Below are 71,477 nucleotides of genomic sequence, written 5' to 3' on the forward strand. Positions count from 1 at the left end.
CAGTCACATACCAAGGCAGTAGATGAGCCTGTGGTTAACGCAGAGTTAGGGGCTTTATAAAGGAGGCTTTAACTCTATTCCCACGGCAGCTGTTGCTCATATGAACATGTATTTGCCTGTAACAATAACGGCCCTTCAGGAGAGAGTTTTAATTCACTTCAAATCCCCCTCTCAGGATATTGTTCATGATCTGTTCTGCAGTCCCACAAATCATCCTCTTTACCATATTCTTAATCAGTCTGGCAGCACTGAGGGCCAGGGAGGTGACAACCAGCCATGCTCTCAAAGAAACAGTGTAAAATCACAAGGAGAGGAAGTTTAAAGGGGGAGGAAGCACCCGGGGACATGCCACACAGTGGCAACGAAAGACCAAGGGTCAAAGATATGTCAGTCAGGGTGCAAGAGGCCAATAGCCCAAGGACATGCAGATCAGAAGATCCTCTTGCTTTTCTCTGCTGTTGGCAGTGTGGAGCACAGCTGGAGATAGTTGCAGAGGTGTCATCTGGCTTTAAGCAACGATGAAAATAGTTGATATTTTGTTATCACCTTTTTTATGACCGTATCTTTGCTTTTATTGATACCAGCCTGAGAAGTCTTTACCGCTGGACAGTCAGCTACACACTCATTCCCCAGCCACACAAATGTTGTCTGCCCAAGGAAGGTGTGGCTGAGCACAAGAAAACTCATGAGCAGGACTTAAAAGATTAAAAGAACAGCTAGGCGTTTCCTGTCCAGCTACTTTCATTGCTTGCACGTGCTGGAAAGAGCACATCTTTGATGCAAGAACAGAGCCGGAGGCAGTGCCTTCAGGTTGTATGTTTGTCACTGGAGCATGCTTGGGTGTCTCACACTCTGTATGACTTGCTCATGCCAGCTTCACCTTCCTCTTCAGCTATCCCCAGTCTCTTTGCACTGTTTATTTACACTGTCTAAATCAGACAACAGAAATGGATAAGCATGGTCCTTCACTGGTGGCTGGGAAACAATGGAAGGAGGTCCCAAACATCTGGACTTACCTCCTCAGCAGATGTTGTGCCCCTGTACCCTGGGCTGCAGTGCTTTGGAACAGTGTTTCCCCCCAGCCCTATTTTCTAATTATACCAAGATTTATTTCTCCTTTTTTCCATAGGGAGGATGAAACTTTCACAGGGCTTGTTAGACAATAAGTATGAGGAAATGCAAGTTCCCTGGGACTGGCTTACAAAAAAAAAAAGCAGGCAGTGAGGGACTAGGCAGGGGTGAGAAAGGGAAGGAAAAGCAAGACAAAAAGACTATGACCCTCCGTAGCAAAATGCTTTGCAGGAAACCGTAAAGAATTTGGGTCCATCTTGCACAAAATATAGTTATAAAAACAGCAAAATGGCAACAGAGTTGGTCTTGGACACTCCCATCCCATCCCAAGGAAAAAGAATAAGAGAAGCAGTTGCTACTCAATCTGCCTCCCACTTCGTCCATCCAGAATCACAGAGCGCCTCTGGGGCTGGTAAAAGCAGCTAGTAGAGGTCTCCAGTCTCTGGCCATTCTTGGGGATGGTCATTTTGTTCCGCAGCGTCACCCCCTCAGGCGTTGTCCGCGAAGTCTCAGACAGATCGCCACAAATGGGGCTCGAAGAGGTGGTCTGAGTGGGGCTCCTTATGGGTGATAACAACACCCTGGAGTCTCCTGAAGAGGAGGGATGGTCCATAATGGGGAAAGGGGGACTGAAGAGAATCAGACTCTGGGGCCTCCCGGGCCTAGATCTATAAGAAGGCTTGGAGAACCCTGATGGTCTCTCCATCTTTGAGGACTGCGGGTTATCTCCAGCTGTCTCCCCCTCAGAGGTGCGCTTTCGGCGCAGAACAGGGGCATCCAGAGCAGGGTGATGACTGGACTGAGATGGCTCCAGCAGAGAGCCAAGGCTGCTGTGCCAAGGGCAGGCTGAGTCCTTTTGAGCTGGGTCACTGTTTTCTTTTTCTGCTTTGGCTTTCTTCTCTGCCAGTGGGCTCTTGGGGGCCTCCATGTGGCTCCATGCCACCCGTTGTGTCTGCCTGACAGCCTGCTTGGCTTCTGTTTCCTTCTTCTCTGCCTGCGGAGCAGCGTTCTGAGCTTGCAGGGGCTGGGGGATCTGGGTGTACTGAATCTTGGGCGGTATCACAGGCACCGCTTTAGCCTGGCACATCTTAATCATGAAGGAGGTCCTGACCGCTGACACGCTGACAGGGGCAGAGTTACGACGGCCAGTGGTGGCGTGGGCCACTGCCAGGTAATCCAAGTCTAGATCCATGTGGGTATTGAAATGAGACCCCCAGGGAATGCCTTTACTGGCAGCAGGGCAGGCAGTTGGCAGGGATGGGACAGAATCACTGCTTTTTACTTCCTTCTGCCCGCACGAGAGGTTCCCAGGGGCAGAGGGTATGGACAGGCTCTCGAATGTGAAGAAATCTGGGGCTGGAAGGAGCGAATCCAAGTTGAGGGATGATGGCCTAGTCTTCACTTTGCGAGGTGTTTCTTCACCTTTATTACTGAGCTGTGACTCAGTGGCAGAGCACAACACTTTGGTAACAGTCTCTCCTCCCAGGGAAGTGTCCTGAGACATGGATAACTCCTCCTTTGTGTTCTTCGCCTGTGAAGAACTGCCTGGGCTATTTTGGTATGGTAAAGACAGCTCAAGCTTTGCGCTCCAAGGGTTTTCTTTGCTCACATCCACTTTCTTTTCTTCTGGCTCTGAAAGAGGGATTCTGGAGGGTCCTTCTTTCTCAGCTGGTGCTTCCTCCCTGCTGAGGGGGTACACCAGCTCCTCAGGTTTCGAAGGTTCTTCTGGAGGACTTGTGCCATTCTCATCTTGCTTAGCTTTGCCCAAACTAGAAGGGGAGATGGGTTGTGTTTTGGGAAGCTCACAAGTCACTGGCAGAATGTCACTGCATGGTTGCTGCTGGTCAGTGGCATCTATGAAAGAGAATGGGATAGTCCACAGACTCATCACTGTGTCCTTACTGTCCAGGGAGAGGCTGCGACTGAATCGTGGTCTAAGAGAAAGGCCTGTCTCTGCTCTCTGGCTCTGTGGCTGAAACTCCTGTATCATCTTCTCCTGAATGTCCTTAAAGGTGGGGGAATGGAGTGGGCTTGTAACCCACTGGTGATCCTCCCATGGCTCCACAAGTTCTAAGCTCTGCACATTATCTGTCCAGGTATCCTCATCATCCTGGTCACCAACATCATGGGTTCTGCTAACAGCATTGCCCTCCTTCAGCTCCTGGATTCCAGCTCCACTCAGCGCCTTGGAGGAGAATGTGTCCCTGTCACCACCAGTCATTATCTCAGGCTTCTCCCTCTGAGTCTGGACTCTGACAAGACCATCCTTTTCCCTCTGCGGCTGGCAAGTGGTATCTTTTTCTCTCCCTGACTCTGGACATGCTCCTTTGGAACAAGAAAATTCATCACTTGGGGCAACCTCATTACATTCTGATTGACTATGAAGCTTCCAGTCCAGGGGAGGAGTGAGACATTCACTCCTGCTGTCCACCACTGGGTGATGCTTCTTTGGAGCAGCGGTGCCAGTCGGAAGAGTACCCAGTTTGGGTAGGGCTGAAGCACAGCTCTGCTGTGCAACCACATCAGATTGGCAGTTGTGGAGGCTGTCTTGTCGTTCCATGCCGGTGGCACCAAATAAAGGCACTTGAGTTGTTACCTGTGGTGTTCTGCTTGCAGAATTCTGCTCAGACACTGTCGGACTCTGCCCTGTGCCGGAGGAAGAACTATCTGTTTGTACTGAAGAAGAGGATTCAGAAATTAAGCCCATCTTGGGGGCAGCTGCTGGCAAGAGCAATAGCTCCTCTTCAGGTTCAATAATTTTCAGTTCCTGATGTATCTCTGGCCACAGCGGTTCCAGAAGGGTATTCGCAGGGTCCTCCTCAGTCTGAAAAACAGAAGAAAAGCCATGACCTGGCAGCTCACACCTTACCAGTAAATACCCCTCCATTTTCCTCAAACAGCCCTCTTAGAATAGACAGGCTCCTGGATGAGCACACTCACGGGTACAGAAACACAGACACACATACTGCTACCATTTCAAAGAAGGAAATACGCCTATAAACAAGTGGGTTTATGGATGAGAAGATCCAAGGTGCAGCCAAAATGAGGCCTGGACAGATGTACTGAAAGAGTGAGGTGAACGAGTAGCTGGAATGTCTCAGCCTGTTTCTCAGCTCTTCCCATTCAGGCTCGCTTGGCTTTGCCAGAGGATCTGCATTCCCAAATCACACACGAACTGGAATGAATAATCTATTCAAGGAGCTATGCCAACAGCTCTTTAAATAGCTGTCCAGAGATGAGTATCGCTGTAAGAAACTTGGTGAAAAAGCTCTGCTAGAGATACAGAGGAGGCAAAAATAATAATAAAAAAAAATAGTGTGTAGAGAATGGAAGAAAAAAGGACTGTTCAGGCTGTCCAGGACAAATGGGACAGCAAAAACAGAAGGGAAATTCAGAGACCATGAGTCAAAATGTTCAGACATCTGGACAGTCTCGCATCTGGAGAGTCAGAGCAGACAGAATGTACTGACTGCAATCGTATAGTTACAGGAAGAGAAGACCAAAAGGGGACAGTAGGTAGTTGTGTAAAGGTAAATCACCACATGGTGATGTGGACAGAAGTGAAATCAGTACATGGTCAATTCTTGACCCTGCTTAGCCTAGGTCATAGGCTGAGTTTTCATGACTATGGACACACAACGAAACTTTAAACAACCCCCCAGTCACCACCATGACATTGTCCCCCATCTTTTTTCTCATGCTTTCTTCCTTACCACATCTCTTAAGCATGACCCTTCTTCTGTCTTAGCTGTCTCAATCTCCTGCTGGACACAGCTGCCTTCTGAGGAGACATCCTTCATCTTGAGCTGACCTTGCTCTGCCTTGTCTGCAGGGAGCAGCCCCATACGAACCTCTGAGGCTGGTGTTTGTTCCAAGGTGGGACTCTGCTCTGAAGACTGCCGGGGTCTGCTGGTGCTGCTTGTGCAGCCGCTTTGCTCACAAGACGTCTCCTGATTTTCTGCTGCGGGCTGTGGAGTTTCTAAGGACTCGGTTTTCCTGGCTGCCATCTGCTCCTCAGGGTGAGAGCCTGGATCAGAAACACAAATGAACGACGTGACTACTTGTGACTGAAAACATGTGCCCTGAGACAAAGCAGTACTGTTTCAACCCAATGCCAACTAACAAAGCTAAAGAGCTCCCTCCGGGCACAACAGGACGTTGCTGGGAGGCCACCCACCTCCCCAGTCTCATTACTGCAGCAAGCACCAACCTGACCTGCTACGGTCAACCCTGCTACAGCTTGGTCTCTTTCCTGGCGTAAGAGCAGGCTGGAGCAACCTTCACGCCACCAAGCTGCAGGGCACCTCCAGTAGCCCAACAGAGGCTCCGCATCCCCCTCCTTAACACACTTTTACCTCTGGATGCTTCCACTGGCAGGGTGGGCCCTGGCTGTTTCTCCTTCCGCTCCGGTGCCTGCTCTGCCCTCATGTGCGTCCCAGCTTCCAGGACAGAGGGACTCGTGCTCTCAGCCACCAAGGAAGACAGCTCCTCCAGGCTGGAGAGGGAAAGCTTCTCCTTGGCGGGCATGCGGCAGGGGGTGCTGTTGGTGCTGATGACTGCGGATACCCGGAGGGGGACAGAGACGGCGAAGGGCTCTGAGATGTTCAGGGCTTTCCTCTGGTGACGAGGGGAGGCCTCCAAGGGAAAGAGGCTGCTTGGGAAGCCTGACTTGGAGGCTGTTTCGGAGGTGTAGAACATGCGGCCACCTTTGGGGGAAGTCTGCTCGTTTTCGGCATCCTCTGCTGCCCGGAAGACCTTCAGCTGCTCAGGGGGCGACTTTGCCTGCGGTGTCCGGGGAGGACCTTTCTCCCCACTCAGCTCTGAGCATCCTTTGGCCCCCATGGCAGATCCTTCCCGCTCCCACTCATTCTCCTTGCTGAGGTCGTATGAGCTGCCTGTGCCTCCTGTCCGTATCTTCATCACCGGAACAAAAAACCCTCCAGTAGTCACTGTTCGTTTGAATCTGCTCTTTTCATCCTCCCCTGGAGGTGGGAAGATAGGAGGGAGTCAGTGGGAAGCAAATCACTCGCAAGCAACCTTCCTCTGTGAGGAGCCTTCCTCAGTCGCCCCAGGGATGAGTCCTACCCTGGTGAACACCCACATTTCCCCAGAGAGATGGGGACAGCAGGCACTGGTCATCCAGGCTGCAGCCCTGGGACCTCTTTCAAGCTGGGCAGGCAGGGCTGGATAGGATGCCCTCCAGTGGAAATCACCTAAGACTCTTATTAGAGGCCCCTCTCAGTCAGATACAGCCAAGTCTAGGGCTAGCATGCATTGCCCACAAAGACCACAGCACTGGGCTTTGTTGGCTTATTGCAAGCACTTTTCACTGCTTTATTCTTTTCCTTATAAATGGGAATTTTGCACCCAGAATAAACAAGAATGAAATCAAAGCAATCCCACTGCTAATAAAGATGCAGCTGGGCACAGTGGTAACTCTCAGGTGCGTGCACCAACATAAAAGACACAGAAAATGGTTAAAAATGTATGCACACAAAGGTGGGGGCACATGTCAGCAGCCATGGCACGAGCATACAAAGATACACAATATGGTGAGGCAGGCAAAGAAACAGGCCACTGCCTCCATGCAGGCATGGGGAAGAGCTGAGAATGCAGAGGTACGATCCTTTGCCCTTATGGTATAGGTTATTGATGTCTCACCTTCCACTGGCAGGGAACACAGCGAGTCCATGCTCTTCGCGGGCCGAATAGTTGCTTTTTCTGTGGAAAATGAGTTTTAGAAACAGTTTTCAGATCCTGCAGCTTTGCAGGTTTCAGCCCATAAAGACCAAAGGCTACATATAGATGGGCATGCCAGGCAGACATCAAAGTTATTTTCCATTTCCAAGCATTCCCCCTCTGTATCCACACCACGCGGCTTATTACCCACAACACATGTCCACACAGCTGGGGATCTGCTAGCACTAACAACAGCTTTGCACCTGCCGGACACGTGGAGAGCTATACTTAACCCAGCCAGTCAGCACCATCTCCACTGTGAAGCAGTTAAGCATCCCCAAAGCCGTTATGTGCCACTGCCCTCCCCGATCAAGTCAGGCTATTGGTTGTGGGGAATTTTTAACTAAACTGACATAAATGCCTTCTCACTTCTCATTCCTGATAGCAAATGTTAGGTTATTTTTACGTTGCACTCCCAGGCTTTTTTGCTGGCATGAGCATACCCTGCCTCCAGCAAGTACTCCGGGAAATTTATGAGGGCAGTAAGCAACCTATTTTCCTGGTCATCCTCACTGGACTTGCTTGTCCAGAAACAAGCTGCCATTTGTCACCAGCCACACTACAGGTCTGTTCCTGAGAGGTTTTGGAAGCGTGTAGCTGTTACTGCTCTGAAAAGGGGAGATGGGAGGAATGTAGCTGGCAAGGAAGACAAGTTAGTCTCTGGCAGCCCAAAAAGGGTCCGTGGAGCTCTGGAAAATGTCTGGGAGCAAAAAGTTTGCTGTTTACAATGTTACACAAAGTAGGTAAGGCAGAAAGTGAGCAGGCTTGTTGGATTTAATTTGTTTATATAATTAATGCTTCTGGGACTCACTTTCACATGAGCATAGGAGAAACTCCAGCTACTTTTTGCATTTATATGGAGTCCTGGCTACCTTTTATGTTCATATGGCATGATGTCTTGAGCACTGGCTCCGCTTTCCCGGAGGAACAGAATTCAAGCTGTGGAGCTCGCGTTTTATGTGACTTGCAGACTTGTGTGCATGGACACAAACTGTGTTAAAGCATGCGCTGAGTTTCAACAGCAAGTTCCTCTGTTTCCTCACATTAGGCTGTAAGCAGAGAGCACACAGAAATACAAAACGGCAGCGCTAAAGCACTGCTTCTCAAAAGCACTACTTCAGTGCCTAAATCTCTGCGCATGGTTGTGCATTTCTGTGTCCTGCTGGTGAAAATGTACAGCCTCCTGTCGCTCAGTACTGTGCTTGGAACAAGGCTCGGCCCCCACGATCACTGGGCTCCGGTCATTCCTGGGCATCCTTGGGTTAGCACTATTTTGGGACAGAGTATTCCTTATCAAAGTGAGAAGGTGATCCCGTGATCAAAATAGGATGGAGAGCTATTCTGAGGTCTGCCATGGGCACCCTATGCGAGGCCATCTGTACATGCAAAACATGGGGGAAGGCAGGGGTCCAAAAAGATCTGGATCCAGCATTTGGCTTCACACTCACTTCTGATCCAAATACAGCCTCTCTTATATGTAGTGGTAGGTAATGTTGCCAACATCAACTATTTTATTTTAAGTCTCGCAATGTTTGGTAGTGCTCCTCCAAACACCAGCTCCTGGAGTCATGAGATTATCTAAAAAAAATTCCACCTTCATCTTCTTTTTAAAAAGTAAATTTCTTGACTTGGAGATACTAAAAAAACCTAGGACACATAAACCTGAAACACTTCTTCATGAGCTCAGGTAAGAAAGCATATGCTTTCTTTTAAAAATTGTGATTACTTTGAAGTCAACTTCATGATTTTTAGAACTTGAGTCATCATTTCTGAACACTAGGAATTGGCACTGCCATGTGATTTTTCTAGGAAGCAGAGTGTTTAAGAGATTGCAGCTCACAAGGGGCTAGAACTTGGGATTACAGCCAGGAGAAAAGACAATGTCTCTCTTGTAAATTCTGCAAAAGTAATAGCTTCCCTCAAAGTGCTGAGAGCCAGGAGCCATAGGAACTCCTGGAGCCTTGTATTTCACAAAGACACCGAACACAGTTGGTTCTTTAATGCCCTTTAGTGGAAGGACAGTCTGGATGGACAGCTATTCACCCAGTGCCATGTAAGGAACATTAGGAGCCAGAGGCTGGCTGGGCTGGAAGAGTGGACTAATCCAAACCTACACAGCATTTTCTAGTCCCCAAGCTTGACAGCTGGGCAATGGGAGCCTGTTTATCACATACTAAAATGGAATATTTACTGTAGCTGTCTGGCATATCCTCCTGAAAGGATGCTTCTCACCATCATGTGAAAATGAGATGTGCATGAAACCAGGCAACAAACATGACCCCATTAGACTATCTCAAGTCTAATGGCATTAGTGTCATGTGCATACAGGTTGGCCCATGCTATCAATATCGCAGGAGAAAGCTGCAGAGAGAAATACTTAACTGAAAAGTGTGTTCTTACCAGAGAGCTTCTGTGCCCTTACGAAGACACTCCCGTTTCGACTCAGTTTAGACTTTGATTCTGAGCCAGAACGGCCCAAGTTAAATATCGACTTCCATTTCTTGGACTTGGTAGATAATTTTCTCCTGGAAGGAAAAAGTGCTCAGGAGGTTACTAAACCCTAGAGACTTTTGTCTTTTTAATATCCCACAAAAGCCTCTGAGCTCTCTCCCCTCAACACTGTGCCTCTTTTCTTCTCACACCTCTTTTAATTCTAACGCATGCAAGGCATAGCTACACAACCAGCTCTTGCTTTTCTGTAAATGATTTATCTGTATTGCTGATTTAACCATGTCATGGATGGAAAGACACCTAAGCCGACTCTTCAGAGAGTTGGCTCTGGCACCATGCTACCGCAACTGTGATTGACTGAGCAATCAACCATGCTTGTCTCCAGAAAGGAGAGGTTTCCGAGGCTAGAACTATCTTGCAATACAGTAAAGAAAAATTGCCTTTTTAACAGGTTTTAATGACAAAATGCAAGATAAATTCCAGAGAATTCATGGAACTGGTACTATCGCTCGCTCGGTGCACAAAGCTATCCTTTAAAGTCCACGTCTTATCATTTTTATGAATTAGTGAAAATAAAAGGATCCTGTAATACAAACTAGCTATTAATGCTTCTCAGGCTAACATTAATTTAATCATAGGTGTTATATGATCATATGCAAGTATAATGTACCAACAGAAAAGGAGGCGGCTTAAGGGAATTAAATCAGTTTCTCGTAACTGTCAGAGGAAGTGGGACTTCAGTTCCCTGTGCCTCTTTGGAAATCCCAGCTTTAAACAGAAAGAAGCTGCTACTCCTGAAGTCAGTTTTCTTCTATGCATATTACTGCATGAAGCTCTCTTTCAGTTCCTTCACATACCCATTCTGACTCCTCCTTCAATCTCCCCTCTTCCAGAGTAAGAACCCTCTTATCTCCCTGTCTTGCTCTCCATAATGGGCTTTCTACCCCCATAGCTCTGCTTTTCTTTCAGATCAGTACTCAGAAGAGCACAAATCTGTCCTACAAAGAGGATTAATATCTTGGGGATAGGAATGTTCTCTTCAAGTGAGAAAGGAAAAGGCACTCCAGAGGGGCAATACACCCTTTTGTCTTAAGCTGGTTATCCTCTTGCCAATATTCTGTTAGATGGCTCCTTTTTGCTTTAATATATCAAGTGCAAATAAATATCTTTTCTCCAGTGCTTTATGGGTCAGTAGATTAATGAGCCTCCTGCTGCAGAGGCTATAATCTCTCAGAACCAGGCAGTAGAGTGGCCATATATTAAGAGATAGATAGACCAATAGATAAATACTTACGCTAGGCAGCAGTGCCAACAACTGCAGCGACCTCAGCTGAAATCAGACTCTTCTCCTGGCATAGGCACAGGTGGCATAGGCGCCACTATGTAAATATCTCTCTGTGCTAGGAGTGAAAATTTGCCTTACTGCTTGGCTATGAGTGTAGAGGAACCTGCAGAACGGTGAAGCTGAGCAGGTCAATGCCACCAGGCGTGCCGTGGACCAGCCACCAGCAGGTGGAGAGCTGTGTTCAGACCTGCTCCACGTTCAGCCCATGTTTAGCCAAATCCTGAGCTGACACAAGGATGCAAAGACAATTAATTCCTCCTGCAGGAGGTCTATGAGGTTCTGCCCCGACGAAGGGATGAGGACTAATGGAGCTGTGAACTCAGCAACTGCAATGCTTCTCAGGAGCAACTGTGCCTCTTTTGAGAAGGGCACACAATTTTCTCTCAATGGTGGTTGTAGATTCATGCGTGCAGGTTTGGGGGTATCACACTAACAAAAGTCTCATTCCCGATCATGCTGGGGAACCCGCACTTTTTTGTTTGCACTTTACACTCCTCTTGGCACTTACTTGCTGTCGGGGAGGTCAACAACTGTGTGGAAGAGGGACCCAGTTACAGGGACAATTTCAGGCAAGCTGTTCTCTCTTCTCTCCTTCCGAGCAGGGTGGGAAGCAGACAGACTCCGTGCCTGCGCCTCCTCCAGGCTCACCAGTTTCATCGGCAGGGAGGCCGAGGGGAGAGTCAGACTTTTCACAACTGATGTGCTCTCTGAAAAGCAAGAAAATACATTCCCGCCTGGGGTGAGGAGAGACGAGAGCAAGAGCTTCATGTCTTTATTTGACTGGAACATCTCCTGCGGAGCGGGGAAAGGAGCAGCACGTGCAGGGAGAGAGGCTTTTTCTCAGATAAGTCTTCCATCTCCCCAGCAACCTTATCCATCTGAATGCATTCCCAGCAGGGGCCACACTCGCCAGCCAAAGGCTGCAGTTGCAGACTTGCTGCCTCTGCTGTAGACGGTTCAGTGTGAAAGAGGCGTCTCTGAAAACCACCAGGATTCACACATTCCCCTTTCTCCTTCTTTCTTCCCTCCCTCCCTCCCCAGATTTTGGAGCAGTCCCTGATCCAAACCTGGTGCCTAATTCTTTCTCTCACTTCCACATCTTTCTCCTTGTCTTATTCCAGGAAGGGGGACTGTTCTAAAAACCAGCATTACTTTACCTTCCTAATGCATTTCAGGACTATGGAAAGGAGCGTGACCAACAGCTCTGGAAACTGAAGTTCTCTGTTTACATGGGCAGCGGCAAAGCCAACTTCCCATATGCCGCCCCACCAACAGCCCTGTCCTAAACAGACCTCCTCAATGTGCACAAAGGAAGCACAGTCTCCTGGACCTAATGGTACTTTGCCCTTCTGCTGAAGCATGGTGCAAGCTCCTGCCTGTGCAGAGGGTCTGGGTGAAGGAGCACTTTCCCACTAAGAAATCAACCAGGACCATCAGCAGGTTCCTCTCCCGACTCCACACAGCTGTTAAAGGCCAGCAATGTTCAGCACTTACAAAACTTGGGTCAGTTTTGGGCCAGTGACCTGCGGTACAACCAGAAGCCTTGGAATTTACTAGTCAGTGTTTTGCTGCAATGCTTAAGGCAGTACAGGAGCAGTTTCTTACTTCGTGCCTTCTGCCAGGGCATAAAGAAGGGCATAGAAATGTCACCTGCACTGGCAGAGCAGGGATGCTACAGGTCGAGCAGGGCACTGCACTGGAACTGCAGGCTCCAATGACAGAATAGCAGGGAAAGCCACACATTAAGGGAAAGGTGGATGGGACAAGCTGACACAGGGCTGGAAAGCAGAAAGGTTACTCCCTCATTTCTGCAGGTATCATGAGTCTTCCCAGTGTGTAAAACAGAACAATGCATATTTCTGAAATGATGCGAGGTCACTGTGGATCCAAGCCCTCTCACTTCCCAGGCTTAAAAGCATTTTGACAATAAACCTATCACTAAATAACAAAAATCAGCATCTCTCAAGACTGTTGATGTCCCAGGAAAAAACAAATCTCTTTTTATAAAACATCCCCAAGTACAAGACATAAGTTTTTAAAACGCAAGCTTAAGTTTTATCTTGGGAGTGTGGCCTCTGACCTGGGTGGATATGGTGGCTGCAGGGCAGGTATCATTGGTATGAGGAATTATAACTAGGGGAGACTGAAAGAAGAATTTAGACTGTGGCTAATGGGCTTAGAAAGAAAGTTTAGGCCAGGATTGAGAAGCAATCAGGTGGTCTTCCTTTTGCGGAAAGGGTTAAGCCAAGTGAGATCATGCAAAAGATGAGCCATAGGGCAATCTGGGAGCACACTGAAGGAGGCTAGTATTCAAAAAGAAAATGTTGGAGATGGGGATGAAGAGGACAAGAGTAATGAGGGACTGGGCTCGGGTGTGTTTGGGGGAGTCTGTGAGCACAGTAAGGGTTGATGTGCTTGAAATATTAGTGAAAGGGGATACAGTTAGAGCTGGAGTACATGGCGAGTGACATGTAGAGTGGTTCAGGGAGGTTGTTACCGATGTTCTCTGCACAGCTGGCTTTTCTGTTGTTGCTGAAGATCTGATCCACGTGATTCAGGATGAACTCGATCACCAGCTGCTGCACTCGCACCTCCAGGAAAGCTGCATCCCCATTGCAGCCAACCGCCTCAATCTCCTTTGACCTGCACCAGAAAAGAGGTATACCGGTAGCCAGCATTGCCATACACAGCCCCTGGGAAGGAGAGATCAGCTTTCTTCCTGCAAGACTTGGAACAGGGATGTTTTCCCCGCTCTTGATGCACGTTTTGTTCTCCTTCCCTCACAGGCCCTCATCCTCTGCTTTTTCACTCTTTTAAAAACTATTTTCCCTGTTTTCTCTGTCACCTCTGCTGCTTTCTTTACTGCCTGTGTTATTTTCCCTACTTCACTTTTACGTTCTTCACCAGTAAAACTGTGGCTCTCAAACTCCACTCTTCTCCCTCTTTTAGCTATTTCAAAGTTGGGCCTGAAAGACGATGCAGGAGCCTTCCAACACTGCTTCCAGATCCCTACTTAATGCTTCAATCATCTCTCAGTGAAATCCCTTAGAACCCTGCTCAGGTCTTCCCCATGCCAATTTTTTCAATGCTTTGCCAGTAGTCTCTTCTCTGCCCCCCTGCACTCCCACATTCTCACTCTTGCTCTCAGCAAAGAAACATTCCTTATCTTGACATGCCAAAGTGTTGCTGAAGAAATTATCTCTGGGCAATGGATCCTTTGTAAAGTTAATGACTGGTGTGTTAGATAATAGCTTGGGGCATTGCCAAGAGGATAACCCTGTAAGGAGACTGCAATTGCATTGCTTGCTCCTTTCTTTTCCTCGCTGGGACTTGCACTTAGGAAAGATTGCAAAAGGAAACAGACTTAGGTTTTTTGTCAAGGACAGATGCTAGAATGAAAATGTCTCAATAGCGAAGGTCCACTTTGTGATATTCAATAGAGTCAACATCTGATTCATTTTCAGAACCTGCTCTGCCTGTTTTGTGATTTAAAAGGATGAGATAACTCTTTAGAGAATGCTTTTCAGGTCTGTACATCTCCAGCCAATGTCCCTCCCTCCTGTCCTCTGCCAGCTCTGCCAGTGCCCCTCTCCTGCCCAGCTGCAGTCCTGCACTCTCCCTGCATAGTTCAGTCCTCTCCATACATGGGTATGGGATGGACGGGAAAGGGAATTTCATCAAGATAAAAAATAATTCAATATTTTTTTTCCAGATACTATTTTTTCTTGTTCTGCTTAGCTCTACAACATATCAGTCAAACCTCTGCCTGCATCTTATCTGGGCCTCTTCCCAGCAGAGTGCCAGGCATAGCAAACATGACAAACTAGCTGGTGGCCTTGAGATCTGACACCAGCTGCCATCTTAAGTCCACCAAGCTCGTCTCACTTATGCTCAAGCAGATCCGGGCACAGGCCTGTGGTATTATTGCCCGGTTGCCCTCCCTTCCAAGCCTTGCTGTCTCTCACCACCCCACTGCAGAAGCACTGGCACTGTCAGAAATGTCATTTCCGTTCCACAGTGATGAGCTAACTCCTCATTTTTAAATCAATGTGCTCAACTTGCAAATAACAGCTTTTTTTTTTTTTTTATAAGAAACACACAAAACCACAAGCTTCCTTGGATGCTGGCAGTAAGACCTCAGATTATTCAACCTGGAAGAATTTTTTCTCTTTTTAAAAGCTATTAGCTCTTCTCTACTGTTCCCTTTAGTTGTTCTGCTTTTCCCTGTTTTTGCATTTCCCTCAAGGGATGGATCTCCAGGCTCAGGTGCCAGGGGCTCCCCTTGGAGCTCAGCATTAGTCTCTGGATTAGAAGACTCTCTACTGTACCTGAGGAGATTGGGAGCCCACACCAAGGCCAGGTTTCTGGTGTGCATGTTGGTCATGTTGCTGAAGGAGGCCAGGTGAGTCAGGTGCTTGATCAGGTATTCCAGCGTTCTGCAGGGGTTTCATATGAAAAGAGAAAAAAGTGTCAAGTGACTGATGCCTGCCCACTGGGACAGCAAGGCTCAGACTCAGCCCTGGCCTGAGTTGTCCCCTCCTCATGGAAGGCAGTGTCTGCAATGGCACAACAGGCCCCGTAGGACAGAGGGTTTACAGCGCCAGCATTTACACGGGATGGCAGCGAACACCTGAACAACTGTGCTCTGGGGTGGCCAAGGATGGGGCAGGAACCAAACAATCCTTAGCACCATGGGTTGAAAGAAGATGGCAGGTGGATGGGAGGAGTGGGATGCTGCAAAGGCTGAGGGCTTTGCTCTTGCTCAAGTGCCTCCAGCAGATCATCTTCTCCTCCTCACCACACCCAGGACACTGGCCAAGGGTGCCACGGGGGTCGTACCTGGAGAAGGAGGATGATAGACTGCAGCAGGGAGAGCTTGTTCAATCTCTAACAACAGTTTGTTCAATGATAATTAAATGCTAGATAAATTGTTGTCAGATTTGGAAATGAATGAGCTTTTGGGAACTAACTTCTGGAAATTAACTCCAGAGCTGTTTCAGGCAATATTCCCTGATGGTGAGGGTCACCACACTGCTCCTCAGCACCTCGCTGGACACCTTCTCACCTGTAATGCGATGGGGGGAGCTCCTGGATGACATTTTGAATGCGTGCCAACTGCTCGTCCTCGGGGAAGCGTGATACTGCTTCCTGCGGAGATACAAGGAAACAGTCCACCTTGGCAATGGACTCAGGGGAAAAGGAAGAGGGATAAGGAGGGTCACACGAGACAGCCTGTCTCAGAGGGAATGCTCTCTTGTTACCTTACAGAGCTATTGGTAGAAGATGTTGCTTTGCGTTCCCAGCACAGCAGAGATTTGCTGCGCTGTTATTTTATGCCTCAGTACATCCTTCCCACACGCTGGGACAGGGTGGTCAATGTTTTGGGGAGAGGGTCATTTAAGGACTGAGGGTTTCAATTAGGAGCTATGTTTCTTTTTTTTTTATTTCTTTTTTTCTTTTTTTCTTTTTCTCTTTTTTAACTTGTGCAGTGATGGGTGGAATAGAAAGAGAGGGAAAGAGAAAAGTGAAAATTATGAAAAAAAAAAGTGATACCCCTCCCCCCTGAAACTGTGTTAAAAATAAAACAGATCTTTCAAGCCTTGTGTTATGAAAACAGCTGGGATATACATGCTCCATATTCATCAAAATAAGCAATATTTTTGGCTGTCATATGAAGATAGTTATACCGAGTATAACTATGTGTGAGTTTGCATCTTTTATGATGGGAGAAGCCTTAGCAAAATCACTGTCTAGGTAGATGAATAAATTCTTATACTCAGGATTAGACTAGGTTAGACAGAATCAAGGTTATACATCTTGGTCCTGAGCAAGTCTTTATGGACCAAGAGCTTAGAGAGCCACGATAAGCTTTTGTCTGCATTCCTAGGAGTTTACTGCATTGGTATTCATCTGTTCAGCTATTCCCTTTCAATATTTGTGCTGGAGGAGGACAAACCACCAGCAAATTCAAACAATGCATGACTGTCTGGGAACCTCCTGCCTACCCTACTGCCACTGGAGTTTGGAGCGAGTTCAAAGAAAGATGCTGGGACCCACGCTGCCAGCAGAAGCTTTGCCTACAGACAGACGTCAGCACTGCTAGGAAAGGAAAGGAAGGAAATTACCCGTCCCAAACCACCCGTCGCTTAAACATTATGAACCTGAAATTACCAGCCACAACTAGAGAAGCATCTTCTTGTGGCAGTCACTACAACATCCACACTGATGATGCTGCCATCTCCGTTCTGGTCACTGTCCTTTTCCCAGCAGACCACTTCTCATGTACAACCACCAGCAAACCAAACATTGCCAGTTTCAAGGCCAGAGATGAGTATGAATCATGTTTTATTCCCTAACACTGGGAACTGAGACCTATGCCTTCTAGTTTGAACTTACTCACTGGTGTGATGGCAAGGAAAAAGAAGTCAACACACCAGTTTGGTGTACACGAGATGCGGATGCACTTGTTTTGCCTAAATTAAAAGTAGGTTAACTCCTTCTAGTAATTTTTGCCCATAACTACAGCTCCTTTTTTTTTTTTTTTTTAAAAAAAAAGCCTATTACCATTAGACCAGAAATCCTAAGCATAAGAACTCTGTGATCTGAAGTTGAATGGCTTTGTCCAAAGATGAAGAAGGAGAGAAATACAAACTTTAACTGGTGCATCTGAAACACTATATTTCAGCTAGATTGTACACAGTATTTTTCTCTCCCCATGCTGATTTTCATTCCCATATTTAACTTCCAGGTCTCAAAGACCTAATGTTTAGCAAGTGAATACCAGCTTCTCTGAGGTCATGACCTATTCAAACCTCCGAGCCACATTTCTGACCCATACGTGTTGTGCCTTTGACATCTGACGCCCCCTCCAAAACTCAGGATTACAGCACCAGAATGCAGAATTCAAGGAAGAACCAGTAACTCCATTTATTACATGCCTGTTAATCATGGTATGAATACATGTCATTTACGATTTTTTTTACTCCGTTAGTGATTCTGGGAGTGCACAATTCAGAAGCCCTGGTGTCATGGTTTAACCCCAACCGGCAACTAAGCACTACACAGCCGCTTGCTCACTCCCCCTGGTGGGATGGGGGAGAGAATCAGAAGAGTAAAAGTGAGAAAACCCATGGGTTGAGGTAAAGACACTTTAATAGGTAAAGCAAAAGCCACGCACTCAAGCAAAGCCAAACAAGGAATTCATTCACTACTTCCCATCGGCAGGCAGGTGTTCAGCCATCCCCAGGAAAGCAGGGCTCCATCACGCGTAACGGTTACTTGGAAAGACAAATGCCATAACTCTGAACGTCCCCCCCTTCCTTCTTCTTCCCCCAGCTTTATATGCTGAGCATGACGCCATATGGTATGGAACAGCCCTTTGATCAGTTGGGGTCAGCTGTCCCAGCCGTGTCCCCTCCCAGCTTCTTGTGCACCCCCAGCCCCCTCGCTGGTGGGGTGGGGTGAGAAGCAGAAAAGGCCTTGACTCTGTGTAAGCACTGCTCAGCAATAGCTAAAACATCCCTGTGTTATCGACACTGTTTTCAGCACAAATCCAAAACATAGCCCCATACTAGCTACTATGAAGAAAATTAACTCTATCCCAGCCAAAACCAGCACACCTGGTTACCAAGTGGAGTAGAGTCTGGAGAGAGAAGGTAGGTTTGGCCTCCTACAGCTGATTTGCTCTGAGGGAGCACTGGGACCCTCTATGCCCAGGCTAGAACAAGCCAAGCAGAGTCAACTTATCTATCCTGTGCAACAAGCATCCATCACCAGAATACAAGATGGCAAACTGAAGAGCGTGACAGGCCATCATTTTGCAAAAGTTGATAGCCAGTGAGGTCATGACTGGGATGTTACATCCGTGAACTTGACATAGTGATGACCAAAAGGCCAACCACTCCCTAGTCATTAAGAATTTGACTTTCCTTAGCCACAAATGTCTGAATCACTCTGGTGACTCAAAGTGGAGCCTATCCCATCTCACAGACAGCTCCAACTGAGTCAGGCTGGGATTAGCATGCATCCTTTACTCCTACCAGTGCTCTTCTGCCACGGCACAGCTGCCACTGTTCCCCGTCCAGACACCCCATGCATACACATGCTCCTAGCAGTTTTTCTGCTCCTTGGGGAATTGGTCTTTTTCTTTCTTTCCTCCTGATATCTGACTGTGCTTCCTGTCAGCTGGGTTACCCATTATAAATCCCTACTGAGTAGACTTACGTGAATAATGGATTCTGTGGCTGAGCGGACAAACTAAAAAGCCAGAGATTAAAAAAAAAAAAAAATCCCTTTTAGATCAATCCAAAATGATAACATTTTGGGGAGCTGGCACAAGATTTTAAAAAACAATTGTTCCAGGTTAACCAAAGCACCACGTTCAACCAAAAGTCAAAGACATTATCATTTAAATTTGGGGCTGTTTAACCCTTTTCTGAAAGATGTTTTATTTATGAGTTTGATGTGTTGATTTAATATTGAAACATTTCCTTTAGAAAGTATTTGTAAAAGAAACATTTAGACAGTCACAGAAGTGCTTTCCCTTTTGTTTTTGAATAAAACTATTTACCAAATGTATCTAATGAAAATCTGCAAGTCATCATCCCAAAACTGCACTTTTCAGCAAACATTCTTTCCTAAAAAAAGTTTCCATCTAAATCTTCATGTTTCCTTTAGAGCATTTTTCTTTCATAAATCAGTACTGACAGCCAGAAAGACACCAGCCGAACAGCTTCAACAAGAATGAGGCTCATCAGTTACTGTGAATGGTTGAATAATATCCTATATTTTCAAGGTCCTATTCATCCTGACTGCCTCTAGTTTAAAGATCCTATCCTATATCCTCAGGATCCCTAGATCTTCCCACAGCGGGCAACAGGGAGTCTTTGGAGAACATCTTCTTGTGTGGACCTTGCAGGTCTCTCTCAGCGCCTCCTGTGCCATAGCAGCACCGCTTGGAAGTGCTTGATTCAGCAGAGAGGCAATGCAGACAGCGACACCTGAAGCTAAGGTTGCTTGTCACTTCCCGCTTCATTTGGACATGATTTTGCAAAACTCTTCTCTGCAACATCTGACATTTTTGGTGATGTCTGTCCCCTTCACCTCCCAGCAAATGGGAAAGAGTAGGATGACAGAAATTCTTAACAAAGGACGGATGTTTCTAACAGTGAGCAAACCATCCTTCCCATCCCCCCACCCCAGTTGTTTTAAAAAGCTGGTGAATGCTTTTAGCTGAAAATTCACACCTCTGGCATGTAAGATTTCAGCCTCAATGACCAGGTTTAAATTTGTTGTTGTCATGAACAACCGAAAGTGGATTTAGAGCGGTAAGAAGCAGGCAACCTTAACAACAAGCATAGCTTGCTGTGCCACCTTTTAATAAAATATTATCTGTCATCAAAATTAGCCAACTCTCTTAAAAATTCAGGCTTTGTGGTCTTATTTTTCTGCTCCCCCGCAGTCTCCTTCTAGGCTCCAACTGTATCCATGTATAATCTATGGTTGTTTTGCAGAATCGAGTTACTACTCTTTGAATTACAGTCCTTTTAAGCAAGGTTAGAGATTTCTGCTTGGCCAGCTGCCATTTTCCTCTGCATTTTGTATTTATGACATAATCATGATGGACCTGATATGCCATAGCTGGCATAACCTGTATCATCATTTGCGCTCTGACACACTGTGTGAAAAATGCTACAGATGCAGAAAAGTTGGTGCTTTACCCAGGGGCTGAGCGATCAGTTTGCGGAGGTGTCAGGGACTGTCGGAGGGACAGAGAGGAGGAAACCGCACCCTTGTGATTATGATCACAAGCCCCAGGTGACCCAGAAGACTCTCAGTGATGGACAGTAATGAGGAAAAGAAAGAGAATTAGTAATTCTGGGAGGAGGTGCACAGTGGGGAGAAAGAGTAACAGCCAGGAAGCAATGCAGTGAAAAAACGAGCAAGATGAAGGGGAGGAAACAGCAGAGAAACGGAGAGAAATAAACATGAAATGGGGGAAAGAAACAAGGACAGGGAAAGAGAGCCAGTGCAAGATGAGAAGGGAAGAGCACTGGGAAGTGTTTATACAGATAGATGCACCAGAAGCCAGGACATTGGAGTGAATCCCAAAGAGCTGTCATGGAGGAACCTGCAGCACATCCCCACTGCTGGAGAGGAATGACAACAGCAAAGGGTCTCACCGTGAATTTCTTGTAGAGCTCATAAGTGAGGAGAGGGTTGGGCAGTTCCCTGAAGTACAACTTGCAGAGCGACCCCACGCAGTGGATGTCCTGGAGGTAAACTTCCCTTGTCAGATCCGGGCATTGGTCAGAAACAAACTCTTGTCTGAAACAATATGGAGACATAACAATGTAGGAGAATAAGAGCTGTAACATCCCAGTACTCCACCCTAAGTACTCTTTTACAGCTAGAGGAAAAATCCAACTGGAAAGCAGAGATGTCTCTGCAGCCTGGCCCAGATTGTCTCCCGGGGATCAGGCCCCGAGGTTTCAATTATTCTCTGGTTTCCATAACATAGTCCCATGAGTGGGCCTCAAACTGATATAAAGAGATTGCTTTGTCTTGAAGTGAGAGAGAACAACTCAGCATTTGTGTTGAGACCCTCCAGGCGTTTCCCATTAACAGACACAGAGGGAGATATTTTTTTTCTTTGTCATGGACTATTCCCTGAAACGTTGCATTTCCCCGTTACCAGGTTCAGAGGCAGTTTCTCTTCTGCATCAATGTAGAGCTCTGTTGGCCCCAGTCTATGCCTGAGGGACTAACAGCAAAAAGGTACCGAGCAGTGTCACCAAATCCCTCTGGCATTCAGACAGATTGCCCTTACCTCAGCTTTTGTATGTTGGATGTCACTCCTGAGAGGCGGTAGATCCCATCCACAATGCCATGAGTCTCAATGAACTCCGCACAGCTCTTCAGCACGTAGGGGACTAGGAGAGGAAAGCAAGGCAAGATGCCCAATGAATACACACAAAGAACTTCCACAAGTCACCACAGAGGAGACAATTTCATGGCTGAAGAGGCTCTCTGCAGATGCAGGGAAGGGTACAGCAATGGGAGAAATACAGGGCAAACCAAAAATAAACCCCACAGAGTGGCCATAGCCAATTTGCAGAGTGAGGATATGCTATGGTTGGGCCATGCCATGCCATGCTCATTGCCATACAACAATAACTGAGCCTGAAGTCACAGAAACATTGTGGGAAGAAAGGTAGCGTTTCTCTCTTCTTCTTTTCTTTCCAGAAAAAGAGGCAATTTCATTCTAATTGAAAGCATGAGGTAAAGCATGAGGTCCTGGGAACCTCCCCCCTCCCCAAGACAGAGCTCCAGTCTCGCTGAATCGTGCCAGAAGGACTGATTGGCTTGGATAAAAATCAGAGAAGCATTTGCACTTCCATATAAGCCTACATACCCACAGTTTAGTGCTCATAAACTCCCACAGAGGGGGTATAAAGTTCAAATATTGACTAGATCAGCACACTGACAAAATCTGACATTGGCTTCAAAGAACTCCATCAACATAACCAGCCAAAGACTTAACCAGCCTTAAAGTTGAGAGGAGCCCAAGGTACAACATTTACATCCAGATCTGGATCCAAAGCGTATGTTTATTTTTTCCCCATTATATAGGTATAGGAAACCCTCATCCTCTTGGTGAGACCAAGCCTCCCTGTCCCCAGTACTATAACAACCCTAGCTATAACAATAACAGTAAGAGAGCCCTTCCTTATTAGGTGCTAGAAACTGCTGTGTATTTAATGCAATGCTTCACACAGCCATAAGCACAAAAGTCAGTAAATGCAGAAGTTAAACTTCCCCACTGTAATGCTGACTCCGCTGCACTGCACATTCGGAAAGCTGTATGGAAGAAAACAGACTAAGCCACATATTTGACTAAAAAGCCAGGCATAGAAATTACTGCATCTTTGCAAACACCACAGAGATAATGCCTCTGGCTGGACCTTCCCTGACTTCTGCTTGAAGTTCAGGACCATAATGACATATTAACACGTGCTTCACCAGGCAGCATCCAAAGACAGTGCTCCAAGGGCAGCCTGAACAAAAAACAGCTGGTATATTGTTGTATTTCTCATGGGTGCCACTGAGGCCAGAGCCAGCTCATGGGTGGACTTGTCGCTACCAAGCAGCCCAGGACGCAGGCTCTGGTGAGGAAGACTGGTCCTGCCTCAGTGAAGCACTATTACTGAGCCTGGTCAGTCAGGGAAGTGCTACCTTTCTGCCTCACAACTCTCACCAAGGGAGGTAAAGCGGTCCTTCTTATGTGTCCCTTCTCTTCTCAGCATGGCCAACCCAAACGGAGGAGTACACAAAGCGCCAGTGATTACTTGGAAGCCTGAATGATCCAAAGAGACTAATTCTCCTCAGTTAAAGGAGCCTCTTCAGAACAACAGCCAACATTTGGCTTTATGGTTTTTTTGAGCAGGGATTCATAATGCAGGTACATTAGCCATGCTGTGTCACACTCAAAGCCCTTGGGCTCATTTTTAAGACCCTCAAGTTGTTGGGCTAAGACTAACAGCTGAGCTTCTAGCAGGGGCCCTAGCCTACTACAACAACAATTTTCATGGGAAACCATGAAATTGCCAAGAGAACAGGCAAAGTCTACAGAGTCAAAGCTTTGTCCACAGTAGTCACAGAGCTATAGGATTCTCTCCTCAAGGACTTTTGAGGAGAAGGCACATCAGTGCCTTCCAGAAGGAACATGGGAAGCATTCCTTCCAGTGCCTACAGCACCCACTTCCTAAGAGGACTAGATGATGTGGAAGGAGACAGAGCAAAAGAAAAGTATGAAATTTCCTTAAAATCTTGCCGAGAAAAGCCTAAGTGACACATCAAGAACAAGGACTTTCCTGTCTCTGAGTAAGACCTGGTTATCTGTAACTGCAGTAGGGAACTCAGATCATATGATGATGAGCATGCTAGAAATAAAAAAAAAAAAAAAGGCAAATGACTTCAGGCCTCTTCTTCATTTCTGTCTGTTCAGGCTGTACTGTCTTTGTAGCAGGAGCTATGCATACATGGCATATTAAGATTTCCTTCTTAATAGGGGTCTCTGGGAATAAATCTAACATACACAATAAAAATGAAAGCTAGGCAGATCCGTGTTCACTTCAGATCCATTTGGATGGGAGAATGGGTGAACCACTCCATGCTACCTGCAAAAAGAAGAATTAATTGAACAGAAAACCTATTTGAGCAGGACAGCCACGTGACAAGTTTGTTTAAAAAATAGTCTTTCATAGATACAGACTTCGTATGATGGTCCCTAGCTGCCACACAAATGAGGTCTGTGCCCACAGTGCCCTTTATTAGATACTTTTTACAACCTCAGTGTGAAGAATAAGCACACCAACTAAAAATGCATATACTGGTGTTTGTTGTGACTAATTTGACCTCTTGAAAGTAAGACTATTTAAATCACACTTTTTTTTTTTTTTTTTTTTTTTTTTTTTTTTTTTTTTTTTTTTTGCTGAGCTTTAAGTTTCCTTGGGATAAATTAGGTCAAGAGGCCTCAGGCAGGTAAGCCAACCTCTTATACAAAAACAGAGAAGGCTAGATCCATCTGTTGAGGACTGGTAAGCAAAAAAAAGGGGCCTGAGGGGAATAATCTGTAGCAAACATATAAAATTCAACCCATGTTTAAAAGTGGGTGAAGACTCCACAGCAGACAACCTTATAGACTGCAGATAGACAACATGCACGAAGCTCTGCAGATATGTCTTACTCCAGCCCTACACTCTTCCCTGCTTTTCCAGCCCTGGGCTTCTCGCATATCTCTGCCAGTGCCCTTCACTCACCATGTACATGATTTCCTGCCCTACCAGGTCTTTGGCTCACATGACGAGAAACAGCCAGTTATGCCAAAATGTGTGGCGGTTTTGTGATGTCAAAAAAAAAAAAAAAAAAAATCCCACATAGGACACATTTCACTCGCAACCAAAAATTACAGATTTTGACCTCAGAACCCTGGAGGTGAAGGGACTGCATCAGCTTCCTGCAAAGCAAGCCCCTAAATGCAGCGCTTGTACGAAACTGGAGCACAATAAATGTTTTCTTTGAGCAGAACCTGCAGGTCTGAAATTCCTGAGCAGCTCTGATCTCCTACAAAGCTGAGTCTTTCGGGCACTTGGGGGAGGTGAGGTTAGAGCGGCAGTGAGCGGCTGCCTCCCACTTCCAGCCATCTCTGAGGTGGTTTGATTATTTCGGATGTGGTTCCCGATAAACCAAAACAAAGGCTGTGATCAACCCTGAATGCGGGGAGCTACAGACTTTAGCATGCGCTTTACAACATGACTCTATCAGCATTACAGGGGTAAATCACAGATCTGGGTCTCTCCCGAAGGAAGATCGGACGTGGATGGGGATTTGTAGCAGGGGCTCTGTGTGTGCATGCAGGCACAGAAAGGGGTGGGTGAGGGGGTGTCCAATCTTGACACTTCTATAATTAAAACTGTGCTGGAGGCTTAGAAGTTGGAAGAGGCAGCTGGTGTCACACAGACCCTGCTTGTTCTGCCAGACAGCCAAACTGTCCTCATTTAAAACTACAATAGAAACCAGATGGAGGAGGAGAAGAGAGCATGGAGCAAGGCATCAGGCAGAAGGGAAATTGAGTTATAAACATACTGCACACAAAAGACAATACTTCTCTTCCCCTAGACAAAAATAAACCAGAAGGGCAGTGGCAGTAACTCGTTCCACTCTCACTGGATATCACCTTCAAGCTCAGCGTATGCTGATGTTCACCTTCACCAGGGTCTTTTCCATGATCACAGCTCGTGCCACCTCCTTTACACATGTGTGCGGCTCCTGCTAGGTCAGGCATCGTACCTCCCTGCCCTCCCCTCCCGATCCCACTGGCTTCCAGTGCCAGCGATGTGCGTTGAGCCTCTCGCCTCCCAGCATTGCTGGGAAGGGTTCATCTCTCCCTTCTCCCGTCCCTTCCCAGCCATGGTGCTACCACCCACCAAACCTCCTCACCGGCGAGCAAGGCGCTCACTCTTTTCCTGCCTGACAAAGGCTTCATCTGGCACAGGGCTCAGCATTTTGGAGCAAAGCCAACCATCAAACCTTTAAGCATGCACCTAACTAAATCACCAAGCAGTCCTAGTAGGAGGGAACACTAGGAAAAGAGGGAGTCACCCCATCTAACGACTGGTGGGAGGATGGCCTCCTGGTCTCCTACCAAAACCAGCGAAGAGTGAGAAAGACCTTGGTCCAACAGGAGATGCAAGCAATGCCCTGTAGCCTTCAGTGCCGCCTTCCAGAAGAAACTTTTGGTCTCCATGGGCTACAGAAGGACCCTAGGGAGGAGGTTGCTAAGTCAGGCATCCAAACCAGTCAGGGTGAATACTGTCCAGTAAGACTGTGCTTAAAGTTAGCTAACCCGGACTCAGTCTTGTATTCAGGGTGCACTGTACTGAACTGGACTGAATAGCAGCAGGCTTCATTTTTGCCTTTATCCTTCTGTTGTTCTCTCAGAGGGCTCCTTGCAAGGATAAAAGCTAGTGACAGAGCTACTCAGGCCCTCCTTAGTGGTTGGTTTATGCCGCATGGAGGAGGTTTCACATCCTCTTTAGTTTTATTTTAATTTTAGTTGAAATAATGGGAGGATAAATGCAGACCTTTCATTTCACCTGAAACATCAACTTTTTGATGTCTGACTTGAAGGAGATAGGTTGGGTTGTTTGGGTTTTTTTTTAATTTCTCCCCAAAATGAATCCTGTACCATAAAAAAAAGTTGTGGGCATTTTTATTTCACGATTTTGGTTTTGTTACGTATTAGCATTTTTTTAAATTGTCTTCCATTGCCCTCCATAGTCGCGCATGCTTCCTATCATGCTATGTCAATAACATGACAATAAAGGTCAAAATAGTCCCTTGTTTCAATTTAAATGACTAAATTAGGAAATATTTCCTCCCAAAAAATAAGTGTTCCAGTCTGTACTAAGCAAGAGCTGTTATTTTGTACAAAAATAACAAAACAGTACACATTTTAGAACATACTAATATATTAACTTGGCGTCCTAATCACAGGAAAGGAACAGCATTGTATAAATGGCAACATACTTGAGAGTCAATATCTCTGATGTGACATTTTTCTGCATTTCCTGATGCTTCCTACTTTAAATCACGAGCTTTAATGCTGATTCACTAGATTTCTTTTTTTCTTTTTTTTGCTGATCTTGCCTGATTTTTACTAGGCATAAAGAAGTTGGCTGAGAAACAGATTCCAGAGGAGATCAGACTGTGCTCTCCTCCCTGCAGCTCACCCAAGCCTTGGTACAGCACGGCAGTCACGATTCCAGTTTGCTTCCCAATGCATAGCCCTACCCCATGGCAGCTAAGGATAAATCCTGCCTTGCCCCTGGTATCATCTCCTTTGCCTTCAACCATCTCTTTTTCAGCGGTGGCCAGGGATGGAAGGGACCACGGCATCCGAAATCGCTGCAGAGGATCTCTCCTGCACGGAGATGAAGTTGGCAGAGCTGGGGATGGGGAGGGTTTGCCCTGCCTGGATGTAACTGCTACAAGGACAAACAGAGGGCTTCAGTCTCCAGGATGCCTATGCATACTTTTCACCAGCACTAAATTCATTTTACAGAAGAAGAAAAAATAAACTGTCTCACCATCAAATTCCAGTGTTTAGTTTGGCTGTTAGTGCTGAGCTACCACAACCCGCCCCCCCATGTACACACACACCTGTGTTTGAACAGCATGAGAGAGCTAAACAACGCCAAACAGGCTTAAAAGCAAATCACCTTGTTAGAATCCTCCTCACCTCTTTCCCCTCAGCTGCCATAAACACAGTTAAAAAAAGACGAATAGCTGGCGCCGAGGTGATCCTGTCTGCATGGACAGCACAACTGAATCACCATACAAGTCACACGCTTCATTTTTTTTTCTCCCTCTACTTCTGTGGGAAATGTCTCTGCAATGTCATGAAGGTTAGCATAACAGTGCCATTCCCTGCGATGAAAGCACCATCCTGAACACAGTTGCGATTCTACTGGGCAAAGACGTAGGAAAAACAGACCTGAAATCTGTCAGATGCCGTGAGCCATCACCCTCCATGGCCTGAGCGGGAAGTGGAAACGCTGAGCACTGCTTGGGATGCGGCAAGCTGATTTCAAGCAAATGCATTTCAACACAGTCTGCAGGCCCAGTGTGAGTTTGAATGAAGTCCATGGCACCACTATCAAGGGTTTTTTTTTTCCCATTGATATTATATCCAGCTTACATCTCACATATCTAAATAACTCCTGTAGGAACACCTGATTTTCCAGAGCAGATCTGACAACTGTGATGTTCCAGGCAGAAATGAAAGAGCCCGCGGCAGACCTGGCCAGCTCATCGACAACACACATCAAAGAAAGCCTAAGAGAAAGCACTGCACAAGCAGACGCTGAATGCTGACTCTCAACCCCGGCGGTCACCGTGCCCCTCTGAAATGTGACTAGTACCTTGACATAGCTGGCAGATTCTGTCAGGCAGGCACTTTTGAAAGGAGGTTGTACTAAAGACTAGAATAATTTTGTCAGGAAAACATCCTGCTGTGGGTTTCCTGCAAAAAAAGACCAGATAACTGAACAGGATATCTCCACTCCTAACTTTTATGACTCTGTGGTACAGCCACCTCAGAAAACAGAGGCTTAGGTTCTGCAGGGCAGGCCAATGAGCTGTGCACGTCCTCAGCTAACCATTTGAATCGTAACAACTCTGATCCACAGCAGATTAGGGTGGATATTGTACAGCGTTTTTTTCACCACAGCACAAGAAATTGGGGTAATTAATTCTGGAGGTAGGAGTAATGCGACAATTTATGCTGTCTCAGAAAAGGGACTCGGGTATAAGTATAGAAAAGATCAGAACAGTTTGAAGCTGCATATAATGAATTGACCTCTATCTATAAATGCCTAGATACTATGAGGATAAGCAGGCTGTGAGACAGGAATTCTGCCATTAACCTTGTTTCTGAAAACACATATTAAAAACACTACCAAATCCAAAGGCTGCGTCAGCGCTGATGGAGCGCAGGAGTGAGCGGGGTAACGCTGATGCTGCAGCTCAAGGGAGCCGGGAGAAGCAGCCTGCAAGGGAAGAGCGCAGGTAAGCGTTGAGCGCTGGGATGGACGGCCGGTGATACAGGCTCCGTTTGAAGTCTCTTGAGTGCCTGCAGGTGTATCATGTTTTCCTTCCTTTCTCCGCTCTCTTCTTAAGCATGGACACCAATGTAAGCCACGCTAACCTGCTTAACTGCTGGCAACAAAGCAAGGAAAATATATGGACTTCATAAGTTTTTTCCTCTTCTCAACAGATTTTGACCTATATGTTTTTATTTACAAGGGCTTCAGAAGCAAGTTAGAAAACAAACAGTGCACAATCTCCATCTTTTACCTGAGCCTGCTAGCTGATGCAGACTTGCTCGGTTTCTTACAGTCCCAAAATTACTCTAGAGGTGACTTGTAAGCTATTACACCCATGTCTTAACTGTAAAAAGCGTGTAGAAACCAACACGTGGGAACTCTTACACAGGATTCTTAGGATCCCAGAATCTGGAGAAAGGCAACTGAAGGGGATCAACACATACTGCCTACCTGGCTGTCAGTGTTAGTTTGTTCCTTATTCCTTTTCAACTTTGACTTTTGGTGTGCCAGGCAATAAGGATTCCAGGTTTCTCTTTATAAGGAAGCCTTTGGGGCTGTTTGTTAGAAAGAAATTCTGGGTGCTCAGATCTTGACATGTATCTGAAAAATACCAGCTACTAGTTAAACAGTTTTGAAGTCCTTTGTACTGTGCCTTTCACAAACACCACCTCCATACACTGAAATCTATAGCTATCTCTATAGGATATAGAATTTGTCTGTGGTTTCTGTGCTGTTCTGTCATGCTGTCTCACTGTTAGACAGATCCTTAGTCCACTTTCTTATCGATGGCATGCTGGTGCCGAAGCAACTAATTCCCGAACAGATGCTCTCAGGAGGCTTCAGGAAAAATGATGCTGCTGTTATCCTGCTGGTGAAGAGCCAGAGTGAAGCGAGGAGCTGAGCAGTTGTCTCGTGAACTCTGGTGCTGCAGCACGGTGAGCTTTTCTGCAGTTCTCTCTGAGGTTCTTTCCCAGGAGATTATTGTTGTCCCTTTGAATGTGCAAGGGTAGGCTGGAGGTCTGTCAGCATCCATGGTTCTCCTTCCACGCTTGCTGCACAGCAAGTCATTTACAAGCATATACGACAGCCATTCCCAAGCATTAAAGCGCACATCCAGCTGTGCCAGCTAATGCAGAATGGCAGTGCCAATGAGCTCAGGTGTGTGAAAGGGAGAGCAGGGGCCAACCACCTCACTGAGAGCCCAGGTTAATGTTTGGTATCAAGGTACAAAATAACCGAGAAGTTGGTCGTGGACCAAGCTCTCATATGGACGAAAAATTGCATGGCTGAATCTCACAGCATATATTTATATCTTTTCTTTTTATTTTGCCCTCTGTCACACTGATGGACTGATGCAGACTGACACTAGATTATGCAGCAATGTTCTTTCACTCAGGCCTCTCACTGATCTTGCCTCTAGGGCTCTCCTAGTGAAGAGTGGATACAGCAATTTCTAGAGGTTATTCCAAATGGGCTGTTTTATGGATAGTCAACAACTTAGGGCAAAGAGCAGGGAAAATTGCTGAGGATCATTATGTATCACAGACAGACAGATGAGGAGCCTAAATACAAACCCGTAAAGGCTGCAAATGAGAAGTGAAAGGCAAATGAAAACAGACTTTTGAGAAAAAGTAAATAAGGCTTTATGATGTCAATCTGATTGAAAACAAACGTGCGAAGGCACTAGCAATAATCAGTCATTATAGTTTGCAGCCAAGCAGCACAAAATCCATTCCATCTTTGCTCAGTTGCTGAGCGTATATTTAGATTGAGTGTTTTCATTGCAAGGCTGTCTGGGTCTGACCCAAAGAATCACTCTCATACAAAAAATCCCATTGAATTCAGCAGTATTTTCCACAAAAGAAAAAATCTGTTTGTTCTACTCTCTCTTACCTCTTACCGTGGTATGCAAATACTAGCAAACAAGGTGAATGATAGAAGCATTTTCACCAGCTTTACGGGAGCATAAAATGATGGTGTGAGGTTCAACACAGAGTGGAGAATTAAGACTGCTGCTGGCAGTGGAAGATCACCTAGAAATGCTCCTCCCAGCCCTGCTCAGAGGAGGTCGAAAACAAGTCAGTCTTTATTGGAAGAGGATTAAGCTGTGGGTGACTGGGACGGCTGATGTTTGTCTGGTGAAACGAGGTGCTGTTCTACCCACCCTAAGTAATGCCCAGGGCATACGATCGCCACTGTCTGTGGGCTCAGTTTCCATGTCCAAGCATCATGGGGAAAATTCTGCCAGAAGCAGCACCTGGTCAGACACACATACCTCTATACATAAATAAATGTATATCTACATATATATCAACACATATATGTGTGTGCATACATATACCTATATGCATGTATTTTTACATATAAAATTATATTCATTTAGGTATGTATATATGTGTGTGTGAGAGGTTTCATGTGCATTACCCAGAAATTCATCTGAGAGAAATAGCTTTTTTTTATAAGGTGTCCATCAAAGTCTAATACCTACAGGTGGTATTTACAAAGTCAAAAGCTGCAAAAGTCTTGCTAGGCTGATGTCATAGGTTGGGGGATACATCACTACATGCTGGTGCTCTTGCTTGTTGAAGCTTGCCCAGCCAGAGAATAAGCCATTGCCACAGACATTTTCCATGCTCTCCTGTCCCAGGCAAAGTGCATTTAGCTAGTGCATTGCCCTGCATGTTGCTACTGTGCTGAAGGCCTTTCTGGGTGAAGTACTCTCAGCCAAGGAAAGCTGTTGGTTTGGGGGTGGATTCCTTAGGCATGCATAGATTTCTACATCAGCAAGCCCAGAACAGTCTCAGTGGACTGGTTTCATTCAGTAGCTTAGTTAAGAAGGGAAGCCCATAGAGTGTAGGTCATTTTGGCTACACCTTTTCATCTCCAGAGGCTGCAGTCCTCTAAATTGTACCTTTACAGCCTTGATCACAGGGACGGTATTTTCCTTTCCATACACCAGGGAGGGTAAAGAGCTCTAAAAGAAGCTGCTGAGCAGCCTGGCTTCAACATCTGGATGTGCTGCTGCACCTTCAGGGTTTCTTTCAAAGACAGAAGGGAATACAGCACTGCTCCATCTGCCAGCCTTGTGGCAGATCAACACTTCGCATATGTTGCAAGAGGGCAGCTTGCTCGCCCTCCAAAGCCTGTGAGAATCATCAAGGACAGCAGAGGATGCAGAACATCATTTGCAGATGGTGTCACACAGCCTCCCAGCCTTCTAGAGGCTGATGCTGGGCTGGGATTGTTTAGAAGAAAATATTTCCTGCCCTGCTGCTGGTGTCTACCTCCACCCCAGGATGTCCGCATGTAACTACTGAGATGCACCCAGAGAGCAGACGGCATGGTTTCTCCAAGGCTGACCTGCAAGGACTGTACCTCTGCAACTGCCTGGCAGAGGGGTAGGGGTATCAGGAACATAAACTAGTTCTGTCAGAAGGTCAGTGATGAAAGGAGGCACGATATGGCTTTTACAGTCCCTAATAAAAGAAGAAAAGAAACAAAGCTGAATAAAATATTACAGCACGATGCCATCTTCTTATTCTCCAAAGAGGCTTCTATCCCCTCACCTAGTAGGGACAAGCCAGGAGAGATATCTGTCTACATGCTGCTCTTCTTTTCTGCCCCCAGCAGGAGCAGTTGTCCCCATGACTTTTCTCCCACACAGAAAATCCCTCCGGTTCCACACGGGATACAAATGTCCCCCTCCCTTCATCTCTCAATAAATGTGCCTGCCAGGGGTTATCAAGCTGAGGGTCATTCTCAGTGCTAACAATGGAAAAAAAAGCAATATCCAGCTGTTACTAAAGTAGTAAATCTAGTCACTTCACAATTGCACTCCTCAGTTTCCAAGCCCCCCAACGGATTCCTGATACATTCCATATTTTGCTCTTTATTTTGTTTTCCATTTGGCAAAGGACAGGCTCCAAACCAGTGTGAAGAAAAACAACCTTTCCCCCCTTCCCCCTCCTTTTTTTTTTTTTTTTTTTTTTTTTTTTCACGGCGCTATCTCTGCTCCAAGTCAGGCCAGGTAGTGCTTATCATTTCCTCTGCACTGCAAACACCAGCGTGCATGCGTTTCCTGCCGGCGAGCCCCAAACCGCAAGCTGACATTGTTTTCAAGGCCCCCCTCGCTTGGAGGCAGGAGCAGCGCTGCCGCACAGCTCTTCCTGTTGATGTCAGGCCCCTCTTCCTCCCAAAGCAAACGGGCTTCCTGCCGGCATCTGTGTCCTTTTCCATGAGGACTAGCAGGAGCCATTTTCCTACACAGCGGCCGGGATGGGGGGGAGCAGAAAAAAAGGTAGTGGAGACAGGGAGGAGCGGAGGTGGATGGGTTTTTTTTTTCCTAGCAGTGTTGAAGAACATCTGGGGCTCCTCTCAATGAGGAGGACAGGGAAGAGATAAGAGGTCAAAACAATAGAGCTATGTCTCAGGGATGCCGGGATTTGCAAGTACCAGAGAAAAATCACTTATTAGCAGAGAACATCAGAGACTAATTACAGCTGCTGATTTCCTACTGCTAAGGAATGTAAGCTCACAAAAGAAAAGCTACAGCCACGGCCCCCATGCTCCAGTGGCACTGTCATAAGCTGTGGGAGATGCCAAGACCTTTACACCAGACCATTGCCTTCGTTTTTATTCTTTCAAATGGAGGAATCTCTACCGCTGCCAGCACTGTTTCATCAACAATGGAGAAACTGGACAACGATCGCAGAACATGGCTTACGCCAAGCTGAAGCACTTCAGCTCCACAGACTGCCATTGCATGAGCCACTGCCCCAGCAGAGAAGGGAAAACCTAACCAGACACCATTTTGGACCTCCCCACAGTCCACGGCATTCAAGGTTTGCATTTGTCCCAACAGAGAAGCTGATGGGCTTGTCCCAGCTCCCACCAGGTTATCAGTTTGCTGCACAGTGGAAGAAACAGCCCGGGAACGTGTGATGGCGTGCTCCGTCATGGTGGGGACACAGAACATGAGGAGCACGAGGACCACAGCCAGCCGTGGCAGCGGCATTGCCTGCCCTCCGCAGCGTTTCAGCCATGCGCCTCCCATGGCCGCCAGCACAGGGCGAGGAGCTGGCTCGCATTAGGACATGTTCCCCTGCAAGCAGATGTTTCCCCTACCTAGGGAATGACTGGGGAAATAGAGTCCCCCAGCATTTTCTATGTCACACCTAAAACTACGGCCAAAACGGGTGGAGTGGCGAGGGGGTTTACTAAGGGGTCCCTAGCAATAACCAAACAGGTTATTAGGTCCTCTAGCAATAACCAAAGCAGGACCTGTCCCTTAGAGGCTCAGCTACTGCTCCTAATGGTCCTCTGGGGATGAGTTTCACGTGTATTTCAATATTGTTATAATGTGATTTTTCTCCTTCTTTTCCTGTCTGTTGCCTGGTCACCTTCCTGTGTCACTGTAGGAACTAAGGGTTACACTTCCAGTCTCTGGGTGTAAATTGCCACAGAGGCTGACAAAATTACTCCAGCTTTATGCAACTGTAGCCAGCAGCAGATGTGGCCCCAAGTCTGGCAGAGCCAGTGGAGTTGCAAGAGAGTGAACTGGGGCTTAGTTTTCCTCACAAGCAGAAATTCTTACTCAAGGTGCAATTGCAAAATCTTGACAGCTGGTGCGGGTGTAAGATGCAAAGGAAAAAAGCCCACCTACATTCTCACAGCAGAAGTTGGCCATGGCCACTGAAATTCGCAGCATTTCAGCATTTAGGCAAGCATTCCCGGCCGCAGAAGATGTGCATGGCTAAACTCAGCTGGAGCTGTGCCGCTGCTCGCACACGAGAGCAGGACGGGGGACCGGGAGAGGAGACCTCCTCGCACTTTTTAGGGAGCTCCAACCTACACAGTGCCAGTGGCTTTTCTAGAAGGTGCTTAGCAGCTGGCAGCACCAGCTAAAACTGTGAGCGCTCTGCAGGATGGGACCCCATTTCCAAAGCTGCTCTGGGAGCAAAACCACACTTTGATGAAGGAGCGTGCAAGAGAAACAGGCTCCACCGAGCTCACATTTTCCTGTCGCGCTCTCCCTCTCTTTTAGTACGGCTTGCTATTCGTGAATGAATTACCTCAATCCCTCTTAAGCAATGTACTGACCAGGAAAAGGGCGTGGGGATTATTAATGGAAAAATCCTTGAATCTTTTAGCCCTGTAGCATGGCTACAGTTACAAGGAAAACAGGATACCACGCTGCATATGGGGAGGAGGAAGAGAAAAGGAGCAGAAACTCTAATGATCTACAGGGACTGGCTCGTAAGGAAGAACAAAGTGGTGGTGGTAAATAGGCACAGCTGGCCCAGATTACCAGGAGAGAAACAAACGTGCACAATAGCGGTCTACACGCGGTGCAAATACCACTGAGGGAAAGGGCTTGTTCTGGATGATCAAGGGGTTGTAACTAGGAGTGACTGAATGAAATTACGAGGGGAAATTTAGGTTGAATGGTAGGAAAAATCTCCTAAGAGTGAGACACAGTATCATGTTGTAGAATTGCCATCTCCAGGGAGGGGGTGGGAGCCATGCTGCCTGGATATTTAAAATTAGGCAGGAGATTACTCTGAAGGGAACGGTCCTGCACGGGCCGCTGTGACAAAGACAAAACAATCTTGCCAGCCTTCCCATGTCGTTATCAGGCGATGCCTTTTAAGCCACAGCGAGATCCCCTGGAAGAGCTTGCTGTATTAAGTATAAAGGAAAGCATACAGTGCCAGCACTCGCTACAACAAGGGACAACCGCAACCAGCAGCTGGAGTTTAAATTGGATACTAAAGCATGCGGGAAGAAAGGCAACTTGAAAATCTTCCAGCAGAACGATTTTCCAGTGGGAAAGTGTGCATTTCACAGAATCAAAATGTTTCACCAGAACGTAGGGATTCAGTTTGATTTTTCAACCAAAGAAACACTCAAATATATTGTTTCTAGAAGGTGAAATATGTTCACTTCCATATCATTATTTCCAACGTGGTATAACCTTTTGGAGAATTTTTATTTAGGGGAAGTTTCTACTTTTTTATTGCGCTTCCAGATGAAACGAAGTCTTGCGGTAGGGGAAGATGGAGCACAGCACAAAACAGGAACCGGCTCTAATGGATATCAAGTGATATATCATCAATAACTGGCTAGTCATTGCTCCTCTCTGTACACTTCTGAGGGCAGCAGCACCGTTCCTTGCAAGCTGAAGCCCAGAATATTGTGTGTGTTTCTCATCAATGAACGAGAATAAAAGGAGGCGAGTGTCCTAGGGTTTGCTTTTCAACCCTCGGGATACAAAAAACCCTCATTTGACATCATCCTTGTATCTCACGTCCCCCATTGTGAGGATAAAACCCCAGCACAGTCTCACAGAATGTGCTTCGCTTCCATCAGCAAAAATCTAACCCCCTGGCAAGGAGTCATGAATTAACAGAGGATAAGTATCGTTCTCATCCCATAGGTGCAAAAAATGAGAAACAGAAATGAGTTGGCAGCCTGAGGTCATGCAATGAGTTAGTGGAAGAGCTAAGGTTAGAGTCCACAGCTTTGATTCCCACTCTGTAACTAAACACATGGACAGTTTTCTTGTATCTGAACTCCTGGTAAATAGGAACTTGCCTTCAAAAGTTCAGAAGTTAGTAAAGCACGCAGAGATTGCAACTGGTTTATCAGAATCACTTAGCCAGAAAGTCCAGTTGAAAAATCTCACACAGATGGGTTTTTCTGGGAGAGGCTCAATTCTGCCAAACCAGGCTTCTACCAAACCAGAAAGACCCTTTCTACCCAAACTTCTAGCCAAAATCTGGACACACAGGCTAAAAGCTCAGAAGATTTGAGTCAGCGATCACCGATCAGATTCTTGGAGCAACCTTTTCGGTTCGTTGTCCTAAAAGTTAGCTTTGTACCAAAAGACCAGACTTCAGTACCCCTGTGCCTGGGAATGTTTGGAACTGGATCCACGCTTTGTGGCTTGGTCTCACTTCTAATTCTTTTCTTTTTTTTTCCTCTGGAGTGGTTCTCTCATAATTAAATACCACAATAATGGCAAGAAGCTACCCAGAGGCCGTCTGGGGAGAAACTGCATTATTTCTGATCATTTCAGGGAAGGGAGGTTGGTGAGGGGTGGGAGGGGAGGCCTGAACTCACTGGAAAAGATGTCCTGTCTGTTCACAGATCAGTTACACCAAACTTCTTGCATTCCCTGTCTTCTGACTTCTTCCATCTCCTCAACTATCCATTGATTTCCTTTCTTTACCTTTCATTTTCATTTCACAGGGCACTCAGTTTTCAGCATAATGTTCTTCCCGTGGAGACGAAACTCAAGCCCCACCTTTGGGACCTGGACCGAGGTTCAAAATCCCTCCCCAGCAAAAAGGCACTTGGATCTGGCATTTACGATTCAGGCCCATATCTTCCAACTGCAGCTCTAAACTGGATCAAAGACTTTTGTTCCTAGCTTTTGTTCCCAGCTTTTGTTCCTTTCTCTGTTCCCTTGAAATGTCAGCAAACATGATGGCTTTGTTGATGCCGTCAGGGTGGTCTGACCGCTTCCCACGCTGGGCATGCAGATTGGGTAGCTGTGGAGCAGTCAGCAATTCACTGGGTGTCTCCTCTTGGATGTTGTTGTTCCTCACACCAAGGCAGTGGCCTGAAGCAGCAACACTGCCATGAAATCAACAGAAAACAAATCCACCTCCAGCTGCCCTGGCTCGCACAGGGACACGCAGACTGTTTGTTCCAAACCAGCAGCTGCCAATGTTGCCAGGAGGACAGGAAACCATGCTGGGAACTCAGGGCTCTCCTCGGATATTGGGATGGGTATCCACCCCTTCAGACATTCCCCACTTTGTCTGGAGGAAGACTCAAAATATATGCGTTACTGCTGCCTCCTGAGCCGACAAACTGCAGGGCTGTCAGAGCTCACAGCCCTCGCGGCTGTTCTAGCTCTCTGCTGACTTCCAAGTGGAAATGGTTTCTCTCAAGTCCAAGTGGGGGGACACAGGCATGTCCTACCCCACACACCTCCTGTTACCTCCCCAGATGCCCTCGGGACCGCCCTGAAATGTCCTGGGACCTCCCTGGCTACTGGCTGTTCCTTGGTCAGCGGGGTAGGGGCAGACAGCTCTGCCGGCCATCCTGACCCGTGTTGTTCCCTGCAAGGTTATCGGAGAGCCTGTGGGAAGTACCTGCAAAACGTGTCTACCTGCTGTCACAGCATCATAGGGTGGTTCACAGGAGGGAAGGGGAAAAAGGCTATGAGTCAACTACCAACCACAGGCTACATTTCTCTGCCCCATCACAAGAAACCACTTTTAGCCTGCACTGGCCAGTAAGGGTTGCCTTGGCATCACTCGTCTGCCCACCTGAAGTGTTTGTACTAAGGGAGATCCTCAGGGCTTCCAGGACGTTTGTGCTGCTCTCTCTGCTTTGCCTGCCAATATGCTGCAAAATATCAGCCGTGGCTTCTCAGCTGTTCTGAAATAATGTGCTGGGCTTCAGCCTGAAGACCCTGAGTAACGCTGCTCTACTGCACTTCCCTGGTAGCCATCACGTTAAGGATGTGCTCATATTTAGGAATGAGCTGAGGCTCTTCCTGCTCTCTGCTCTGCACCTCTCCGGTTCAGTCAATCTTTTCCTACCACAATGCTTTTTCCCACTGCTTATTAATAATTCATTTTCTCCAATTACAGCAGAAAAGGGCCCTGGCCAAAGAGGAATTTTGCAGCATGTCTCAAAAAAGATCATATTTGTCCGCAGCTTGGCTTCATTTAAGGAAGGTCATTCTGTGGTCAAGCACTCTCAAAACAGACAATGCCTCCTCTCCAGGTCTCCAGAACCTCCCATCCAGGCACAGTCATCGAAGCTTTCAAATTGAGTGCTCCTCTGATACATATCCAACCTCACCAATACTTTCTTAGCAGTCTGTCCCACAAGACATTTAGGCCAACACAATCTCCTTCTCTTGGAGTTGATACTACCACCATCTTCAATGCCAACTGCAGTCAAGTACAACAGTACTGTTGACAAATCCACCTAAAATTTGGGTCTTTTTTTCACTCTTGACACCAGCTGTGTCCTGGTGCATTCCTTAGTCTTCCCTGGAGCTAATTCACGGCTCACTCTGGTGGTAACAGGAAAAGTGTGGGTGTCTCAGAAGCACTTTGTCACAGGGGAGATTTGCAAGTACCCAAGTCACACAGACATTAGTTTTGTTCTGCTGTTTCACCAACCTAAACCAGAAGGTCCTTTATGGCTGGGAACACTTGCTGTATATGCAGGTTTGAAGTACTTCCACACCAGTTGGCTGCAGCATCCCAGATTTATACTAGTGTCACTGAGGTCAGAAGCTGGCCTGATGCCATGCAGCCTGTGCTTCTGGAGGAGCTCAATGGTAAAAGGCAGTATGCTGAAACGGAGGCAAGGTGTCAGAGCCCTGCAAGGTGCTGGAAAAACTTTCCAGAGCCACAGTAACAAAATGAAGACACCCTTTCTCTGCCAGCATGTGAATCCCTTATGCTTCTTGCATCCCACGTGTTGGAGCACTTGAAAGGACGCATGGGGTACCAAGAGCCACATGCTAGGGAAGGCCTGTGGTGCAACATGCAGCCAAGGAACATGTTCCTAAACAGATCCCTTGGCTTGTACAGCCCTGCACCATCCAACTTTGCCACGCAGCCCTGCATGTTCCCTTCTACTCCATAGCTTCATACACCAGAGGGCAGGTGGGCAGGGGATAGCCAGTCAGGCCAGCCGTGCCGCTGGCCCAGCTGAGCAGATCAGGAAAGGGGCTGCAGGGAAACACATCAATACGAATGCATGCAGTGCAGACACAGCTGTCATGGAGTATAGACCAATGGTGCCCTGGGCACAGATGATCCCATGTAGAGTTAGAGCCTGGTTTCACTGCATGCACAGCACAGACACCTTTGTGCACAGACACACATGCAGCATTTGGGCCATCCCAGGTTTTAGGATGGCTCTGGGTAGAGGTGGGAGTCAGTTGTATGAATCCCACATGTAATGCACTATCCCTGATCTGAAATGCTGGGCATAATGACATGATTTAGCAGCATAGCCTGGTTCACAACTGTCCCCTTGGTTTTGCAGTATGCAAGTAGATATTTGGGTGGATGATGTCTTCTTGGGCTCGGGCTGGAAGGGGAGGTGGCAAAGCGGGTGGGAGTCACAGTCAGGTGTATATCAGCAAGCTTGTCCTGCTCAGAAAAAACAAAGGAAATGTTGCAAAAGATAGTGACGTTCCCAGGGAATCCACTTTTGAATCTGGCTTGCCTGGCCACAGCCTGAGACTCCTTTATAAATCGCATCAGGAAGGCAGCATTGGCCAACAAAACACAGCAGCTAATCATAAAATCCAAAGAATATCCATTATGTGCTCAGCTAGTGACATTTTAAAGCCTATAATTTTTTGCATCTGTAGGCTCCTGGCCTGTAGTATTCACTCTCCCTTCCCTTGGAGCCAAGCTAGAGACAGATTCAGATAAAAACCCTGCAGCTGAACACCCCGGATTTCAGGGAAATTGAACGCAGGCGTCTGTACTTCAAATTCAACCCTGATCAGAGCAATCTGAGAAGAACCAGTTCAAAATGAGCTGGGCTCCAGACAGGCATCTTTGTCTCCCACTTTGGGCAGGAGACAGCAGAGGCCAGTGCCAGACCTCCAGAGTGTAATCCAAGCAGGCTGTTGAGATATGCAAAACTCAGGTGCAACTCAAGTCAGCTTTGTAGACTTGCAGACCTTTGTAGACAACAAACGCAAGGTCTTTCTCTTCTGATTCCAGGTTTTGTTGGGGAAATTTCTTAACTTTGATTTGGTAGCACTTGGGTAACCTCAGTCCTCTTTTACACAACAGCCTGGGTACTCCTGACAGGAATCTTTACAGAGGGTTTGAAAAAAAGAATTGGAAAAATATGAATTCAGGAAACAGGAATGTTATAACCTTGCTAGCGCAAAGGCAAAAGCTAGCACACAAATTTAGAAGCAGCAACAGCAAAATCCTTTGAAGGAAAACAGCAGTGATTTTTATTATTGCCTTATATGAGTTCAGAATGTTGCAAAGTTAAACAAAGCAATTATAAAGCTGGGTATTTAAAAATACTTAATGTTTCACAGTCTCCTTTGAGATGAATCAGGTATCCAAACATCTGGGGACTGCAAAATCCATCAGGAAACACAGACAGATGAGACACATCAAGACAGGAAGGTTCAGGGCTGCCATCGGAGAGACAAGGAACAGCAGGAGATTCCCGCAACTTCTTTTGGGTAAGAAATGTTAGTTCTACATGAATGTGTACACTAAACAACAAGAGGAAGAAAAAGAGAGGGCTAAAAAAGGTTTTTGCAAGTCTCCTGCTGTTCTGTGTCTTTCTCACTTTGCTCTGATCTCTCTGTACATGTCACTGGCTGGCAGGATGACTGCTTCCTGCTTCATGATTTCATATTTAATTCTTTCTATATAAAAGGAATTTAAAGGAAATTATTACAAACAGTTTGGCCACACTGCATCAAGTCACTGGAAACTATTTCATTACCCCTGACGTTTTCTTTTTTTTTCCCCCTCCTTTTTTTTTTTTTCTCCTTTAAGAGAAAAGTTAGACGCTTTCCTAAACGCTTTCCAGACTTGAGTTATTCACAGATTGCATGTTGAAGGCAAACACAGCCCAGGCCTGGAAGAAAGAGGCTCTCACACTGGACACCCCAGTAGCTTGGGGCGTTGCAGGCAGTGTCCTCGGCAGTGTTTCCTTACAGAGAGCTGTTGCTGCATGAAAATGCTCTGGGTGTAGCAATCCTGTGCTCATCCCACAGGCACTTCATGAAAGAGGCAACTGTTCCATGTTGGGAATTCAGAGAAACCTCTGGCCAGTAGCGGCTGCTGGAGGCGCCCTGATTAAAGCCCCATTGTTTTGCACTCTCCAGCAGCCCTGCTAAACTGCTCCCTGATGAAGCCCCTGTCTGTCCAGCGGTTTGGGAAGAGGCAAATAAGTAAATACGGTCGTTGCTGGGAATAACAAAGATTGGGGGAAGCAACGAAAGAGGAAGCAACAGCAACAAAAAATCCTTTAATGCACTGTTTCTTCAAAGGCAAATGCCAAGGAGTTGGGTATCTGGGCTGTGTTTCTTTTGTCTTTCTGACTCCTGGATCTTGCTGTACTAAGGGCTTTGAGACACTAACAAACACATTGCAAACACAAGAAGGGGTGTTGCAGGAAAAGGGCGTTGAGATCACACTTAATCAAACTTCCTTACATTTTGATAGCTACAGTACTACCGTATAAGTCAATCATCTCTTTGCCTTTGCAGTTCTCTGCAGCCAACACAGCTGAGCCACACACTTCAGGCCAAGACCAGTATCCTGATGTTAGTACATGGCTGACGGGTTTCAGTGGAAAAAAACGCCAGCTTAAGTTCATCTCTTTGTACAGGTCTATCTCAAAGGGGGATGAACTGCATGATATAAAAGAAAGAACTTACTGGAGACTGTAAACTCAGAGAAGTTTTGATTCGCAGCACAGGCTTCCAAAGCAAAGGAAGCTGAGGCACTGCATGCCTTCAGCAGGCAATGAAGCTGAGCACATTTAAACATTGAGTATTGCAAGCTTATCCAAGTGAGACAAAGCTGCTCTTGCTCACGCCCATAGACTCTGGAACTGATCAGAGACTGAAGCTCATTTTAACATCAGTTAGGCACCAAAGGGGGAATGAAAAACTGTAGTTAGCTGATGAAAAAATGCATCACTCGCAATGCAGTAACTCAATGGCATCTCCTTGCACTTTCCAAAACCAAGCTGGTTTCAAGGGCTGAAAGGAGCCAGAAATAATTCCCTCACCTCTCGCCCTGGCTCAGTTTTGGGTAAATATCTGGAAGAGGAGCTTTGGATAACAAGAGTTGTTGGCACCGTGAGCATCTTCCTTTATTCTCCACTGTTTCTGATGAACACTATCCTCCAGCTGTCTGTACCCAGAACAGCATTTCTTCATCTGCTCTACCCTTACTACCAAAACGGCCAGGATTTTGAATTTTGCTCCCACTTACATCCCTCTCTCTTCTACCATTCATTTGGCAGTGTCCAGTTGTTCCAATACAGTCAGTTTTGCTCTCAGACTAGTTTTTCCAAACTTTGCCTCCTCCAGTTCAAGCATATTGGGATTTCCTCACATGCTTTCTCCACTCTGCCTTTGCCCTTATTCCCTTTCCCCATTTGTTCCCTCCGGTCTCCTTTTTCATTTATCTGCCACACTTCTTCCCTCCCAGCTGTTTCTTTGGATGCATTATCATTAGCTTCTATCAATAACCTAAGGTTGGGCCTGGTCCCAAAACCAGAATCAATTGAAATTGCTGCCGGTGACGTGTAAGGGGCAGTCCATAAGCCAGTAATGAACCATATCCCATGGCGTGCAAAGAGAAAGCTGTGTTATTGCATATTCTCCCTCCTAAATCAGAGACTATAAAACGAAGATTGCAGTCTTGCAGAAAGTCTTTGTAGCACTTCTCTTCTGTTTTTTTTTTCTGGGTTTTTTTGCAACATTAGCAGAACTAAAGACAGCATCCTGGCCAAATTCCAGTTTAGGATAATCTCTTCTGCTATTTCAGATAGATGTTGCATTGTTTTTCCATTTCCTAGACCCAGAGGTTAGTTGGTAAATGGCTGTCATGTTCTCTTTAAAGCTAAAACATCACGTATCGGGGCAGAGGCCTCACTAACTCAGAAGCAAGAGCTACCAACCTTCCTCTCTAGGTATGTAATGCCACCCTGGTGTGCCTTACATCTCCCTCTGAGGTATGGGGAGAGAGACAGGCAAGCTGGGCGAGCGCCATCCTTTTCTGCCCTCACTGTCATCCAACGTGACACTCCCCACAGCTGCAAGAGCCCACTTTTCAGTTCTGGGTGATGAAAACACCCAGTTTTACACCCAGAAAACACGCAGAAATAATAAAATATCATTGTAATAATAATAATAAAAGCAATAACAATACTGAGAACTTTGTACCTTCATTCGTGTACAAACAGAGGAATTTAAAGAGAAAAGCAAAAGGTGTGCTTTTAAGCTGCTTACATCTCCGCCAGGTCACCAAACCAGATGTGGGATAGAGGAAGCCAAACTGGGGGTGCAAAAATCTCATTTCACATGTGAATGTCCACATGCCCTTTTAGCCACCAGTCACTGCCTCGGCATAGGACATGGAGTGGACAGCCCTGCCTGGGGCACATGTGGAGCTCTTCCCCATATTTCAGACAACTGTGCTGCTGGTAACTCACAAAAGTGCTCAGCCGAAACCGCTGACACGTGTCAAATCCCCCGAGCAGCATTACTGGCCTGGCCAAGGGAGTTTGAGGAGCCATCTGGCCAGGGACGTGGAGCCCACGTGCCAGGGGCCGGCCTCTTGCTCCCCGGGCCGGGATAATTGGACATTGTTCGGCCGCTGAATTGCCGCTCTGTCGGGCTGCGGGCTTGTCTCGTAAGGACAAGCTAATTAACATGCAAACTGCCAAGGGAAGGAGAGGGTCAGAGATGGCCCTCACCCCTTCCTCTCCCCCATAATAAACAGGCGGTTTGTGTGCAACCACAACACCCCAACGCAGGGAGGGAAGAACGGGTGGGGAAGGGGAGGGGAAGGGAGAAGCTCCTTGAATACCTCCCATTCAAACCCAAATATGGGAGCCCTCGTCAAACACAGGAGAGGATTTTCCTGCCGTACCCAGGTTTTTGTTTGCAGTCAGTTCCCTGTGAACTTGCAAGCAGTGCCTGAAGCCACCCAGAGACCCCGGTGGCGGGCAGTGCCGTGCCTGCTGCCTTCTCTCCCTTGTCCCGCATCGGCCAAGGCCTCGCTTTTCACCACCACAGCCCAACCAAAGAGCTGAAAGCACCGCAGAGACAGGACTGCGCTGAATGTCCCAGCCTCCACGCTGGTGTCACCATGCGGTAAAGCAAGTAGCACTATTGCTATCAGCCCCTTTTCAAGGAGGCAGAAGTGGGGAAAGGGATAAAAATAAGGCACTTTGCAAGCGTTAATATCTTTCCTTAAGCACAAGAATTGACGTCAGGTGCACCTGCACTGTCCCCTGAAGCACAACTATACAAAATCTTTTCATATCCTGCAAACATTCTCTGTCAAGAGGCAGGAACATATTTTTCTGATTTTTCTCATTCTCCCAAAGAAAACATGCATGTCTTTTTCCCCTTTTGCTACCAATGCTCACTTAAATTTGCTTCATAGGTAGATAATGTTGCAAAAAGCCTTGCTGTCACCCTTTGTCCGTCTGCTAAATCCTTCCACCATCCTGCAGTGAGTTCAAATCTGTAGTAAGAGATGCATGAAAAATCCCAAGTAGGGAACCATTATTAGGGCAGGGATAAGCCTCCAAAGCCCTTAGGATCCAGAGCTGCAGTTCACGCCTGTCTTTAATGCCCAAGGGCTAACATCAATAATTTAATGAGCGCCTTACATCCTGAAATATTTCACAAACTGCAAAAACAAGACTTACTCCACCCACCTCTGGGCTGGGAGGTGGCAGCTGTTGAGCTGGGCAGAGCAACGCTACGTGACAGTTTAGGACAGTGAGTAAAAAAACAAATCATGGCTCCAGCTGAAATTGCTTCTGGAAAGGGAATGACGCAGGACAGCGTGTACATCTGTAAAAAAGTCCCTATCCCCTAGAAACAAAAGATAAACCAGAACTTTTTTTTAAAGGATCAGGGCCCTTGTTTTATACTGTGCCCAAATGGCAACTTTTCCCTAAAGGATGCCAAGTCAATGACTTGACTGAACTGAAACTACGCTTGCCATCTTCTGAATCACCCACCCCAGTCCTGCAGCAGATTTTCTTGGGCAACTCCCATGCAAGCGTTAACCAGACATATAAACCTGCTTCGGGTGTAATTGCTGCAAGAAGGGCTTAAGGCTGAACAGCAGCACGCTTATTGAGCTGCCATGTTTAGGGGCCTAAGTAGTATCCAGTTAATCTTCTCAAATCTCATTATTGCAGCAGAGTGACAGATGGGTATTTTAGCAGGCTAGAAATGAGGACTAATTAGGAATCCTAGCCCTCCTTTGTATTTATTACACTGGTTCCTTCCCCGCCTCTGAAGCATGTCTATGAGCAGTGACGGGCGGCCGCCTCCACCGCCGTGCTCCGGCTGCCACCCCGAGGACAGCGGGTACGGGGCCACCCGTGCCTGGCTGATCTAGAGACGGGGCTGCAGGAGGACGTCACCCCTCATCCAGGTTCTGGGGGACCCCAAATCGAAGCTGTTGGGATCCGGAACTGAATTTCCTGACTCAGATCCTTTTTGTGGCTTTACACAGCAAACCTTGGGCAGCAGTAGGTGACTGGCACTCGCTACTGAGCCAGGAAGGAAGAATAATGGACTCAATAGATCAAAACCAGCTCTTCCCATTTACCGCTCTTAAGCCCGCCTTTAGGCGCAGATGCTTGATGTATTGACTTTGGCAACATGTGCCTACTGCCATCCTGGCAATAAAGTTATTGCAATGGAGGGGGCGGGGGAAGAAACCCCTGCAAAAAATCTAAGTAAGGCGAACTGAAAATACTGAAGAAAAGGGAGAATCGCCCACGCCCCCTTTGTAACCCTTGAGCCGTCGCCTCAGGCCAAACCCCCACACTCCTTTTAGAGGTTCCAGGACATTTGTTTTAACTTTTTTTGCTGCATTCCTCTACCTTGTCGTACTTCTGTTTTCCAGCCAGGACTGGAAGGGAGAGAACAGGATTATAGAAGGAAGTCTGTTGCTCTATTTTTCTGGCTTGATTAGAAGCAGAAGATGCAATAAATCTCATGAGAGAGTTTGTTCTCATTTAACCTCTCATGTATCTGAAACTACCTGACCAGAGCAAGGGTAAGGAAAATGCAATACCAAGCGGAGCATACTAGGAAGATAAAAAGAGAAAAAGCAAAACAGTGAAGCTGTTCCCCTCTCTAATTTTGCATAAGGAAAGAAAGCAATTCAGTCCCGCTGACAGCTTATTTATTTCACACAAATTGCAGCGCAGATGCAAGGGATCCAGAAGGAGGCTTACCCTGCCTGATCACACCTCTGAACCTCCTGGGGTGTGACTGCCATCACTACCCACAGCACCATAATGAGAGATGAATAGAAAAACAAGCACTAGTTGCACATGGAGCAAAGGGTTTTCCGCATGCTGGTTGGCCCTGTTGTGCTGCCAAGCTGCCTGTCTTCAACAGGACTGACAGTCGCATTCACTGCTGAGATGGCAAATACAGAATACTAACAGTATAAAAAATATCCCAGCTGAAATATTCAGATCCAAATAAACAAACCCCTCCCTTTTCTCCCACTGTTCTGGGTTTGCTAAATCAGCATTTTTTGATGAGGCAGTGAATATAGGCAGTGAGATCAGGCACAGATCTAGCCGGGATTCTCATCCCTGCATCCTACATGTAGAGAAAGTTTGCGAGCACATCAGCACCTTTCAGGAAAAAAGGCAGTACCAGTGCTGCTGTGTTTGGTGAAAAGCACAGTGGTATCTTTTAAATGAAGTTTGTACTGGAGAATCTGACCTGTTCTCCTGTCTAACACTCTGTAGGAAGCAAGCTACACAACTCAGTTACAGCAGGAATGCCTCCTGGCCCTTTGGATGTTCAATCCCTATTTTAGAGATGCAGGTATATCTCCTCTAACCATTTCACCATGTGACAGTATTTAATCGCATTACAAAACCAAATGCACACACGTTCCCAGATGGGAGAAAGCAAAGAAAGGACACGAGATGTGAAGAGAGCTTTGCATTTGGTTTGGGGTTTAGTTTTTGTTCTTTCTTTGCCTGTTCGGTGCTTTACAGAACTAAACAAAGCCTCCTGTTCCAGATGATAAATCTTCAAGCTGCTCCTGGCCCCAGAGAGCACAGGAGATAATAGCATTTCCAAAGGCATTTAGTTAGCTGAGCCTTGAGTGGAGAAGAGGGCAGAGAGAGGAGCTGGAGATAAATGGCTATGAACCCAGCTCAGCTGCTCAGGGCATATTTCTGAGAGCAGCAGCCACAGCTGAGAATCCTGCACGGGGATGCACGCTTCCCGGTCCCCGATCTGGAGAAGGAAGAATTCCGAAAGGAAGAATTCCGGCCACGAGCCATCCCGAAAGGAAGAATTCTGGCCACGAGCCCCCAGTTCGGTGCACGGTGCCTTTGGGGTGGGCTGTACAACCCCCACCTGAGAAAGGTGTGCTGCTTCACAGCATTATTTGTAGGCTTTCTATTAAGCCAAGGCTCTGCAAAGCTTTCATCAGATGCAGCATATCAACGTATTATATAAAGCATACATTAATTTGTTTGAGCTGGCCAGCAGCAAGACTGCAGAAACCATTAAAGAACAGCAGCTCTTTATAAAGAGGCAATTCGTTTTCAGCATTAACCAGGGCAAAAAGGATGCTTAACGCTGTCCCAATTGCATATTGACTGAAATTGCCAGCCTAGGCTGGGTGACCAAGGCCAACTTCGGATAGGAACTGTATAAATTACTAGGAACATCAGAAGAATTAGGAATAGTGTTGCCAGCAGGTCGAGTGATGTGATCCTCCCCCTCTGCTCAGCACTGGTGAGCCCACACCTGGAGTCCTGTGTCCAGCTCCAGGCTCCCCAGTACAAGAACGACACAGACTTACTGGAACAAGCCCAGCTCAAGGCCACAATGATGAAGGGACTGGAGCATCTCTGATATGAGGAGAGGCTGAGAGCTGAGACTGTTCAGCCTGGAGAAGAGAAGGATCAGGAGGGATCCTATCAATATGTACAAATACCTGATGGGAAGGAATGAAGAAAAGGGAGCCAGGATCTTCTCAGTGGTGCCCATTGACAGGACAAGAGGCACAAATTACAAAATGTGAGATTCCGTCTGAACACAACATTTTTTCACTGTGACAGTAGTCAAAGGCTGAAGCAGGTTGCCCAGAGATGTTGTGGAGTCTCCATCTGTGGATATATTCAAAACTCAGCTGGACACAGTCCTGGGCAACCGGCTCTAACTGACCTTGCTTGAGCAGGGAGTTGGTTTAGATAATCTCAAGAAGTCCCTTCTCCTATCAATAATTCTGTGACTCTGTAACACTTTCTGCTGCTGTTAAGGTAACCCTTCCCATATGCACATTAAATTACCTAAGTCCAAGCGGCTTTCCAGTCAACCCAGCATTGCTTGGAACTGGGCCCGTCACACATAGCATCAGCTGCTGGCACCAGGATGGAGGCAGGCTGGTTTGAGCCTAGGCCAGGCTGCTGCTCCCAAACGGCAGTACAGCAAACTGGGGCAGAGGAACTGAAGGCAAGTGCAAAAATCATGGGGTTTGCTCTGTCCCTTTTTGGTGCACTGTTAAGATCAGAAGTGCCTCCACTGGGCTGAAAATGGGGAATCTAATCCAGCTGCAGGGTCGTGTTCAAGGCAGGAGGGTGAGCCAGGAGTGAGACTTCCCTGTCCGCTTAAGTGGTGTGTGCCAAAAGACTTCTAGCATTAGGAACTGAGCTCCTCGCTCTTAAGCACAATGATAGCGTTGATCTGGCACTTGAGTGAGGGTGAAGTTTAGTATTGGTGTCTATAACTTCATTATATGCAAGAGCCTAGACATCTGACAACAAGCTAGGTCTCAAGCCCATGTTAAGTACTCTCATACCTGTAATCACAGTGGTGCAGAAGACCAGAAAGTCTGCTTGTGGTTTCAGGTAAATATAGAAAACAGAGGGTTACATTATTGAATTAAGTAAAAAAGTTAGTAATACAGTCAGCACAGTTGCCCCACGTTATTTAATTTAACACTAAATTCAATTTATGTTACACTGTTCTCTGTCTGTGTCTATTGTAAACATGCTGCAGATTTTTTTTTTGTTGTTGACAATGCAAAACACATTTGCTGAAGTTATCAGCAGAGAAGCTGAAGGCTCTGGCATACGAACAAAAGACAGCTGGGGCTTGAGGCTCTGGGAACGTATGGAAAGTAGACACTAGTAGGCAACTAGCAGCAGTAGTTGCCCTTAAAAAAACCGTCAGTGGAGCCAATTAGCAGCCTTTGTATTGTAATAAGGTGTCTGTAGGTTTCCATGTCAAAGCTCTGAGTGCATCTGGCACCCTGTTGGTGGTTCGGGACTGGAGGCAGACGCTGGTAGCTCTCCATCCTGTAATCACCCTCCATTTGTATTTCACACTTAGGAAAACTGCACCCAGTGCAGATCAGAGATCCAGTCCAAGCCGTGATGTGGGCAGTCAGTCTGACAGCCACCTCACCCCAGGCCCTTCCGCGCAGGACTGGGTATACCGTTATGGCAGGCTGTTTTCATTTCCCCTATTGCCGTTAAAGGAGAAATACTGGAACATAAATCTTTGGCACAACCCTGACTGCCAGCCAATGTTGCTGCTGTAGAACTGCGTCATATACGCAAAGCCTGAGTTACAGATGCAAACTTTCTAGTATTTTGTTTGTGTCACAAGCTCTCCAAACTAGAGCCAGGCCTACACCAAAACTTTGGATCCAAACACCGCAGACAATTGAGGATCTCCCAGACTACTTGTGCACCATGTCTGCATCAGCCTATGTTGTACATCCACCCTGTGCAGTGCCAGCTTTTCATCCGCAGTGGTTTTTTCCTTGAGCCTTTCAGAGCTGTGATACCACAAGCAGTGAAGTCCCTAGTCCTTGGTTTCCCAAGTTCAGATGAAATCAGCTGCTACCAACAAAGAGAAAACATTTGCTAAATCAAAATACATTTTCTAATCTAGAAACTGCAGGCAAGACATGCGATTCATGCTGTTCGCAGGGGGTGGGGAGAAGGCAGGATCAAAGTGGGGCTTAGTGCATGCCAACGACACGTGTGCCTCCTGCAGTGCTTGGTAAGGGAAATGTAAAGCAGGAGGCAGCACGGAAGAGCTCTCTGCTAATCACACAGCGCTAGCAATGGAAAGTCCATACGGAACGAGGAGCTGAGCTCGCAACGTGAATGTTTAACTGCAGCAACACTGTGCCACAGAGACACAAAAATCCAGCTCCCAGGAACCAGAAACAGATTGAGGAAGTAACACAAACATCATCCAAAACAAGGAGGAACAGAAGCAGACAGATGGCTTCTGCTCCCGTTGTTCCCAGTGTCTTGTTGCTCTCACTTTGTTGCCATAGAGGCTGATATCTGGGACTCATAACATGATGCTCCGCTTGTGAGAGCGGGTGGAGAAAAAGCAACCTTTACATTATTAATAATTTCCCCCTCGCTATCCATTTTGGCAGCAGAGTTTCTCACTCCCCCGTCCGCTGGACATGCCTTGGCAGACTCTGAAAGGCCAAGGAGCTGTTTCCCACCCAAGCCCGGCCTGGCTCCTCCACCTGCCAATTCATGTACTCAGCCCTCAGGGCCCCTCCGCCACAGCTCTCCTCCACTGTACAATACTACTGTCTCCCTTCTTTTGCCCCCAGCCTTCAGAACCCGACGGTCCCTTTTGCTCCCATCACAAAGATGAGAGGACGCAGCCTTAAGTATCCCCACAGGCTTCACGGCTACAGCCAGGGATAGACCCCACAGGTCATGGGGCTGCTTAGTATACCAGCAGTGTGAAAATGTAGAGCAGACTGCAGCAGCATGTCGGATAAAAAAAGAGGTCTAATGCTTTTCAAGCCAGCCCAAGAGGCTGTTCTTGTCCCCTTCTCCTCCAAGCCCCTGCTGCTTCCTTCCTTGCAGGAAGAGAAGTGTTTGCATAGCCTCAGAGTGAGGTAGGTCAGGGAAGAGACCTGGATTGAAACCAATCTGGGCACAAAAAGAGAAAAAGGTTTCTTTTCAGCTTGATCAGTTCTTAAGACAGAAATCCCCAGAGCCACAGTTTCTAATTTTGAGAGCAGGATGAACGCAGCTCTTCATTCTTCTGCAGCAGCTTAAGTGAGCGTGTGGCATTTTCATTTTTCCAAGGGGATTTAAAAAAAAAAAATGGCCTCATCTTTTTCTTCCCCATATTGCCATTAATGATCTTTCAGCAGTTTTCCCAGGACTTCCTGCATGCATCGCTAACCAAAAGCGCCTACCCAAAAGCACGGGCATGCTTTCGCTTCAAAACATCAACATAGGAAAAGCAGCTTAAAAAAAAAAATATACTAAGTGGACACAAACGCATCCTTGTATGGTGCACACTTACATGTGCTACAGACTTGCGTGCACCCTCACGCACATCCCTGCGTGTTCTCGTCCCACAAACACATGCAGCTGCACATGCAAATGTGAGGAAGGAAAGCCACGCGACCCAGAAAAGCTGCTTCACATCTGGGTAGCAGGTTTAACGATTGGCTCCGAAGGGAGCCTGTTCTCGAAGCAAACTACTTTCTTCCTCAGTGGCAGGTCTCCTCATCCATCTGAGCACGGACAAGGCAGCTTCACAATTAAACACATAGCATCAAACTGGGGCAGATGGTAACATGCTAGGGGACTGTACCAGAACAGCCAAAGAGTATTCAAGGCCACCTTTCCTTTGTACAAAGCATATTACAGCTGAATTATTGTTACCGTTTTCCCTCAGAAATACTTGCCTATCCTACAGTAAAGTCTTGACCTACTGCAGCTCTCAAAAGTGGTTAAGATCCTGCTTGGGGAGCCAGCGCAAGCCAGAACGACCAGGTTTTTATGAGACCACTAACACTAAATGAAAACTTTCCTTACTCAAATGCAGTTGTGACAAGGCAGAAGCAGTCATTGCGCAGTCACGCAGCGTAGAAGAATATCATATTGCGGGCTATCCATGCTGTTGTCTCCTTCCCCGTATTACAGTCCAGGGGCTTGTAAGGGTTTCCTCACCCGTCTCCCTGTTTTGCACTTGCAGAAAACAGCTCCCTTTCCCGCCCCGGGCCTCAGGGAGTGCTGCTGGGCAGCCCTGCTCTCTGCCATGGCAAGAAAGAGCCTCAGGTGGAGAGCACAAGGGGTTTGGTGGCTTCAAAGCTCCTCAAATGAAGCAGCTGTATTTCTACAGCAAATAACAAACAAAGCCAATAAGCTGCATTAGACAAAGAGACAGAAAGCGCTTTGGGTGCCACAGGCTCAGGATGAGAAGCATTGAGGGAGCTGTGGGGAGTGTGGGAGGGGGTTAAGGGGAAAAGCTGATCTCATTGCATCCCAACCAGACAACATCAGGCAGGAAACAGATGTGCAAGAAACCACAGAGGGGTACAGCAACAGCAGAATTAACTCTCCATCAAATAGGGGAAGCTAGGACACACAGAGCTGATCGGCACCCTGAGAACAAGGTGTCTAATCTGAGATGTGGCTTTTTGCAGTCCTGGTAGCACCTCCTATCCCAACATCTAGACACCATCATACTAAAAATGAAGGAAATGATTCAGCCTTTCTCCAAGTCTTACCTCACTCTAAGCAAATAAAGCAAAGGTAGGTCTGAATCAGTAGCACTTCCTATGCAAAAAGCTGGATTCTTTTACTAGCACAATCCAATTTTTATAGATGTTGTGTCTATTTCCATTTTAAAAAATGGAAGTTGTACCTGGTTGTGGACATGAAATCCCAGTCTGAGTCTCCCACAGTTAGAAGTACTGAGAAAATTAAAATCCATTTTGACTTAGTCCCTCTGACTTTAACAGCTTTGAATGCTTCAGCCCCCTCTCAAAACATGTCTGTGATATAACTAGAAGCAAGACTAATCTTTGTGACTCTTTTCTTAGGTAGTTCAGACTGTCCTGCCCCAGCTAAGGTTTGTGCACAACCTTGAGTCTTGTCTTCTCTGCTGGCTCATCCGTCACTAGGAAATTATACTGTTGTTATTACAGGAACTGGGGACCTGACGTGCAGCTCTCATGGACTTCAGTAGTGGCACTATGTGCTTTTCTCCTCTGGAAACCAGGCCGGTTATCGAGAGCCCAAAACATGGCTCTAATGTTAATCCTTCAGGGTTAATATCTGTTAGCTCCATTGCACCCATACAACACTTTACTAAAGTTTGACACAGGAAAATGTTTTAGTAGAGGAAATTAGTGCTAACTTCCTCCTGCACGGGTGCCTATCCATGCCCAAAGCCTGACACTGCTTTCTAGCAAAGCTCTGACACTCCAAAAGATCACTTGCCTCCATGTGTGGATTCAGTGCTGGCAGCGACAGAAAAGGGACTATGTGAAATCAGATGACTTTTACTCAGTGGTTGCCATCCACCATTCTTTTATATCTTATGAGACCTTTTCCTCAAATCCACTGCTATTAAAGTCATTGTTTGAGAATTTTAGTGCAAAGGAATAAAAGCTAATTTTCCCCCAAGCTTCTAGCCCTCTTGCCAGTAGAAAGACTTGAAAATGTAACTCAGATGCACACTGAAGTTTCAGAAAAAAGAAAAAGAACCCAGCACTGATTTTTATTTTATCTGATGATTTTTGTGGCCTGAGTCATGATTTTAAATGCTTGGGAGCACAGATAGCAGTCTGCCCCCATAAGGAACATGACCAGTCTCTGTGTAGACTGCCAGCAGGAAAAGGCCAAGTAGGGTCAAATGTGGTAGTGACAGGAACTGACTTGAAATACAGTAAATTCAACACATCTGACCTTCGAACCAGCCACCAGACAGAAACATCTGTCCATCACCACTGGCCTGGGTCAGATCTGAAGAATCAACTTAGGGCTAAAGGCTTTTCATCACATTTTTAGTCTCCTGAGCTACCCCAGTATACCTGCTAAAGTCTTTCCATCTACACTGCTTTTAAATACTTGGCAGTTTTGCCGCAGCTTTTATTGTTTTATATCATAAAGCTCTTTATAACAGAGCCTTAGATACATCTGTCTGGTAAGGGAGAGAGCAGGATCTTTTCACCCTTCACTGAAATATAGATATCTCTGAAGTGGACCACAACAAGTTATTAAACAGTTAAAAGACAAGAGAGGAAATGCTGATACCTTAAGCAGAATATCATTCTCTCCACTGGAATTTGGCAACGACACAGGGACTAAGGTCCTTGCAGAAAGCACAAGCTGCTCTTCAACAACTTCAAGTATGTAGGGACTCAAGTTGTGCATCTCCTCCACAAAGCACCGCACAAGTAGTGCAGCACCCCCTAACTGTAACGGCCGTGTACTAATCCAGAGGGAAAAAAGCCAGACTGAATTGTCTACACTGGCCTTGGCCATCCCCTGTGCTCCCTTTGCCATCCCCAGCACCAGCAAAGCAGATCTCCACTTCTCTTCGCCTGTGCGAGTGTGCAGGACCAGTCACGCAAAGCAGCACTGCAGGATGGCGTAAAGCAGACCTGAGCGTGAAAGCACAACCAATCTTCTTTTCCACTTAACCCTTCTGGGTGCCTTTTAAAACCTGCTTTCACAAAGGTCCACAACAAAACATTGTCTGGACAGCAGCCAAAATGCTCTCCCCCTCCTCATCACTCCCAGATACCATGAACAGTCTTACGTCTTCATTGCTTCCAAGTAGGGAACAACCAGACCCTGCATCCTACCAGTTAAACACATAGTACGATCTAAAGCAGAGAGAAAGTTATTGCTTTACATCTCTACCAAAGCCCCTGCTTGCAGGAGCACTGGCTTGTCACTGGAAAGAATTGTTAGCAGGACAATTCAACTATCCACAAATCAACCATCTCTCATACCCTAAATGCTCTCCTAATTTTGCTTCATAGTTACAGGTTGCAAGTTTGTGATGTCCTGGTGACATCCGAACCTTCATTTCTTCCCAAGACATCACTTTGGCATACTTGGCCACTTTCCTATTGATCCTGAGAGCCCTACCAGCAAAAAAATTAGCATCTCTAATTCTCTTACTTCTCTCCCTGTCCCCACAAATTGAATTGTACCAATCTAACTTACACCCTTCCCAATAAACCTATAACAATTGAGTCTTTCATTTCTGGATCCCACGGCACTGGGCAACGGGATGTGCTATTCAGCAAATAGCAGTACTGCATAAAGGGAAAGGAACTTCATATTCTCCCCCACTGCTCCTCAGCACGGAGAGATAAGTAGGTTGGAACTGTGAACCATCCCACAAATGAGATTTGAGACAATGATGTCCTTCTTTCTTGTACCCAAAAAACTACTTTAAAAAACTATGGGATTTTGGGTAATAAATTTTGCTCTTCTGGCCTAATTTCAACTGCAGTAACTATGTTTCTCCTTTTAAAATCCCCCTTGCTGCCTCAACTGAATATACTGCCTGTGCCTGCCTTCCTTGTGTTGTTTTTCAGTGTTCCCGTAAACAGCTGTAAATTGTTCCTCCACCGCGGCAGCTCACGTTAGCACTGGATGGAATTTATCTATCTGTACCTTGCGCTGGCAAAGTGGTATCAGTTCATTAAGTCTGTTATTTTTGCTATTTCAATTCAATTGCCGTTAAGGGCTATATAAGTTAAAAGATACAGTAATTGTTACGGACGACTCACAATGAAATTGAATCACTGGTTTTCCCCCGTACCTAAATAAATGCACATATATAACATTTTAGCTTAGTGATATATGTACTGCCCTCTTCGCTGTGCAACGGAAAGGACTACTGTTATGTAGTCCATTCCTCTGCCAGTGCAGTTCCACACTGTACTTCATCAGCCGTGCTCATCAGCAAATGAAAGACCTGATTGTACAGCCCTCCCCGTACAAAGCTGACATAGCTGCTAGAAGCTTTTTTTGCTCAGAGTAGCCTGACATCGGTAAAAGTTGGTTAATTTAAACTGGAACATAATGCTAAACCTGGAACATAAGGCTCACATCAGGAATGGTAACAGGCGTGTATTTTTCCTCTTGCTAAACTGCAGGTCTTTCCGTATGCCAGACTCTCAGCTGCTTCTCTCGTTATCCAGCCCTCTTTAAGAAAAGTTGTTCTGCTCCTTCCCTCATCCAGGACTGACCATTTCAAGCTCAGGACCCTCTGGCCTTATTGCAGTTACCTTTTGTCTAAGCTACCATATTCTCATCTGATATCTGAGGGCATGGAGGTCAGGGGGAGGAGGAGAGGAGAGAAAGATAACAGGCAGGGTAGTGAAAATATTAGCTCAGCTGCCCCCTGCACCTCACATCCATCCCTGCTCCACCCCAACCCCCAGTCTCTATCCTGTCTCCATCCAGCAGTGGAAGGACAATATGGGAACTGTAGTGGAGTCCAGGAGGGCAGATGGGATGTTCCCAGTTCCTCCCTACAGCCCTGCAACACTCTAGTCTCATGGACTTCAGGAGGATTTCCAAGTCCAGGAGGAGGCAACGCTAAGTGCAGTTCTGATTTCCGAACCTAGCTCCCTAAGAGCCTGCTACCCCCTTCCACGGCCAGGCGGATGGGAGAGGGCATCACAACGTACAGCTGGCCGCCTCTGTCCACACTGAGGCGGCCCGAGAGCCCTAGCCCAGTCCTTTCCCCACACGCAGCGCTACTCATGCAAGGGTCATGCAGACGCGTCACCAAAGCAATCTTCCGATTGTTCATTCATTGTGAGCAACTGGGCAGTGACTCCACTTCCCGGGGATAAACCAGCTCCAGGTTGTCTAGCCCTCAGCCTTGGGAAAGATCCGGTTTGCAGTCCTACCGGTAAAGAAACGGGGGACGCGCGCTCTGCTCCTCCGCTACCAGAGTGAGAATAAAGAGGCATTTACCATCCTGCCCAGAGCTCTCCAGATACTCCGTCAGGTCGCAGCCGAACGCGCTCGCGGCTCCCTTCCTCTTGAGTTTCTGCTTGGCTCCCTTGTTCTTCATGAGGTTAGTCCCAAAAGAGGTTCACCCCCCTCCTGCCTTGCCCCCCTCCCCCCGGCCTCACGCTGGGTGACAAAAATCTTGCTCTTCTCAGACCACCGCCCGTGTCCCGCTCCCAGGGAGTAACATCGGGGGTCCCGTACAGCGTCCAGCTGGAGAAGTAAACATTAATCCCCACCAGATGTTGGGCTGCTCCTGTGGCAGAGGAAGGTCAGAGCGAGAGGAGGCTCCCCAGCCGGCAGCAGCAGCGATCATAGCCCGAGCCCGGAAGGGTTCTCATCAGAGGGAAGTGGGTGGTGGACGGGTGCCCACATCGGAGCTGGCAAGTTGGGGGCAGGCGATGGTGGGGGGGGGGGTGTCTTTCCCTCAGCGCGGTCCTGGGACCCTCCACGGCCACCTTCTGGGTTTCGTCAGCCACGCTGTCACCACTTCCAGCAGAAAGCGTCCCAGTCTGGTCTTCCTTCTCTTGGCTTTCGGAGGAGACTGGAAGTTCAAACGGACTAATGAAAAGGGACCGGGGAAGAGTCTGCACAAGGCTCGTCTTTGGCTCCCCCCCTTCCCCTCCTCCTGCCTTCGGACAGTTAGAGGAATGAGAAACCAGCTTCCTGTCCTGACTCCCGCTCGCTCGCTCTCTCCTTTCCCCCGTTTTACAAATCCTAGGATTATCCAGCTCAGAAAAATGCTGAAAGGAAGTTAGCTGAGGAGGGGGGGCGGAGGACGGGTTTTGGCAGTAAAGTGCATGTGTGTGTGTGTGTATGCGCGCAAGAGGCTGAGGGAAGGCAGGGAGAGGAGTTGGGGGACGGGGATGAGGACGGCGGAGAGGAAGAGGGAAAGCCTGTCCTGACAGTCGACAGATAACGGACTGCCTGGGAGGAAATCACTGCGAGGCGAGCCGCAGCCCGCGGCGCAGTCAGGCGCTTCCTGCGCTACCAACGCTCTGCTCCGAAAAGGCCCGAGGAGGGGCCGGCGAGGAGGAGAGAGAGAGCAGGAGCCACTCCAGTAAATCTCTGCCTCTGATTGTCGAGTCCTTCGTCGCAAGGCTCCTTCCTGCCCTCGAACATGACTCTGTCGCTTCAGGATTTGCCTTCCTCTACAGAGGCGCAGGCTGGAGCTACCAAAGTGCAAGAAGGGGACAGAAAGTTGGGAAATTAAAGAGAGGGGGGAGGAGGGAAACCTTCAGCTCCCTCTTCCCCAGCTCCCTGGCGAGCAGAAACAGATGCCACCCGGGCATCTAAGTTCACGTACTTTCAAGTCAGCTCCCCAAAAAGGCTCCTTTTGACCAACAAAGGGGTTTAAAGACAAGGAACAGAAATCACCCAGTAGCAGCAAGAAAAGAAATGGGATGGGTCTGCCCTCGGGTCCTGAGTCTTGCCGCCCCCACCAACACCTTTCTAGTCTAACCTTCAGTACACGCATATCCCTGCTCCTAAGAGCAGTCACTTGCACTTTCTCCACATTTTTTATCCCAGAAAGTCAACCTCTTTACACGACTGCGTATGCTGTTGGGCCGCACGCTTCACCTAGGGAGGCAAACTTAACTCTGCTAAGGCTTCACTGCCCCCTCTTGCTCTGCGCCAAATGTAACTGTATGGGACTGGGTGAAAAATAAACAAACAAATGAAAAACATGAAATTGCAGCTTTTCACCAAAAATCAGACTCAAGACAGGGAGAGTAATTTTGGTTTGGAGGAAAACTAGCCAGGAAACGGAGCAAAGGACTCCCTTCACCCACCTCCCTCCTCAACCCTGGGCTCTGCACCCTCACGCGGCAGAGAAACCCCATCTCCTCCCGCAGACCTCTGCAAACTCACCACCTCACCCCTTTATTTTGACAGAGTCATTTTTCAGAGAAATCAAGCCTCTGACTGTGATCCGAGTGCTGCCAAAAGCAATTCAGGTTCTGTCTGTTGGTATGGTGACTTCTTTTTTTTTTTTTCCTCAAAAGCATTGGATGGTATCACTTCACACACAAGAAAAAACACCAAGAGCCCTAGTGAAGGACCTTGAGCATTTATAACTCTTATTGTGCAGTTTATCACCGTAATTATCATCGTTTTACAGCTTGCTGGCTGACAGGTCGAGGGGAAAATGATTTGCAGAAGGGTTCCAGAGATGTCTGGCCTGTCGGCTCCCAGCCTCCTGCTCCGTCTCCCAGGCTAAGGGGGGAAAACTGAGCTCTCATCACCAGACGAACGGTTGTTCTCAGGGACCCTCAGTGCTCATGAAACACTTAGAGCTTCCTTGAATTTATTGTGGACTTCTCACAGCACCTTGATGTCGAGTCGGTGCACGGGATCCCTCCCTGAACCGGCGTGCCGCCAAACCCATCGCGTGCCGCAGCGCATCCTGCCTGCCTGCCAAGGGGCAGACTTCAAACGGGGCGGACAGACAACAGGACGCTTAGACCTGGATATCTCGCCAGGCTGTCCTCCTGCTGCTCGAGGGTGGCTGGCTGCCTTCTATAGGAAGAGAAAGCCCTCTCCTTGCCCCTCAGGGGCATGTTCTTCTGCACACACCAGCCCTCTCCCATGGGGCTGAGCCCCAGCACCAGACCAGTGGGGGGAACCACTTCACCGTGGCGAGTAACCACACCGTCTTCTTCAAAGTCCTGAACTGCCCGCTGCAGACACCCCCCTCCCTCCATGAACCAAACAGGACATTTAAACTCCCCGTGCTGGTCTCCTCCATCACCCTACATCAGACGGCATCACTAACAGAGTCTGCGTCCAACAGCCCTCGCCTGTCCTCTCTGCCTGGTGACCTGCTGCACCACACTCCTGCCCTCCCCTCCATGCCCTCCCTCATCTTAGACACAGTTTCCCCTCTCCTCCCTTGCAAGCCTACCCAAACAGGATGTCTTCAATAGAGGATGGCTTCTTTTACAAAAAAAAAAAAGTCAATAAATAAAATGAACCCCTGCGTGCATATGGCTTCCTCATGTCACCAGCGAGGGAGCTACGGCCCCACGCACAGCGGGGAGCACCCTGGCATGGCCGCCATGCAGCATGGGCCCCCTCCCTTCCCTTGCGCAGCCCTGCTCCGAGGGGCATCGGTGGCCCATGGGCCCAGAGCGCGGGGACTCAGCAGCACTGCTGGGTCAGCCCGTCACCCTCACCCCTTGGTGTTTCTCACGGGCTGGTAGTCATTTTCAGCTGAAAGCACCATTTTTTGGAGTTGGCTCTGCGGCAGTTCCCTGTGGCCGCTGAGGGAGGCGCCATCTTTGAGAGCCACGGTGGTGGGTCCCGCTGGCCGATGAATACTGCAGGAATCGAGCACTGCCGTCTGATTTTGGTTATCTGGGGGCTGTGCTGTGCTGCCCTGACCCCGGCTGGGCTGCGGGTGAGTGGTGGCTGCCCAGGGCCAGGCCGCAGAACCACCATCAGCCATTCCCACCAGGGTGCCACAGTGAGGCGGGGAGTGAATGCCATCTCCCTGCCAAGAAAAAACAGTATTTGAAGCACAAATCCGGGGAAGGGGAGCTAGAAACAAAACAGAGCGGATTCCCACTTTATTCATAGAGGCTGTCTACAGGCATTGCAGTTTGCTGCCCTGCTGCCCGGCACCGGGTACCCCATGGAGGGAAGAGGGAGCCGGAGGAAGGAAATGGTGTGGCAGGCGGGGTGAAAGAGGCATGCACCATGGCGAGCGAAGGAAGGCACGAGGAGCTCCGGGAGAGCTCTTGCCAGGCAGGCTGGGCTACGGGGGTGGCTTTCCCCATGCCAGGACGAGGTTCAGCAAAAGGACAGAGGGGAGGTCGCTGCGGGATTGCCCAGGGAGGCCCAGGGCCAGGAGAAGGAGGAGAAGGAGGTCAGGCAAGGTGAGCAGGAACCAAACAAGGGAGGCTTTACAAAAAAAGCGCTTCGTATCAGAGCCTGAAATCAGTGCTGAGCCAGGGGATTTTTCCAAGGGAAAGGGGCGATGTTCACCTCCATAGAGGAAAAAAATAATATGTCTGGATTTGCACAGCCTGGGAGGCAGGGGAGGTCTCTGCAATAGTTAGGGTGAGCGGCAGGGCTAAGGAGTAAGCCAGTGTCCCTCCAGGAAAAGCTTTCACAGACAAGAACAGGCAAAGATGGAGAGGAAAAGAGCTCAGGCCAGAAGTATGAAAAGCAAAAAGGAGTTCAAAGCTGAAACAGCTGGAAAAGAAGGGGGAATTTCTCTCCCTCCTAAAAAAAAAAAATTAGAAAAAGAAAAAAGTGAGTCTGCAGAATAAGAGCAACACCAAGCTAAGCCAGAGCTCTCATAGAAGCAATCTCTCTGTAGAGATTACTTCCTAGTCCCCGCCACCGTACAAACAGCGTGATGGCCAGCTGCCCCACGGTACCACAGCCCAAATCAGGAAGTCATGGCCCACAACACTTACTTTAATTCCTTCCCTTTGAATCTGTAAAAATAGGCCAGGATTTGAAGTTAGTCACAAAAGGCCTCCCTGTCAGAGAGGGACGCAGGTTCATGCAGGAAGGTGGGGCACCTTCCCATCCCGTTTCACTGCTGATCTGCGATGCCTTGCCCTTTGGCTTGAGAGTCGTATGGCCAGCCAGCGTCTGTGTGTGAATGAACGTAAGACGGATAATGACTTTACAGTACTCTCCGTTCTCACAGACAAGGTATCGGTGACCCCAGAAGCAGTCAGAGAGCCTGGAGAACAGCTTTGGCCATTAGGCCTAAGTATTTCTTCCCCTTCTAAGAGCCGGGGGCCGCGGCGGAGGCGTCACACAGGCTATTTCTGGGCACCCATCTCTCCCCTCCCTGCTGCGTTTCCTTCATTGTGTTTGAGCTCTTTCCTATCCGCGGCTTTAGAATCTCCACCAATCTGCCAGGCGCCACTCAGCACAAAAGAGCGGGGGGGCCGGGGAGTGGAAGACCTGGGGAAGGGGGGGATCTGAACCCCTAAAAATAGCCCTGCCGAGTACGACTGTTTTCCTGACACAGACGGTTCATTGTTAGACCCTGACACGCCAGTTCACCCTCCCTCCCCACCACTCGACATACTCTCTTTCCTCTCCTGCCCCTCTCCAGCCCAGTTTCCTGTCTACTCCCATCCCCGTGGCCAAAGCTGGAGCATATTGTGAAGCTTAAAGCCTGGCGTGGAGGCTTTTGTTTCTCTGGCTGCTCATCGGATGGCAGACAACGGAGCTACCCTTCAGCTTCCCTTGTCACAGGGCAGCCACCCCTCTCGGCTCCTAATTTCACCCCATTCCCAGCCACAAGCCCTGTCTCCCCCAGCTCTCACCCCCCTTTCTGCCTTCCAGAGGACCCTCTTGCCCCGCACCATGACGCTCCTTCTTCTGTGTGTCTGTCTGCCCCATGCAAGCCTTTCATTAGCTACATCGCAGATCCCAGCACTTCAGCTACAAATGAAGGAGGCACCTCACACTTGCAGGCTACCGAGCCTCCTTACTGCTGGCTGCATACCCACGACACGACGGTGTAACCAGGAGGTACAACAGACCTGTGCCCAGAAGGCTCTAGTTATGAGCTTGCATGATGATGTGAAGTCATCACAGTCATGTCATAGAAGGCAACCAGAAGAGAACAAATGGAGCATCCCTTGTACCAGAAAGGTACTTTCACTTTACTGGTTAGGGCATAGGGCAAGGATCTATGGCCGGAGGACCAGGTGTAGTCAATGACATATTAGAAGAAGACATACACTCCTGTCCCTTCTACCTCCTTGAGTATCGTCCCAGATGCAGTGAAGTCTGAAGTACATAAGTAGCCTAATATAGCATGATATTCAGTTATCGACTATACAGACCACAACTACAAAACATGCAACTACATTTTTAGCCAGACTGCCTTCTCCCACTGTTCACAGTCATTTCAGAAGTGTCTTGCGTACAGGAAAACAGATGAGGATCATATCTCCCTTCCTTTACTCAGAGCACAAACTTGTCTGGACAGGGACAGTTGCTTAATCCTGTGTTTGTACAGCATCTAGCACAGAGGAACTCTAATTCTTGACTGGGGACTCCAATTGTTCTGTATTTAAACAACATAAAGACCATTGTAGAAAGGGTTTATGTCTCCCGGTGTAAAACTCTATTGATAGCGCAATAATATACGATAGTATTACAAAACAAACATTCAGAGAAAAACTCTAGCAGACAAGCCACACAGCTAGCAAAAGCTTCCTTCATCTCAGAGGCATGTTCTGAACCTTCTCCAAGCATCTTACCAGCGAGATGACCCATTTGGTGAGGCTGGAAGGCCACAAACCTCACACCATGGAGCCATTCCAAACTCACACAGGCCTTTTCAAGAGCATCCTGCCAGCAGCTTTTTGGATAACATGGAAGAGGCAGCTGGCAGCCCTGTGCTGAGTACATGCAAGACAGCATGTCATAGAGAGAGAGAGGTGATTTCCTCAACACATTGCCTCACTGCAAATAACAACAATAAGGACTCCCACCAAACCAGGAAATGTTTTTGCCTCCTTTTTTCCCCCTGATCAGGTAACCAGACACCTACAGAAATTAAACAACTTGCTTAAAACTGCATTGTGACTCTATAACAAAGCAAAAAGCCAAATCAACAGCACCTATGAACTTGGGAAATGCCTTAACCATAAGCCCATTGCTTCTCATGTCTTACCAGCCTGCGAGCACAAGCAATAACCAGATTCCCAAGTACAGCCAGGATCTCTAGGTGCTGAGAAAACTTAACCAAGGAAGAAAATCCTGAGGAGACCTATCTATCACTTCAGACACCCGTTGCTTAGGCACTATGTCCAGCAGCTATGCTACCACAGCCTAAAGGAGAGCAGAAGACTTTCACTATCTGTTCCTCCACATTTGCACTCCACTGGTTTTGTAGGAGTTTCCCCTACCCTTTATCCTATAAACACTGTTCTAGCAGAAATGAGAAATCTGTTGAGCCAGAGGCCTATAATGCAAAAAGAGAAACTATTTAGTCTCTCCTGCTCTCAGTTCTGCCAAACAACAGCATTGGTAGTATATTATAAAGGACCCCACACATATAATTTCTGATTAGCCCAGCTCACCACCACTCAGAGGACACTAACACCAACACCCACTTCACTGCCTGTATTTCCACCTTCAGATGTTCCTCTCTTATAATCCGTTCTGCTAATCATGTTGCCATGGGAGAAGGAAGCTGTGGGTTAACCTGACTGCATAAAAACAGCAGCCCATTGCACTCGCATTATTTTAATGGTGATGCAAGGGTAAGGACTGAGAAAGAAATTACTTTAGGGGTTCACTCAAGCAGTAATCTATTTTGATCACTTTCTGTAGAAGATAAGGGCTGTTTTGTAAAAATCTATTTGTTAAAAAAAAAAAAAACATCAAAAAGCTGAGGGGATGCTCACTATTTTAGGAATAAAAGCTAGCCTGTTACAGGTTATTTTTAGAAGTCACTTAAGACCTGACTTCTTTTATTCTGGGGTCTTCCCTTGATCACTTCTGAGAATCATCTTTTCTATGAGAGAGTTATGCCTTGTTTTAGCACAAGCTTTCAACTCGGACTCCTTTTGTCGTGTCTGATCGTCTAGCACCACAAGGAAGGGTTCCTATGAAGAATCGCCGGCTATGATGATGGTCTCCAGCTAGGACAGACTGCTACTTCACCCCTTCTCTCTGTCTCTAGCAAGGCAAAGTACGATTTGGTTGCAGGAAAGGGGAAGAGAGGAAATACAAGTTTGCAAAAGCCACATGTCCCCTTTGCAAACACCTCTACAAGGGGGCTGTCAGCTGTGATGGGTAGAGTGCTAGCAGCTGTGGCAGGCAAGGCCAGGTGTTCTTGCAAGCAGCAGGCTCCGGCACATTTGTTGTTTCTGATTTCTCCTCACTGAGCTAAGTCCCTGTAGGGAAAGCACTGGTGGGTCTGCACAAATGATCTCCTATTGTCTTCTCTGCAAGGCTGACCATATCCTCTCTCCCTTCTAGCCTTTCTCTTCCTGCCTTGCACCACATCCCTCTTCACGGTCAGGCGTGTGCCTAGGTTAAGTGGAAAAACAACTTGCCTTTCTACTGTGCTCTCAAATGCTGAAGGTACCGAGCAGGGAAATCAGCTATGCTGGGAGATTCCTTCTGCCTGAGATCTGAGTGCCCCCTCTCTCAGGATGTATAATATTAAAGCTCCCTGTGTACTCCCTTAGGGAAAGCCACGTTTCTGCTTTAACATTTCCTTACCTGCGCCCTGGCTGTTCTAGCAGGAGGTGTTTTCTGTGGGGAAGTTCCAGGTTGTGGAGGATTTTTTAAACTTCTTTGGCACACTTGCTTTCTCTTTTCCTCTGCTTTCAGAAATACCAGCAGCCCTGTGGTGCTGTCAGCAACATTATTTAGTTTGAATCCTACTGAGTCTCAACACCTCCAGGCAAAGGTGGCACAAAGTTATCTTCTTTCCATCACAGGCCAAAAGGGCTTGGCTTGCCTTCACTCTGACACCTCATTGTCTAAATCTGTGGTTCAAATTATTTCCTGACTCATGCTGAAGTTATATTGGCTGTGAATTATAGCAGAAAGTACGCAGAAGACTTCAGGCTGGAACCAATAATATTCTCTCTGTGCTTTGCAATTACTTACACAGCTTAACAGGCTGCTTTCAACTTTTATGGCTAGTGTAGCATCATTGTAGCTGGCCAATATGACCGGGACATCTGGGGAGCCCTCTCCTGTGTGATTGGGGTGGCTACAGCAGGACTGGGGTCTTTTCTGCAGTCTAGCAGAGGGGTTTTGTTATCTTTAGAGTAAGCTTCGGCTAAGAAGGCTGGCTCCCTAATGCTGCCCTGCTATATTTAGACCCTCTTCTGGTGTGCCCACCCAGTGCTGTTCCCCTTGTTTGTTTCCTACCAAACAATGAGACCTGAAAGAATTGCTTGGAAAGGGGCCAGCGCTCTTGCAAACGAAACTGTCAGGCGGCCAAGCTTTGCAACCGCCCTTTGCAACGTACTGTGCTGGGAAATGGGAAGCAATTGTCCCTCTTGCTTCAACCTCCAGCGTGGGCTTTTTCCCCATGCTAAGAGCTCGGTGGTGTGGCCCTGCCTCAGGGACTAGCTTTGAGGAGGTGTCAGAAGACATGGGGGGGAATGCCCAAGGGGCAACAAATCAGGGTGGCAAGGAGCAGTTTAAGATCTGCTCTCTGTTCTCCCTCACTTCTAACCCTGTATTCCTGCCAGAGCGTGTTTTAGCAGCAGGTTGTTCCTGGAAAGCCTTTGCTATCTGCCCTGATTGTAGTAGAAGCTGCTGATGTACATATAGGGTTACAGGTGCGGTCAGATGCCCTTCTCGCTCACCCCGTGTTTCTTTTCTGTGCTCTTGTGGTGCTTGGCTACCATTTTCTACAACCTCAGCACTGTGGGGGAAGAAAAAAAAGCAGCCCCAGCCCTACTGGTGAGCAGAACAAGAACCACATTAAGATTACTTTTGCTTGTTTTAAACAAATGGAGCCAAAAGAGAAAACAAAGGAGAAGGGAAAAAAGCCAGACAGGGAGAAGAGAGAGGAGAGATTTCTTTAAGACAGAGGGGTCTGCCTGATCCACAGTAGCCTAAATGATGAGAGCCTGGAAATTGCAGGTTTGCATCCAAACCGGATTTTGTTCCATTACCTTAGGTTCCAACTTTGTTGCTTCTTTTGGCCTCCTGAGCCAAACCCTCTCTAGCCAGGAAAGGACATGCGTACCCCTGAGGGAGATTCCAGGAACATCTTTCAGTTGGATCTGCTTTGAGTTTTCCTTTAGGCCCATAAGCATTAGAGAGGTCAGAGCTTGCAAAAAACCAAATAGATGCCAACATTTCCAGCAGGGAAAGAAAGGTGCTGAGTACCAGAATCATAGCAAAATATAGGGCAAGAGAAAGATCAGCTAAAAAGGTATTTGCCCAAACCACACAGGCATCTGCTGGTCCTGCCTGAGAAGAGGGGTGTAAACCTCCTGTGAGGAACAGGGGGAGCACACGTGCCCCCAGTGCCAGAATGTCATACTCTCACTCCACTGATCCCCACATACGCACTGCTCTCTGGCAAATTTAAAAGATGCTGGGACGAATCCAATGGTTTGAGTTATAGTTCTGTAGCATCTTTTTTGTAACCGTACCAAGTATTTGCAACTTGAAAATGGAACCAACTTTTAAGAACGGCTTAGGAGAACACATGCTGGCAGGAAAAATGCAGCTGGGGGAGAAATAAGTAGATAATATTCTGACACCATGGGCACACAGCACCAATTGACAGGCGTTCTAGGACAGCAGTCTTAGGCAGAAATTGTGTAGATGAGTGGAGAGTACCGGGAGCAGTTCAAGCGTTTCAGCAGGCAAATCAGGTAATAGGGAGAAATCAATGCAGCAAGGAAAGGCTGCATTCTGGACTGACCCCTAGCAGACAGTGTCCATAGGATACAGTAAGCAGGACCCTGCACTGTTGCACTTTAACATATCACAAAGACAACTTGAATAACTCAAATGTCACTAAAATAACTGAGAGAGTCAATTGGGGATGGCCCTTGTCATAGGAAATAAGGCAGTTTCCTATGCATCGGGTTTTCTGGGTTGTAATATTATTGTCATACGTAGCAACTGCCTTAAGGTCCTAAGTCCTGGAGTCAAGGGATTTCTCGTAAGGATCTCAGCTTTCAATATAAACCACTACCAAAAAAAGCTACATCCTTCATTAGTGTACAGGAAAATTTTAAAGATGCAAACCCTAAAAGCTTGGAAAATTTTGGATGGCGGCCTACAAAACAGAGGCCTGTCTCTATAGCACCTTCTGATTGGGTGCACACAGGCTGGCCGAGAAATCTCTTGGTTCATGTTGCAGTAATAAAGGGGGTTATTTCATACTTGCTGTTTATTGCAGAACACAGATCCACTGTGCTCAGTGACTAAAGATCATTTGTGGAGCCTTAATAGTCAACAGGAAATTATATTCTCATTTTGCCAAATCACTTTATCACGATGCCATTATGAAAAGACTGTTCATCTATTTTAGTGGTTGCTTAGGAGATGCGAGAGGGATTGGCCTGCAGCCACTTCCCTCTTCTGACTCTCCCCAAGATAGCGCTGCAGCCCCTTACCTATAAGAAAGCCACCGGGCAACTGCTTGAACGGCCAAGGAGATTTGACACTTGGGCTCCTTTTGTGACCTGTTGTGGCCCCAAGGCCAGGTGGAGGAAGTCCTGAACTCCAGCTGAACGGGAAACAGAAAAGCTTAGCAGCAGGGAGGATCGGGGGAAGAAGGTGGATTAATGACGCTCTGAGAAGCTCAGGGATGGCAAAGAAATGGCTGCTGAGATGGTGCTAATTCTCTGAGGAACCCACGGCAAAAACCTGTGTTTGGGGGTTGCATGGTGGGCACTGTTCTGGGAGGAGCCTCTTGCAGAAACTTTTGTTTAGATGTGAAATGGATTGGGAGGACTGCTGGGGGAGGAATTATACTTGCCTTTTTTTTTTTTTTTTTAATTGCGCTTTTAGCCTTTAAAAGAAATGGATCTTCCTTTTAGAAAGTGAAGCTGTTTGTTTGAAAAATGAATGTGAAATTTTGGCACAGTGTATTAAAGGCCTAATCTCACACCAGCAAAGCGAGGCAAGTCACCAGTACAAAGTCTAAGAGAAGTTTGCTGAAGTCAAAAAGTTCCTTTCCCTACAATTTTCAGCCCTTTCTGGAATTTCTTCAGGTTTTCTGAAATTTATTCATTATTATTATTATTTTGATTCAGTAACTAATGTTCTGATCCGCACTAAGAAATTCATAGCAAGTTGTAAAACCAAGGAAGACTAAATTTTCTTTTTTGGTCTCAGTATAAATGAGATTCGAAAGGCTGAGATCTATTAGCTCTAAAACCTTGTAAGACATATTGACCAAAAAGAAACAATTCAATTCACTACCTACAGATAATATGTCATTTCCTTGCTTAATCAGTTTTGATCAACTTATCTTGTAATCCTGCACAGCTACTGTGTAGCTTCATTATCTAATAAAAAGCAGAATTAAAATGCTGGCTTTCTGCATCTTAATTGAATTCCAATTCTCATCCAAAAATAGCTTGACACAAATCAAAATAAAAAAATAATTATCATGTAAATAAGCAAAGCCATTCACTATTTTCTAACATAACTAAATGCAAATTATGGATTTGAATAAATGTGAGCAATTAGATTGTTCTATTTACATGTGCAGAGAGCCCAGGCTAGCAAAAAGTTACCAAATTTAGTGGAAGGGCTATATTTAGTTTCAAATCAGGATGCTTTAATTACCAGCTAACAGGAAACAACCTTTTTAGTTTAGTTTAGTTTTGTTTTCTGGTAATTTTTATGAGGTTTTGGAAATAACTACAAATGTAAAGCATAATTAAAATAGATTGCTCCAATCATCCTTTTTTGCTATCTGATATTTTTAAATCACACCATCTTGAACAGACATTATCACACACCAGTCTTGTGGAAACTTTACAAGTGCTTTTCTAAGATATCCCAGTTCATGCCAACTCACAGTTGTCTCCCTTTTAAACTATCTGGGCTACCCATAAATGCGTTTGAGCTGGATCATCTCCTCCTTTCAAGTTAACTTTTGCAAAAAGTAACACGGTTCCTCGTGTGTTTGCTGGTTTTGCTGGCTGTTTACGGCCAGAGCAGAAGTGGATAGCAGTGGAGACCCCCAACACTTAGTATGTGCTTTTGCGGCCTCCAAACGAAAGAGAAAAAAATAACAAAACACCACCTTTTCTGTTCACTGTAGTCTACCACTACCTACTACTTATTACAGGCATGTGAAACCACAGTCATTTAATACCTGAGGGTTATAAAGTGTTTTTAACTTGCTGCCTAAGCTTTGAAGTGCCACTACATCTGAGACCAGCTCTTGCGTCAGGGGTAGTTAGGCGCCGCATTTCCAGAAGACCTTGGAGTCTCTGTCACCCCTATCAGTCCTCTTGCTCTGCCCTTTCCTGGTACAATGCTTCCTGTACTTCAGCTTTTCGTGCCGTCCTTGGGTTCCCAGAGCCCGTTTGTAGGCTGCAGAACAATAGCAATTGCTGAAAATATGAAATGGGAGAAAAAAAAACATCTTGGTAAAACACTCACACATTGGGAGTAGGATATAAAAATAAGAAGTGACAGCTCAGCTCTGGGGCCCCAGGATCTATGGGCTGTGGATAAAAACTGCTTCTATTTTCTTCTAGAGTCCTACTTCTTGTTCGGCTTCTGAAAAATGCCAATAAGGAGACAGATCCCCTTTGTCATCGCTCCTAGGAAGTACATTCCTCCAGTGCCAATACCATCATACCTTCCATTACCGTAACACATTCTGGATCCTTCTCCCTCCTTTTATTTGGCTCCTAGATCTCAGTGAATAATTTTGCAGTGAATTGTTCATTCAGCAAATCTTGCTTCTTTTCCCATTTTTGGAGTATCCCAGAGCAGATTGCAATTTCTTCAGGTTCTTTATTATCTTATGTTATCTGGCAAGTTTTCTGCAGTTTCTTCCTCTCATCCATGGATTGACTGTGAACTTTGAAGGAGATATTTGGCTAGTCATGGCTTCAGGCATATGGGCCAGTTGTGATGAATGAGACTGCACGACTTGAGAAAAATCAAGAGCGTAGTCACATTCCAATGTTTCACCGCAAGAAGATCATCATTGCTACTTTAAGTTGCTATTACCTTCTACACCTGTATCTTTCACTTAAGGAAAGTGAACATGAAAGGAGGATGCTGAAGGGAGAATCATTTAAATGTAGGACTGCATGTCATCAAAGGGGAATAACTTTTTCATTATATTCAGAGCAGGATATAGCCTCAGATATAAAATTCAGAGTGAGAAACGACGACTGAAAAGTGATATTGTCAAGCTGCCAACAGCCGCTTCATTTCATTGCTATCCTGGGACACCCTGGTGTTTTCCATGTCCCCATTCCCAGCCCCTGCCAATGTGATGTTCGGTTGCAGGAGGCGACTGAAGGCAAGCGGAGCAGGTGGTCACACAGGAAAAAAACAAAACCATCCTTCCTCTAAACACCCTGTGGGTGTGGGTTGCCACCGTAAGGAAATCCCATGAAAGGGTGTCCCAATGTTGGTATAGGATGAAGGAGGGC

At 47.0% G+C, this 71,477-nt stretch overlaps 1 protein-coding gene across 1 annotated transcript; it reads right to left on the bottom strand.

Moving 5' to 3' along the window:
- Window positions 1-1,257: 1,257 nt before the first annotated feature.
- On the bottom strand, window positions 1,258-57,881 carry ARHGAP31 (Rho GTPase activating protein 31). Its single transcript, XM_082305141.1, has 12 exons — window positions 57,337-57,881; window positions 21,435-21,537; window positions 20,788-20,932; window positions 15,672-15,754; window positions 14,935-15,042; window positions 13,104-13,249; window positions 11,115-11,313; window positions 9,211-9,335; window positions 6,733-6,792; window positions 5,427-6,053; window positions 4,785-5,098; window positions 1,258-3,895 (listed from the first exon to the last, which is right to left on the bottom strand). Exons 1-12 carry the CDS (start codon window positions 57,434-57,436, stop codon window positions 1,427-1,429), a joined length of 4,479 nt encoding a protein of 1,492 aa, XP_082161267.1. The 5' UTR covers window positions 57,437-57,881; the 3' UTR covers window positions 1,258-1,426.
- Window positions 57,882-71,477: the final 13,596 nt, after the last annotated feature.

This window comes from Platalea leucorodia (assembly GCF_965183815.1).
Source record: "Platalea leucorodia genome assembly, chromosome: 2".
NCBI classification, from domain to species: domain Eukaryota; kingdom Metazoa; phylum Chordata; class Aves; order Pelecaniformes; family Threskiornithidae; genus Platalea; species Platalea leucorodia.

Excerpts from the sequence above, each read along its gene's own strand:
- ARHGAP31 (XM_082305141.1), bottom strand. The coding sequence starts at position 57,436 with ATGAAGAACAAGGGAGCCAAGCAGAAACTCAAGAGGAAGGGAGCCGCG. Across the intron at positions 15,043-15,671 it reads CTCCCCCCATCGCATTACAG|AACGCTGGAATACCTGATCA; the intron begins GTGAGAAGGTGT and ends AAACCCCTGCAG. Across the intron at positions 6,793-9,210 it reads AAGGGCACAGAAGCTCTCTG|AAAAAGCAACTATTCGGCCC; the intron begins GTAAGAACACAC and ends CATTTTCCACAG.